This window comes from Rutidosis leptorrhynchoides, chromosome 8, assembly GCF_046630445.1.
Source record: "Rutidosis leptorrhynchoides isolate AG116_Rl617_1_P2 chromosome 8, CSIRO_AGI_Rlap_v1, whole genome shotgun sequence".
NCBI classification, from domain to species: Eukaryota; Viridiplantae; Streptophyta; class Magnoliopsida; order Asterales; family Asteraceae; genus Rutidosis; species Rutidosis leptorrhynchoides.
The window spans coordinates 244155779-244227867 of NC_092340.1; the positions used below are offsets into that span (position 1 = coordinate 244155779).

The 72089-nt window shown below is 33.7% G+C and overlaps 2 protein-coding genes across 2 annotated transcripts; both read right to left on the reverse strand.

The window, feature by feature from the left end:
• Positions 1 to 23568: 23568 nt before the first annotated feature.
• On the reverse strand, positions 23569 to 37381 carry LOC139864064 (uncharacterized). Its single transcript, XM_071852649.1, has 3 exons — positions 36890 to 37381; positions 36761 to 36799; positions 23569 to 24300 (listed from the first exon to the last, which is right to left on the reverse strand). The coding sequence occupies exons 1-3, from the start codon at positions 37379 to 37381 to the stop codon at positions 23569 to 23571; spliced, it is 1263 nt and encodes a 420-aa protein (XP_071708750.1).
• An 8853-nt stretch (positions 37382 to 46234) lies between these two features.
• On the reverse strand, positions 46235 to 47430 carry LOC139864065 (uncharacterized). Its single transcript, XM_071852650.1, has 3 exons — positions 47352 to 47430; positions 47164 to 47253; positions 46235 to 47076 (listed from the first exon to the last, which is right to left on the reverse strand). The coding sequence occupies exons 1-3, from the start codon at positions 47428 to 47430 to the stop codon at positions 46235 to 46237; spliced, it is 1011 nt and encodes a 336-aa protein (XP_071708751.1).
• Between the last annotated feature and the right edge of the window lie 24659 nt (positions 47431 to 72089).

A 72089-nucleotide genomic window follows, 5' to 3' on the forward strand; every position in this document is an offset into this window, starting at 1 on the left:
TTTAAAGCAAACAAGCAAGTAAAAATAAGATAGTTGTAAACAAATAGGAGAACGAATGCTTGTCTAAACCCATTACACCTAGTATTGGATGCATTTAGATTAAGCCCCAGTTATTATCTAACATATGTGAATTATCTAGTCGGTTCACCTGGAATTCCCCAGCGCAAACACTTCAATTAAGATTATATGACACGGAATTCCCCGTAGCCTAAGACCTCCTAATTGTGACCATATATTCGACTGAGATGAAGACTCGAATCACAATCACACCAACTCTCGTTGCATATAATTCACCCCTATTTCTTCTAGCCTTTTGAATTCAATTTACTCTCGTCTCCGAGTAAGCAAACAACCACCTAAGACAAACCAATTGTAAATTTATGTATTAAATTAATGAACTCTCGTCCTATCAAACAAATACACAACTAATTGAATCGAAAAGTCTAGCTTTAATAAGAATCGTTCTTTAATTCAAACATCAAATCATCATAAATTAAATGAACAACTGCTAAGTAGCATCCAACACATAGGTTTATAAGTCTAGACAAACATTAAATAACTTAGCCAATAATCGTGGAAACAATAGAAATCAAAATAACAAATAATAAAGAAAACATTGTTTGATAAAATAGAATCAGCCTAACACGATGAATCTTGATGAGTGCTGAGATTGATCCTTGAAATCGGAATGATTGGAGCGTTAAAGTGACCTTGGAATTCCCCAAAAGTGACTGAAAATCGCCCCTAATGCTCTCAAAATCGGCTGCCAAAAAGATAACCCTCATTAAAGAAAACTGCTCCCTATTTATAGAAGCAAAAATCTGGCCGAATCGACTTGCGCGGTGCGCATGTATATGCGCGGCGCGCGTTTCTTCATAAAAAATGCTGTTCAAAAATCAATAACTTCTGATCTGTTTTGAAGCACAAACGCGCGGTGCGCATCCATCCGCACGGCGCGCATAACCGAACTCGGCAATTCTTGCCCGTTTTTATATATCACAAATCCTGGTCTCGTCCCAAATCAACAAATAACACATAACTGCTGTAAACGCGCCATAAACACCTTAAATCAATCATTTAACACTTCTAGGCTCTCAAATCATAATCTTCCAAATATTCACGAATAATAACCAAAACCGTATCCGAATGGACTAAAAATGACGGATATTGCCATGATAAATGTATGAGAAATGCGCAGTATCAAGGTAGCTGGCTGCTTCCTATGAGTAGCTGGCTTACGCTGAGGACCCTCCCCCTCAGCTGGTGCAGAACCAGAGGTAGTCGATTGGTTAGCTCCACCCCGAGCAGCAAGATACTCGAGCATGCCTGGTGTCAAACCAGTATATGGAGCAGAAGGTGCATCTTTTGGTATACCCCCTTGTTTTAGAGGCAGTTCGTATGATTGATCAGCAATCTGCTGGTAAGCTTCACCCAGCTCACTTTCAAAAACCAGGCTTAAGAACCTTGGAAAGGGGATTAAATGTGTTCGTTTAGGTGCTTGCACCATCTCCCTTAGCCCCAAATAAATTTCCCCGGCATAATCAATGTTCCTGTTGAACAACAAACCATGACCAATTTTAAGCTCAAAATCTAAGCACTGGTCAAAACTTCCAGATTTCTGGCTGATGCACTGGGTCAGCAGCCCAAAGAAGTAGTACCAAAGAGGTGGCATATGCTTCCTCAAAGGTGTATGAGCAATTGGTTGAGTAAACCCAATGATTTCTAGCACCTCCCTTCTGAATACATCGCTGGTTGGTGAATCGACAAACGGTCCAGCTGGTAATTGAAGGGCACGACGGATGGCTTCAGCAGTGACGGAGCAAGTTAGGGTTTTGGATACCATGCCACGAATACATGGAACATTCTGGGGAGTGGTGGCAGTGGTAGCAGTATACCAAAATCTTACCAAGCAGGCAACATAAAGGTGTGAAGGTACATCGGTGATAGCCCTAGCCAGAGGGGATTGCCGGATGTAGTCAATTAGCATTTCATAACCCATATTGACTTTAGATTTGGGAATGGAGAGTGAATGAGCAGCATTGCCTCTTGATAGGCGAATAGTCGTGTGATCAAGTGCATTATTAGCCCTAGCCAGAGCTGGATGAAGATTGAACAGTGGTCCTTGAACAACTTGTTCCTCCAGTGCAAGTTGTGGTTGTTGATCAGGTTGTTGTGCCGGTTGTTGTGCCGGTTGTTGTGCCGGTTATTATTCCTCTGGCTGGTGTTCAACATGTGGTGATTGAGATTGGTCTGCCATTGAAGATATGTAGAGATGAAAATATGAAGTTGCGAAAGTTGGAAGATTTGAATATTTTGAGAGAAAAGAGTATGTGATTTTGAATAATGAATAACCGAAGGTTATTATGGAAGATAAAACACTCTTTTAACCGTTGTGATTGGATGAAAAAGTGCAGGAGAGAGAAAATGGCAACTGTCATCTGCAGGCGCGTGGGCAGATGTGACAGACTGCACACTTTCGAGGAGACACAGACTGTTAACATGACGTATATACGGCTTGAACACTCATACCTCCCATTCAGCATTAAATACAGCAGGTTTTAATTCAAAAATTGATTTAAAGACCACAAAATAAGTTTTGTATTAAATACAAAATACTTTGCTACATTTAATATGTCATGAATTTAATTTAAATCATTGGGAGTAAATGAGTTTCAGATTTAAGGAATCATTTAATTTTGTGAGTTATTTATTATTTCATTTAAAAACATTTTGAGTAACTAAAGTATAAAAGACCTTGTTGTACTGAGTGTTTTACATGTAGGAAGTAAGTTAACAAATGTGACTTACTGGTTTGCCCTACATGTTGTAGAGCCAGCACACCAACAAAGATTGTCTTTTATTTAGAGTTCAAGCATACCCAGCTCAGAGATGAGATAGTTAAACCGTTTCTCATCTAAGGGCTTTGTGAATAGATCTGCTAACTGCTGGTCTGTTGAAATAAAATGTAGCTCCACATCTCCTTTTTGAACATGATCCCTTATGAAATGATATCGAACGTCAATGTGCTTTATTCTTAAATGCATCACAGGATTGTTGGTGATAGCAATTGCACTTGTGTTGTCACAGTAGACTGGAGTCTTTGTAACATGAACACCATAGTCTTTCAGCTGGCTTTGCATCCATAGTACTTGAGCAGTACAACTACCAGCAGAAACGTATTCTGCCTCAGCAGTGGATGTGGACACAGTATTTTGCTTTTTGCTCGTCCAGCTGACTAGCCTACCACCCAGTAACTGGCAACCACCAGTAGTACTTTTCCTGTCTATTTTACACCCTGCAAAGTCATCATCTGAATACCCAATTAGCTCAAAATCCTGGTCTTTGGGATACCAAAGACCATGTTTAGCAGAAGCTTTCAGATACCTAAATATCCTTTTTACTGCTAGCAAGTGTGACTCTTTAGGATCAGCTTGATATCTGGCACAGAGACATGTGGCAAACATAATATCTGGTCTGCTGGCTGTGAGATAAAGTAGGGATCCAATCATACCTCTATATTCAGTGATATTGACTGGTTCACCATTGAGATCAGCATCTATTTTAATAGATGCTGCCATTGGGGTCCCTATATCTTTTAAACAGGTCAGACCAAATTTCTTTAACATATCTTTGATATATTTATCCTGACTTATAAAAATTCCATCATCAAGTTGTTTAATTTGTAATCACAAAAAGTATTGCAAATCTCTTTGTAAGCTCATTTCATATGTCTTTGACATAAGTTTTGAAAAATCTTGACAATGTTTTTCATTTTTAGATCCATAAATAATATCATCCACATATATCTGTACCAGCAAGAGATCACCATCTGTCTCTTTTGAGAACATAGTGGTATCAATTGTTCCAACTTTAAAACCTATACCAGTGAGATACACATGAAGTGTCTCATACCATGCTCTTAGAGCCTGTTTGAGGCCATAAAGAGCATTGTCTAGCTTATAGACATGGTCTGGATATTTACTACTTACAAAACTAGGAGGCTGTTTGACATAAACTTCTTCTTGCAGCTTCCCATTTAGAAATACAGATTTAACATCCATCTGGAATACCCTAAAGTTCATCTTAGCAGCATATACCAAGAACAATCTGATAGCTTTCATCCTAGCCACTGGAGCATATGTCTCTCCATAATCCAATCCTTCTTCCTATTTGAACCCTTGAGCTACCAACCTAGCTTTGTTTCTGATCACAATCCCATCTTCATCCATCTTGTTCTTGAAAACCCACTTGGTACCAATGATCTTCTTAGTTTCATCATCAGGTTTAGGTACCAATGTCCAAACCTTATTCCTATCAAACTGGGAGATCTCTTCTTGCATAGCTCCTGCCCAGCTTGGATCTTTGATTGCTTCATCAGCACATGTAGGTTCAATGGTAGACACAAAATTTACATGCATACAAAAGTTGCTGGTGGCATGCCTTCTTGTTTTAACACCACTAGCCAGATTACCAATAACTTGCTTAATTGGATGCTCTTTTGTCCATCTAGTGTTATGAACAGGTGAGCTTGTCGTGGAACACACAGCATCTTGATCATCAGCTGGTTCAAAGGTATGAGCAGCAGTTGGAGACAGCTATTCATTATTAATGTAACCAGTACCAGCTTGTGATTCTTCAGAACCAGTAGACCTATGCTCAAGTTGTAGGACTTCAGTAGAGTCAGTAGGTCTACTTGGTTTAGACACAGATGGAACAGAGTGTTCCATCTCATCATCAGAGAACCCAGCAACATGGATTGGTGAGGGATTTGCAGCTGGTTCTTCATCATCATCAAGAGCTAGCTGAGTAGGCTCTTCAAACAATAACCCTTCATCTTCTTGACTAAGAGATGAAGCTGGGGCAGTTTCATCAAATGTAACATTAATTAATTCTTCAAAAAACCCCTTTTTTTATTGAAAACCCTATATGCCTTTGACATGTTGGAATATCCCAAGAATATACCTTCATCAGCCTTAGCATCAAACTTGCCTAGCTGATCCTTATTGTTTAGAATGAAACAGGGAGTGCCAAATACATGAAGAATGAAATTGAGGGTCTTCTTCCTTTGAGAACTTCATAAGCAGTTTTCTGATGTCTTTTCACTATTAAAGACCTATTCTGGGTAAAACATGCAGTGTTCTCAGCTTCTGCCCAATATGAATTTTTTAGCCCAGACTCAGCTAACATAGATCTTGCTGCTTCAATGAAAGTTCTGTTTCTTCTTTCTGCAACACCATTTTGTTGAGGTGTTCTCACAGCAGAAAAGTTCTGTGAAATACCTTTGTCAACACAAAATTCTTCTAATGTCGCATTTCTGAATTCTGTACCATGATCACTTCTTAGCTGTTTCACCAGTTGCCCATTTAAAAGCTCCATTCTTTTGATAAAATTGATAATTTCATCAGCAGCTTCACTGTTTTGCTTCAAAAAGAATACCCAGGTGTATCTGGAATATTCATCAACAATAACCAGTGTATACTTCTTCCCACTACAGCTGGCCACATTAACAGGACCAAAAAGATCCATATGAAGTAAATGAAATGGTTTCTCAACAGATGAGATTTGCTTTAATTTGAATGAGGCATGGTGATGTTTTCCCTTTTCACAGCCAGGACACAATCTGTCCTTTACATAAGACATGGTGGGTAGCCCAGACACCAAACTTCTACTGGATAATTTGTGAATATCTTTGAAGTTGAGATGTGAGAGTCTCTTGTGCCTTAACCACTTCAGGTTGTCTGCTGCCTTTGAATAGAAACAAGTATCAGTTATTGTGACTGTTGTGTTCATGTCAATTTGATACATGTTTTCATGACGTTTTGCAGTCAGCAGCGGCTTCCCTGTCTTATCAAAAATAGTGCGAATTTTCCTTCTGAATTGGACTATCTTATTCTTACTTGTCAGTTGGCTTATGCTGAGTAAATTATGTTTGAGCCCAACGACATATGCAACATTTGAGAACGTGACATTCCAATTAGTCAAAGTACCAAAACCCTTTGTGTAACCCAATGAATTATCTCCATACAAAACAACTGGACCATCCTTTTCTTGATAGTCCATCAGCAGAGACTTACATCCGGTCATATGTCTCGAACAACCACTATCGAGATACCAGATTTGCTTGTTTTGAATGCCCTGCACAGTAGCTAAGAGATTAGTTCTTTTGGGGAACCCATCCAAGGATGGGTTCTGGAAGGGTCATCTTTGATGATCTCTTCTTGTCTGCTGGTTTGCTTGAAGAAGCAGCAGCAAATGAGGTTAGGGTAAAAGGACACCGGTTGGCTAAGTGAAACTTGCTGCCACATTTGTAGCATTTTCTCACATTTGGTATCGGTGACTGGTCATACACTGAGTAAATGGGTGCAGTAAGATCGGGTCGACTTTTGGTTACTACCTCAATTAGCTGGTCAAGCTTGACTGTCATAATCTTAGTGATAGACAGCTCATCATTCGATTCCACTTTTCCTTTTCCCTTAAGGGCAGCTTTCTTCTTGGAACCAGTACCATAGTCATGACCTATTGCTTTGCCTTTATCACTTGACGAGCCAGCGTAGGAAGTTACTGGCTTGTCTACTGAAGCTGATGAGCTAAAAGAAGTTTTTCCTACTGTCTTGGACTTGTCAGTATTACGTTTGACTGGCTTGTCTCAAGCTACTGGTTGACTAGTAAGTTTGTCATCAGCTGGCTCAGCATAATTGGAACTCGAACACGAAGGGGAATCATATGGTTTAATTTTTCTTAGATTATTTTCAGTGATTTCCCTTTTAATACGTCTTTCTTTTGGAGTCATGTAGTAGATGCTTGAGGGGTCAGTAGTCTCATCAACTGAGGTGCTGGCTTCTCTTGCTCTAACTTCATCCTCCAAAATCTCTTTCATGGTAGGTGGTGGGGACACAGCAGGTCTAACAAACTTATTTGTCAAGACCTTTTTACCCTTAACTATCTTGGCAAAAGTATTTGGCAAGACAGCTTCAGGATCAGTTTCAAGATTTGGGTCCATGAAAGTAACTTCTGTAATAGCAGCAGCAACAGCATAGTCACCAGCAAAGAAAGCTTCAACTTGGGCAGGCACCTGCTCGTTAACACACTTTGCTGTGCGTTGAGCAGATGTACACCATGAAGCGACAACCTTTTTAAGATTATCCAGCTGGTTCTTGACTTCTGCTGCCTCAACGTGAAGAGATCTTAAAGCAAAGTTTTGTTTTTTAAGTTTGGAGATATCATCTTTCAAGATTTTAATTTCATCATTTTTGCTTTTAAGTTTCTCATTTAAAGATTTGTTGTCAGTTTTCAAAACTTCTTCACGATTGCTGCCTCTACATAAGTCAACTCTTAGGTAGTCAAACATTTCGGCTTTTTCATCATCAGTATAAGTTCAAAAATTATCAACCTTATACATCAATTCAGTTTTCCATTGAGGTGAATCTCTTTTCTGATCAGCTTTCCTCATATCAGCCAAAAACTTACTACCACTATCATCCTCATCAGACTCCTTGACCTCCTTGGCCATTAAACACAGCTTTTTATCTGGAGCATAACCAGCACCATCATCATCAGTATCACAATCAGAGGAAGACGATGAGATGGTTTCATCCCAATCATGATGCTCAGTGACTAGAACCTTTTCTGGCTTTTTACCCTTCTTATCAGTCATAGCACTTTCCTTCATCTGAGCTTTCATAGCTTTGAACTTGTTCTTGTACTTGTCAGCTTTTGAGAAAGAGTTAGCATGTGAAGTTGAAGGTTTCCTGGACATGTATTCAGCAGCAAAATGTCCAACCTTCCCACAATTATAACACTCAGATTTAGGACCCTTGACTTACTTGCTGCTATACCTAGCACTCGGTTTCTTACTCCCTTTGTATGACTTGCTGGTTCTATTATGATTGAACCTTTTGAACTGCCTAACCAGCAAAGCCATACCTTCAGCAAACCCTTCTGCATCACTTTCATCATCACTGCTTTCTTCAGACCCAGTACCACTATCCACATCACTCTCAGCTGTCTCTTCTTCTGCCAACAACTTTTGAACCAGTAAAGCCTTTTGAGCTTTCTTTTTAGCAGCAGCAATAAGAGCAGTATCATCTGTCTTAGAAGATTTTGAAGTGGTGGGGGCAGACCTAAAGTTTTCTTTCAAGTTAAGTTCAAATTTAGCCTCTACCTTCTCATGGTTCCAAAGTGAACTGTAGAGAGAAGACATGTTAAAGTTCTTTAGGGTCTGAGTGGTTCTTAACGGGTCAGTAACAGATTTCCATTTAGTAGGCAGTGAATCTATGAATTTTTTTACTTGTTCAAATTTAGTATAGGTGACATTCAAAGTGATCAGGTCAGCAATCAAGGAGTTAAACCTAATGAAGGTTTTCTTAAGGGTTTCATTCTTGTAGGCAAAGAACATTTCATATTCTCTTTTTAAAGCAATCATTATGTTCTGCCTTACTTCTCCCATACCCTCATAGGTAACATCTAGATAGTCCAACATAAGCTTGGCATTTTATTTTCCCTTAATCAGTTTGAACAGTGGGTTAGGCAAAGTTATAGCTAACAGGGTTCTGATTTTAGGGTCAAGTCCAACACGGCGTTTATCCTCAGCATCCCATCTAGAAGGGGTGAGAATAACCTCTCTGCCAAGAACAGCAGGAGTGTTAGCTGTAGCTGGAGCACTACCAATAGTCTCAGTGGGAACAAATGGATCATCTGTGGCAATACCAGGCATGAGTGGGTTAATAGACTCAAGGTGAAGCATGAATCTTGCCTTCCAAGTTGCATACTCATCTTCATCAAATTTGGGTGGTCTATTGGATGAGCCATTTTTAAGGTAAGCTGTATTTGAATATGCAGCCATGAGAGAATTCAGATTCAAGATATTAATTATCAAGACTGAAGCTCTGATACCAGTTGTTGGTCCCTTGATAACAACAGGAGTATTGTAGAGGGGGGTGAATACAATTTCTTTTAATTAACTTAACAGTTAAACACGATTAGTATTCAAACAAGAAGATTAAATAGAGTCACAGGTAATTTTCAACGATTATTCTTTATTGATTGAATCATAAAGAATCACAACTATCCTTGGCGGAATGATAGTTGGTTGATACAGATTACCTAGATTATAGCTAAGAGGTAAACTAAAAGCTATTACACATTTTTGACTCTAGATAAATAAACCCACGCCACTAGTTGTTACAATAGTGGATACAACAATTTATAGTAGTCCTATTAACCGTGTAATGGTTCTATTGTCCACTGGTACATAGGATGTCTGTACTTGTGGGGACAACTGCATCAGAGAGCATGCTCTCCTATTTCCTCTTTGGTAGCTATTTGCAGGAACACCCCAATTTGGTTTGGCACCACTACTTGATTAAACAAATAGAATGTTGTGTTCCCTAGGTGTTGACAAAGTATAACACATGTCTGCACATGCGTTAAACTTCTGCATTCCCACTTGGTCTTGTAAGGTCACTTGTCAGCCGCCGACGCGTGTCCTTTTCTGTTCAACTTTGTATTTGACTTCTATTGAATAGTACCATTGATGTAGACCACTCGGAAAAACTACTATGCTTATAATGGAGCATAGCTGACTTGTGTAGTAAGCTGTGTTCCAGCTGTGCTGGTTCTTCATTGGTAAGTCACTTGATATTCTAGAATTGCTGAGTACACATCCTATGCTGATTGAAGAACACTGTCTACCTTGTCCTGGTAGACTGAGCAGCAAACTAAACACCCGACATAGCAATATCTGCTGTCTATACATAAACAAACTTGTGCTGACTGCACATAACATTTTAGTGCAAATAAATTACAGTTTTGTCATAATTAAATTCTTAATTATTTTGGGGACTCAACATTATTATTATTATTATTATTATTATTATTATTATTATTATTATTATTATTATTATTATTATTATTATTATTATTATTATTATTATTATTATTTTTATTATTATTTTTATTATTATTAGTATTATTATTATTATTATTATTATTATTATATGAGTTGAGCACTCATCAACGTTTTTTATACTTCTTTTCTTTTTTTCTACAAATTTCTTCAATTATTTTTTAGTTATCTTTTTTAATATGTAGCCATTTTTTTTTAGCATCCACCCATTTGTTTCTACATTTTTATTTTAAAAAACTTTATAGTTTACTTTCATGTTCAAACATATATATTAATGTATAATTGCATTTTGTCAATGCAACATATAAAGTAGTTAAATATGAAAAATAACCATTCAGAACAATCGTGTCGCAATAAAACTGTACCAATATAATTTATCATTTTATTTAAAAAAAATTAATAGCTAGCAATTTTTAAATATTTTTAAATCCTCATATTTGATTATGAGTTGTAAACTTCTAGTATATGTATTAAAACATAAAATGAAATGAATAATAGCTTTTTTATATATATCATCATGGCATCACCCATTATAATTATTATAATAATAATTATTATTATTATTACTATTATTATTATTATTATTATTATTTTTATTTTACTAATTATTATTATTATTATTATTATTATTATTTTTATTATTATTATTATTTGAGTTGAGTTCTCATCCTCCTTTTTTATGTTTTTTTTTCCTTTTCTCTAAGTTTTTCTTTAATAAAAGTAGTTTTTAATTTTCCTTTATAATATGTAGCTATTTTTTAACATCCACTCATTTATTTTCAAACATTTATTTAAAAAAACTTCAGAGTATACTTTCATGTTCAAATATATATATATATATATATATATATATATATATATATATATATATATATATATATATATATATATATATATATATATATATATATATATATATATATATATTAATGTATTATTGTAGTTTCTATAATGCAACATATAAAGTAGTTAAATATGAAAAATTAACAATTTAAAACATGTGTGTCGCAATAAACTTTTTGTATCAATATAATTTATCGTTTTATATAGAAAATACAAATTCTAAGAGGTATCATTCTTAAAATATTTGAAGGCGATGTTTGACAAATAATTTTTTTTGGAGTTTTTAGCTTTTATGAAAAAGCTGTTATATAATAAAAAATTTCGTTTGGTTAAATGGGCTTTTAGTTTTTGAAGGTTTGAAAAGCTCTCCTTGTAAACACTTATTCAACTAACGTTTTAGAATTTGTGAAGAGCTTTATGTTTTTAAATTACTCAAACATCTTTCCTAAAAGTTTAGCATCCTCCCACGTTTTATATCCCTAGTGTCATAATCATATCCCACATTACATTAGCATATTTCATACGGCCATAATCACAACATTTGTCTTCGATCAGTTTTCAAAACCAAAATAAAAATTTAAAGAACATGGGATGATATAAGTGATGAACAAGCATGAACGAGTGCTATGAATTGTGCTTGATATTGTTTATGTTGAAACCAAAATAAAATTTAAAGAACAAAGTAATTCGTGATTGATCTTGTTTATGTTGAAATCGAAATAAAAGTTAAAGAACATGGGATGATATAAGTGATGAACAAACATGAAAAGGTGTTTAATCTTGTTTATCTTAAAATCGAAATAAAATCAAAAATACAGGGATGATATAAGTGATGAACAAGTATGAACAAGTGCTATGAATTGCTTAATGATTTTTTGCCAAATGATTACAATTAGCACAACATTCTTGAAATTTAATAAACATTTTGTTAGTGCACTAAATAGTGTTGTCCATCGCTGCCGAACAGTCTGAGAATGGTTTAGGTCTACGTTGTACACCTAGGATAGTATTGAACTAGAAAACTCATGTCGCAGGAGCATATGAGTTGGATCCCTTGCATCATTTGCCAGGATCTTTAGATCAAGGAACAAGAATCGATGACGAATTTTGAGCTTAAACCATTCTAGTTCAATACTATCCTAGTAAAACAAAAATTGGTAATGGTGGTGCTACGGTGGATGGTGGTGGTTAACGGTGGTGTGTGTTGACGGTGATTAAGAGAAGAGAAGTTGGTGATTTGAATTAAAGGATTTAGTGTCTGTGTTTTTAGTGTTTAGAATATCAGCTCACACACACGAATGAATGGAGTGTTTATATTTTTATATAAAATTTAAATGGAATGAGATGAGATCAAAGAATTGGTGTAAGCATGAGTATAAAACCATGAAAGTATATTTGTGTAAGAGTGTGTCACTTAGTCTCTGATTGCCAGCCACCTTTGTTGTTTTTTGGTAGTAGGAGTAAGGTGTGTAAGATAGTGTGTGAAGGTGTACACGAAAGTTTGTTGGCTAATAGCTAACTTGTAACTAGGATGTAACATTCTAGTTGGCAGCGACGGAGGATTTAAAGAGCAGGAGGGTGCCATGGTCTCCCAACAAGTTTTGTACTTAATAGAAATTTTTATGATTTTAAGGACTAAATATGTTAACTTCAAATCTTGACCCCACCAAATTAAAATTTGAACTTCTAACATACATTTTACAATCCTTGGTTATTTAATGAAAGGTTGTGTTCACTCTTCAATTATACCTATTATTCATGGACTTTATGGATTTTATTTATATATAAGAGACTACATGTTTTAATTGAATTTTTTTGGCCCCCTCATTGTTAGTGTTCAAGCTTCGTCACTGCTAGTTGGGTTCTAAGATAACAACTTATACCACAAATATATATTTGTAACACTGAATTTTCTATGAAATAATACCTATAAGATGTGAATCGTTTATTTGGTTTATATTTTGGTCTTCTACTATTCTTTGGTTTATACAAAGTAAATTGAATTATTCTTTGTAAAAAGATGTTTGAGTATACATCGGAGTATTATTTATGTACGCTTCTATATGCTAAGTTGCATAGTGATGTCAAATATTGATAGATTGAACTAGTCCGGGCCGGCCCGTGCGATGCGGCGGGGGCTTTCGGCCGATGTATTTGTGATGACCCGGAAACTTCCGACCAAATTTAAACTTAATCTTTATATATTTCTGACACGATAAGCAAAGTCTGTAATGTTGAGTCTCGAAAACTTTGGAACAGTTTACATGAATGCATTTACCCTATTACCATTTTCGACGATTCGCGAACCATTGTTGTAAATAAATATATATATATATAAATGTAAGTATATATAATAACTTGAAATTATAAAATATAATTTAAACATTAGAAATAAACATTTAAAATAGGATACAAAAATAATTAAGTGTAATTTAACATAAAATTATATATATATATATATATATATATATATATATATATATATATATATATATATATATATATATATATATATATGACCTCTATTTATGTATATTGTAATATATATAATTTATAAATAATAAATAATCAATAAAAGTTATTATATAATATTATATGACTATTAAATATTACATAATTAATAATATATTATTAACAAGTTAATAATATAGTTGTTATTGAAATATTATTACTACTTTCATTACTATTATTAATACTAATATTAATATTAATAATTAATATCAATATTAGTTATATTATTATAGATAATATATAGATATGAAAATTAATGCATTTAATTTGTTATCTTTACAAATATTATTATTATTACCTTTATTACTATTATTAGAATAAATGTTTAATATTAATATGAGTGTTATCATTTTTATGGTGTAAAATACATAAATATGAAATTGGATACAATTAATAAATTGTAAAAATAATTCAAACTTAGTTATTAATAATGTTATTATTACTTTCATTATGAGTAAAGATAAATGCTAATATTAACATTATTAGTATCATTGTTATTAGAAAAATTGTAAAATTAATTATTATTAAGATTATTAAAAGTATTATTATTAACTTGATTACAAAAAAATATCATTTTATTTAAATTGTTATTTTCATTTTTTTTTCTTACTAACATTATTATGATATTAATATTTTCATTATTATTAATATTACTAATTTTGTTATTAAAATTAAAATTAATGTTAAAATTAATGTTTGTGTAATATTATATTTCCTTAATATGTAAAATACAAAAATAATTAGATATATATAAATATTTAGATAAATAGAAATACAGATATTATATAGGTTTATACAGATTAAGTATATAAAAATATATATAAATATATAAATACCATTATATACGTATATAAATCAAGGATCGAAGCATTCTGTTTTAAATCGTTTTCAAAACTTTATGCAATTTGTTTCCTTTCTTCAAATCATACTAATCAAGATTCGATTTCAGAAATACAACAAATTCAGTCACTCATCGATGTCCTTTTCATATATTTTTTTATTTTCTTTTACGACTTTTAATAAATTCTATCGATCAACTTGGCTATATAATTGATGCCATTCAAAGATAAGTATTACCAATAAACCGCACTATATTATTTACCAATCATCAAAAACCATTTACAGCTTTTAATTACATAAACTGAATCAAAAAAGAGGAAGAACACAGGCTTCATGCCCTGTTCTTGTTCCATTTTTATAACACCTCAATTATGAACCAAATCTCAAAATGTATTAATACAATGTTGTTAGTAATCTTCCAAATGATCTATCTGGAAAGTTTCAAGGTCCACTTTTTCTTATCAAGCTCGAATTTTTGAGTCAAAGCTTCAAATTCAAAAAGTCAAACGAAGTGTTCATAGCAAAATTCGTATTCGTTGTGATGTTTCAAGTTAAATTGATTGTTCATAAAGTTTCTAGGAGGTATTTACAAACTTTTTCATGTTATAATCTTAGTCTAAAACATTCAAAAATCTCGAATTTGATTTTAGGTTCATAAACGCTTTTAAATAACTGTTACAGCTCAAACTTTTTTTCTATTTTATTTAAATTGATTTAATCCAGTTTGAGAGTCAGTTCTGTATAAATTTCTGGTCTTAAAACTAATTAAGAAACTTGTTGATTAACATGGTTTGATCTTTGGTCGATTTTCAAATTGGATAGGATAATGGAAACTGGGAACTTACGGGTTAAATATTTATGGAAATGGGTATTCTTACAGAAAATGGGCAATAGCCCAGCTGGTTTAACATGTTATCGGGAACCAAGAGGTCACGGGTTCGACCCTTGGCAGGCTCACTAATTTTTTTGGGCTGATTTTATAAGGTAGTTTTCTTTAATATTTATTATTATTATTATTATTATTATTATTATTATTATTATTATTATTATTATTATTATTATTATTATTATTATTATTATTATTATTATTATTATTATTATTATTGTTATTATTATTATTGTTATTATTATTATTGTTATTATTATTATTATTATTATTATTATTATTATTATGGTTATTGTTATTATTAAGTATTAGAATTATTATGGTTAATATTATTAGTACTAAGTATTATTATTATGATTATTATTATTATTATCATTATTATTATTATCATTATTGTTATTATTATTAGCATTATGATTAGTAAAATTTCTATAAAAAGTTTCATGTTTATTAAATTTACCATTATTGTTAAAAATATTACGTTTATAAAAACTCTCATTTTATCCTATCGTTTTTATTATTAATAAGATTATCATTATCAGTGCTTTTATTATTAAAAACCTATTATCATTACTAACAATTTATTTAAAGTTATTATTAAAACAAAAAGTATTAGGATCAATATTATTATTATTAAAGGTATTAAGAATATAAAGATAAAAGTTTTAAAAATATTATTATTAGGATTATAAGTATATATTAACTATATTAATAAACTATTTTAGAGATATATATATATAACAGTTTATGTATTTTTAATATAACACGAAACAGATATACATATACATTAATATAACTATAAAAATATTAATCATTTGAATGTATATACAAATTAAAAATATATGTGATTAATATAAAATTAATGTAATTAATAAATTTATATACATATTCATTCGAATACGATTATATGTATTAATGAATATGCAAATGATCTAGGTTCGTGAATCCAAGGCCAAACCCTGCATTGTTCAATATATTCATATGTATTTTTACTACAAAATACATTATCGTGAGTTCATTTGCTCCCTTTTACTCTTTACATTTTTGAGACTGAGAATACATGCGCTGTTTTTACAACTGCTTTATTAAATGCCTTTGAAATCTATATTTTTGGACTGAGATGCTTTTATAAATGTTTGACGAGATAGACACAAGCAAAACATTTCTCGAATGAATTATTATGCAGACAGAAGTTCTGTGGATTATTATTGAATTAGTTGGACGTGATAATTGCCACTAATTGTTGTGAATATTTTCCCCTGATTATTATTGCTTGGTAACCTAAGAATTAGAATCGGGTATGGCCCTAATTCACGCGAATCCTAAAGGTAGCTACCGGGTTTAACACCCCCACCCAGAATATTCACTAGACGGAAGGGCTAGTGGGCGTGGTGTTTAGTACTTCGAGGTTTATTATTATTATACAGACGAGATGTTCTGTTTTGGGGATATTATTATGCGCATTATATGTTAAGGTCGGTTACCAAGCCAAGCAATGAATGAAAAGTGAATGTTATGTATCGAGAGAATGATTTTATACACAGGTTATGTGTATGATATTTTTGTACACGAGATATGTGTACGGTTACTAAGATTTACGAAAATGGTTTCGTACACGAGATAGGTGTACTGTATTTAAATCTTGTGGTCTATCAAAATGATGAATTTTTTTTGTTTACGATAAACTTATGAACTCACCAACCTTTTGGTTGACACTTTAAAGCATGTTTATTCTCAGGTATGAAAGAAATCTTCCACTGTGCATTTGCTCTTTTAGAGACATTACTTGGAGTCATTCATGACATATTTCAAAAGACGTTGCATTCGAGTCATTGAGTTCATCAAGATTATTATTAAGTCAATTATAGTTGGATATATTATGAAATGGTATGCATGCCGTCAACTTTCGATGTAAAGAAAGTTTGTCTTTTAAAAACGAATGCAATGTTTGTAAAACGTATCATTTAGAGGTCAAGTACCTCGCAATGAAATCAACTATTGTGAATCGTTTATAATGTATATGAACGGGGCATTTCAGTTGGTATCAGAACGGTGGTCTTAGCGAACCAGGTCTTGCATTAGTGTGTCTAACTGATAGTTGTTTAGATGCATTAGTGAGTCTGGACTTCGACCGTGTCTGCATGTCAAAAGTTTTGCTTATCATTTAGTGTCAAAAATTATTTACTTATCATCCTTAAAGTCTAGACACGTCTTACTGCCTCTATTGCATAGACTGTGTATAGATAAATTCATATCTTAGCGTATCTGTTCTTGTTACCTTTGCCTGACAGCTTCCGTAGATTCCTCCGTAACTTATGGGATTTTAGTATTATATATGCATATGTAAATTATATATTGCAGGGTACTAATCTACATCCTATAATCTATTTCTTATCGAAAATCCTTCATCTGATCGTACTAGATGAATCCCTCAACCAGTTCGAGTCCCTCGGATTCCGATAGCTATTCTGATAGTTACTCCGACAGCTATTCTGATATGGAGTTTCACCTAAGCTCCGAAAGCAGTGAGACCGGAATGAATCAACCATTTAGCCATCATCAATTCTGGATGAATTGAGGATGGGTTCGTAGTCGACTCAATCAATGGAGACGCGAAGAAGGCGATCCCTTTCACCAACCGAATTCACCTCTTGGCGATGAACCTGAAGCACTTACCGGCGAACCTATCCGAAACACCATTTTCAGCCTCATTTCCAGAGTATCTCGTCACAATTAAATACTATCTCAAATTCTAAACCTTATTCATCCGCTCGTTCTGACCGACAATCATCCTGGAGTAATGGAAGAAGTCAACGAGTTTCGCGCTCGAGTAATCAATTTGGAAAACATGGTGCAAAACTTAACAGTTCCAGCAACAGTACCGGCAACACCAGTACCACCAACAACCCAAGTTTCAACACCACACGTCTCAACATCTCATTTTGTAACGCGAGCATAATCGTCGATCTACGAATCGTTTTATATCAATTACCTTCGTTCTTCACGGCGATCATGTAATCTCTAAAGTTTTAGAAATTATTCATTCTAGTTTCAACCTTAAATCAAATGAGTCTAATATCATATTGACTCATTAAATCCATGATTACATCTGAATAAAATATGTATGTATATATGTTTTCATAAAGGTTGTAATTAAAAATTCTTTTGTACAAACTGTTAATGGTGAAAATATTTTAACGGGTAGGTAATATCCGAGGAATATTTAGATTTCACCTTAATAAGTTACACTGTACATTCGTCGAAGCTGATTCAACAGTCATTTACTATCCTACTTACACCCACAAATATACGTATCCGTTCACCGCAAAATAACCATTTTCATTCAATTTCATATTTGGATTTTGACCTATCAGAATCCAACAAGTGGCATAACGAAGAAAACATTGGACAAAAATAAAATTTGTTAGAAACAAACAATTTAACTATGAGAAGAATTTTGTTAAGAATCCAAGCTAACTGTTCCTAGCTAACTTTTCCTAGCTAACTGATTAATTCCGTATTACATTTTATTTATCGCAATTTATTTATCGCAATTTAAATTCTCGCAATTTTATTTATCGTCATTTAATTTCTGTTATTTATTTTACACACTTTAAATATCGGGACACGTATACAAGGTTTTGACATATCATATCGACGCATCTATATATATTATTTGGAATAACCATAGACACTCTATATGCAGTAATGCAGGAGTTAGCTATACAGGGTTGAGGTTGATTCTACAATAATATATATACTTTGAGTTGTGATCGAGTCTGAGACATGTACACGGGTCACGATACGTATGAATTAATTCAAATATTATATATTAAACTATATATGAATTATTGGACTGTTAACTGTAGACTATCGACTGTGGACTAATAACATTGGACAATTAAAATAAATTAAAATATTGATTATAACCTATAAAACTAAACATTTCTTCAAGTTTGCACTTGATCTCATCTTAACCTCATTTGTATCTTGACGATTACAATCTGCGTTCAAACCTTTCATGATTCTTGAAAACACCTCAATCGAGAGGATGAACCAACCGCACTTCATCTACGGAAGAAAAGCTCAATGCATATAGTTATGCACCTGAAAACTCTCAAAAACTGAGTAAACATTTAACGCGTAGCTGTGCTAATTCCTTTAGCGTTATTATCACCGAAAATAACTTTGCAATCTCTTTCCAAATTAGCCAATTTTGTCACAGCTCCAACAAGTCAACTTCGATTTTTCGTTCGAAACAACCTTATTATAACCTTGATATATATGTGTGCTTTTTTATTGTTACTGGGGAACTTTTTATATTCCATCATATTACCAGCAGACGTACCAGCAACCTAGTTGCTCCTTGACTTAAATCTCCCCGACAAATCACTATATTTATCTATTGAAACCCTATCATATACTTATCAACATCTTGTAACAATAGTTGTCATACCAAATATCGGGAAGCATTAATCATTAATTCTCGAATTTCGCAGCATTCCTACGTCAACAGTTATATATCTATATAACGTATACCTTCTAGACTGACGAATTTCAATTCGGAATCTCTAAATTCCTGAAAAGCACTCTAGCTTATGAATCAGATCTCCGAGTTCTGAAAAAGCTGATGAAGCAGCGAAAACTGAAGACTGTTTAAACAGTCAAAGGTTTGATAATAAAGAGCGACATACTGAAAAAGCTCAAAAGTTTGATACTGAAAAATGAATTGAGCAAACCATGAAGGAGACTCTGAACAAATCACAAGGATTAAACTTGTACATAAATAATCCAGATGATTCTGTTTATAATGAAATCTTTAGCGAATACCTTATTCCGTAATTGTTCTAAATTATTGTGAATGAATTTCTTCATCGCATTTTGATTGTAGAATTATAAGATATTATCGTATCTTTCATTATAAATATCCTCCATATTTATGAAGATATCTTCATAAATATTCTCGTCCGATATTAAATATCTCTCTGCGCTGTCTGTGTTACATCATATAAGAAACTGTTAGTTTCTATATTCTGTAAACAATCGAGTTTGAGTTATGAATTTTTTTTAAGTAGTGTTGAGAACTGAAGCATGAGTTAGTATAATATAATGACCTTGATCAACGTGATTATATTATAGTAAGTCATGTTGAGTTTCTAAATGGAACGTGTTGATTCACAGATCATAACCTCATCATGTACCATGTTACGTAACTCTTTCATTCTGCTTAACTTCTGAACCTATTAAGAAAATATATTCTTGATAGTTATATTCTCAGTGATTCTGGTAATTTGACAAATCAAATCATGCGATTACGTTCTTTCTTGTTTAGAACATTAAATTCATTCAAAACTCCATACTTACGAATTCTGGACTGTTACTCGCTTTACTAGAGGTCGAGAAGAGAATAAAAAGGCAAAGAGCTATCAAAATATAAGAGAAAATATAAATCCCAATAACAACACAGAGGTTACAAACCGTGGATATTAATACGAATAGCAATATAAAGACATGGTAAAATTAAAAATAGTATCACCCTTAGGTTATAGTAGAAGTAAATAGATTTTTCTGGTGGAAGATTGAAAAGAAGGATGACAGAAATGATAATTAGGAAAATATCAAGGATTAGAACTGGATTAAGCATTTTCACAATCTTTTGGATGAATGAACTAAGAAAGAAAGTATAGGAATGATGAGAATAATGGAACGGAAGAGGTCAATTTATAATGAAATTTTCGGACAGAACAATCAAGGCAGATGAACGCATTTAATTAAAGAGGATCATAATTTATTTAAATTCTAAAGAATCAAATCTTATATAGATTTTAAAGATTATCTTTAAATTTCTTAAATTTCGAAAATCCACCATGTCTACGTCAAAAGTTAAATCTCTATCTCAATCATTTGTGACAGCTTCACTCGTACGCTTCACATAATCGAATCGTTTAATCTATGTTAATCAATAATGATAAAACTTTATTTATCAACTCATATTCATCATGAAAACATTTTTATTGTTAGCCATGATGACCTCGATCAAATTTCGGGACGAAATTTCTTTAACGGGTAGGTACTGTGATGACCCGAAAACTTCCGACCAAATTTAAACTTAATATTTATATATTTCTAACATGATAAGCAAAGTCTGTAATGTTGAGTCTCGAAAACTTTGGAACAGTTTACATGAATGCATTTACCCTATTACCATTTCCGACGATTCACGAACCATTGTTGTAAATAAATATGTATATATGTATATAAATGTAAGTATATATAATAACTTGAAATTATAAAATATAATTTAAACATTAGAAATAAACATTTAAAATAGGATACAAAAATAATTAAGTGTAATTTAAAATGAAATTACACATATATATATATATATATATATATATATATATATATATATATATATATATATATATATATATATATGTGTGTGTGTATGTGTGTGTGTGTGTGTGTGTATGTGTGTGTGTGTGTGTGTGTGATCTCTATTTATGTATATTGTAATATATATAATTTATAAATAATAAATAATCAATAAAAGTTATTATATAATATTATATGACTATTAAATATTACATAATTAATTATATATTATTAACAAGTTAATAATATAGTTGTTATTGAAATATTATTACTACTTTCATTACTATTATTAATACTAATATTAATATTAATAATTAATATCAATATTAGTTATATTATTATAGATAATATATAGATATGAAAATTAATGCATTTAATTTGTTATCTTTATAAATATTATTATTATTACCTTTTGTTACTATTATTAGAATAAATGTTTAATATTAATATGAGTGTTATCATTTTTATGGTGTAAAATACATAAATATGAAATTGGATACAATTAATAAATTGTAAAAATAATTAAAACTTTGTTATTAATAATGTTATTATTACTTTCATTATGAGTAAAGATAAATTGCTAATATTAACATTATTAGTATCATCGTTATTAGAAAAATTTTAAAATTAAATATTATTAAGATTATTAAAAGTATTATTATTAACTTGATTACAAAAAAATATCATTTTATTTAAATTGTTATTTTCATTTTTTTTTCTTACTAACATTATTATGATATTAATATTTTCATTATTATTAATATTACTAATTTTGTTATTAAAATTAAAATTAATATTTGTATAATATTATATTTCCTTAATATGTAAAATACAGAAATAATTAGATATATATAAATATTCAGATAAATAGATATACAGATATTATACAGGTTTATACAGATTAAGTATATAAAAATATATATAAATATATAAATACCATTATATACGTATATAAATCAAGGATCGACGCATTCTGTTTTAAATCGTTTTCAAAACTTTATGCAATTTGTTTCCTATCTTCAAATCATACTAATCAAGATTCGATTTCAGGAATACAACAAATTCAGTCACTCATCGATGTCCTTTTCATATATTTTTTTATTATTTTCTTTTACGACTTTTAATAAATTCAATCGATCAACTTGGCTATATAATTGATGCCATTCAGTGATAAGTATTACCAATAAACTGCACTGTATTATTTACCAATCATCAAAAACCATTTACAGCTTTTAATTACACAAACTGAATCAAAAAAGAGGAAGAACACAGGCTTCATGCCCTGTTCTTGTTCCATTTTTATAACACCTCAATTACGAACCAAATCTCAAAATGTATTAATATAATGTTGTTAGTAATCTTCCAAATGATCTATCTGGAAAGTTTCAAGGTCCACTTTTTCTTATCAAGCTCGAATTTTTGAGTCAAAGCTTCAAATTCAAAAAGTCAAACGAAGTGTTCATAGCAAAATTCATATTCTTTGTGATGTTTCAAGTTAAATTGATTGTTCATAAAGTTTCTAGGAGGTATTTACAAACTTTTTCATGTTATAATCTTAGTCTAAAACATTCAAAAATCTCGAATTTGATTTTAGGTTCATAAATGCTTTTAAATAACTGTTACAGCTCAAATTTTTTTCTATTTTATTTAAATTGATTTAATCCAGTTTGAGAGTCGGTTCTGTATAAATTTTTGGTCTTAAAACTAATTAAGAAACTCGTTGATTAACATGGTTTGATCTTTGGTCGATTTTCCAATTGGAGAGGATAATGGAAACTGGGAACTTACGGGTTAAATATTTATGGAAATGGGTATTCTTACAGAAAATGGGCAATAGCCCAGCTGGTTTAACATGTTATCGGGAAGCGAGAGGTCTCGGGTTCGACCCTTGGCAGGGTCACTAATTTTTTTTGGGCCGATTTTATAAGGTAGTTTTCTTTAATATTTATTATTATTATTATTATTATTATTATTATTATTATTATTATTATTATTATTATTATTATTATTATTATTATTATGGTTATTGTTATTATTAAGTATTAGAATTATTATGGTTAATTTTTTTTTCCCGGCAAAAGAGATAATAACATTAATAAAATCAGAGTCAATACAACAAGGCCCAGGATCAAACCTGGCCAAAACACAAAACACCAATACAAACACACCAAAACAAACACTCAAAAGAGCCTATGCAACACTCTAACAATTAGAGCAAACTCTGCCCATTACTAACTTGAAACTTCAAATTCACCCAGCTCAGCTCCCACATTTTTGCAGCTTTTTCAACAGCTTGACTTCCTTTAACTTTTAAAGTCAACAACTTGAATCTAACAAATTGCTCAATAATTCCCTTTAATTCAAGCTCAGATCTTTTCCTACCCTTGAAAATTCTATAATTCCTTTCTTGCCACACATAATACACCACTGCAGCAATAACAATTCTATTAATCACATTCCAAATATTTTTAGAATAAGGGTAACCAGAGAGCATGACCATAATTCGTTGCAGATCATTAGGTAACCCCTTGAATAACAATTTTCTATTTACCATACCCCATATGGCTGAAGAATATGCACAACTATAAAACAAATGCTTATGAGAATCAACTTCAAGATCACAAAGCACACATTTAAGCTGAAGATTAGGATACCATTTCTGCAACTTATCTTGAGTCACCAGCCTATTTTGAATTACCAACCAGAGTACAAAATCATGTTTAGGGGTAGCCTGTTTGAACCAAATAACATGATACCAACTCACTTTAGGTTTATTTTCTCTCAGATTAACCCAAGCTTTACTAGTTTGGTATCTGCTGATACTTCCATCATTACTTAACCTGCATACATCATCCTCATTATCTTGCAACACATGAACATTAATGCTAAATAGACTAGGATACTTAATTTTCCATTCATCAGGCCATATCCAGCTATTGTTCTAAATGATTTGAGCCACTTTCAGATCATCACTTAGTCTAGCTTGATATTTATCTGTAACGACCCTGGTTTTTCCAACGTTATTTATTAATAATTATTATTATTAATACGCTTGATTAAACGAATGTATGTTATTACATTTACATGTTGCTTTAATTTCCCGTACTTGAACTTTAAATGCCCGAAACGTCTTTGTGACACCCGGAACTTGCACGAATAATATTTTAAGATATTATTTACATCCATGATTAATTTTATTAATCATTTTAATTAACTAAGGTGATTAGTTAAGTACTTGGGCTTTAATTGGATTTAATTGTTAAACTACTTGCACTTGGGCTTTATTAGTATAATGGACTCTTGACTTGGGCTTCTAAGCCCACCCTACTTATATTATGGATTAACTAGCCCATGTTAATACTTGTAAGTATTAGTTTAGCATGGAACTAGATAGTTAACTTGTAAATGGAATCTAGTTGCCATAATCCCCATGCATGCACCCATTTTATCCAACTTTAACAAGGCTTTACATGTAATAAACTAGTGGTTAAATCCCTCCTCCCCTAGCTTCCCCAAACCGTCGGCCAAACTCTCCCTTTAGGAGAGTTTTGTTTCAAAAATCTTCATTTCATTTTACTTCATACTCTCTCATTTCAAACACACACAAATTCTCTCAAACTTTCTCTCCTTTTTCTCTCTAATTTGTAAGTTACTTGAAGACTTTTCTTCCTCTTTTTTTTTCTTTCTAAAACCGTGGCCAAAATCATTCATCATCATCATTTGTAGTTCCTTGTTGTTTAAAGGTTACTTGTCTTTGATTACTTGTTAGTTACTAAGTTGCTTACTTACTTACTTTCATGTTTCAAGAAGCAAACTTAATAGTTTGATTTCTTCATCTTTTTCTTGTTACAACAAGAACATTCAAGAACATAATCTATCTAGTTATGTTCTACATATTTTGTTTCAAAGAATTAAAGTTCATAGTTGTATAAACTCTTTACTTGTAAGTTCTTGAAGTAACTTTGAAGTTACTTCACTTAAAGATCAACTTGGGTTGAATCTTTAAAAGTATGAGCAACTATGAATCATTTTATTGTTTAATTAGTTTTCTACTTTATTTGTTTCATAGATTATGAGTTCTTTGTTGTTAAAATCATACTTGCAAGTCATGGAAGTAAACTTGAGGTTTACTTTACTTAAAGATCAACTTTGGTTGAATCTTTAAAGTATGAACAACACTTGAACTAGCTACTTGTTTAATTAACTTGTTTCTTTACTTTTATGCACTTAGATTACTTGGTTGTTGGTTTGTTGGTCAAGTGCTACTAGTTAGTCTTGATCTCATAATACTCTTGAACTTAAAAGTTAACTTATAAGTTTCAAGAACATGGAAGTGTAACTTACTAGTTACAACTTCAAATACCTTTGAAAGATCTAAGTTATCTAGCTTATGGTCTTCAAAATTTGTCATAAACAAAAGCTATAAAGCTTACATACACTTTACTAGTTGTTGATTTAAGTTTATAACTTGTTTTTACTTCTAAAGTTCATGTAAGTGTTGAAACTAAGCCTTGATGTAACCTTGGTTCATCAAAACACTTACAACACTTGCACTTGAGTTATGATGGACAAACCTTGGTCAAAATGATGTTAACACATCAACGAGTTGTACACTTGAAGCTATACGCATCAAGGATGAGAACCATGATGAACATCAAGCACCGAGACAACCGGAACTCTCCAAAACCCACTGTTTCTGTCCAACAGGGTCTGTTCAGCTGTTTCTGGACCAGACCAGTAGCTCTGGGCTGATCCCATCGTTATTTTTGGATAGAACTTTTCGAGTAGATAATTTTTCATTTAGGACTCGTCTTCATCCGAGTTACGGTTTAGGATTTATGGCCCTCCGATCGTCACTATGTCCGTTTAACGTTGTGCAGAAATTTCAGACCTACTCGCACTTATACCGTTGCCACGGTCAAACGAAGACGAGTTAGCTTCTGTAAATTTAACCACACTTAAGCGACTCATATACAGAGCCATAGCCACTGGCCTCACCTCTTTTCGGTTTGTGTAGAAGCCGTGGTGACTGACCGAAGTCAGCCTTTGTTTTAAACGACTTTCATAAACGAGTCTTACTTGTTACCTTTTGTTTAATGATGATTGATGATGACCCTTATGACCTTAATTACGTACTTGTAAACCTTTTGAGATGACTTATTGACTTAGTGCTATTTGACTTAGGTTGAGGACGTTTGGACCGTTACTTGCACACCACTTTCCGACTACTACCTTACCGTTACTACTAATCATTGTGAGTTATAGCATTCCCTTTTTACTTTAACTTATTTTGGGAACTGAGAATACATGCGGATTTTATGTTTTACATACTAGACACGAGTACTTAAACTTTATATATGTGTGGGTTATATAACGGCAGAAACATTCCCTTTAGCTCGGTAACGTTTAATCATTGGTTTTTGAACCGTGAACGCGAATCTTAGATATGGATCCATAGGGTTTGACATCCCCACTCGGGCTAGTCGCGCTAGCATTTAACGAGTGTTTAATACTTCGAGGTTATACGCACTTGCCAAGTGCACTTTAAGGGGGTACATTAAACGTTAAGTTAGTTACCGGGTGCCCACGGTTAAGCATATACTTTTACATACTTTTGAAACGCTCGTTGTAGCACTGAAATCTCGTGGCCTACTTACATTACTGTTATACTTAAACTATAGCTCACCAACCTTTGTGTTGACCTTTTAAGCATGTATTTTCTCAGGTGCTTGAAGTCGCTTCCGCTATCATACTTGTTGTGCTGTAGAACCCGCTGCCTAGAGTTGTATTCGCATGACTACTTATCTTGCATTCAAACTTTTTACTTATGAACTTATGTTATGTAACGACCATTATGGTCAAGTACACTTATTTAATGCTTCTACTTAGTGAAGCATACTTTTGATTGTAAAACAATTGACGTATGTTATGACGTCACTTTTATTAATGAATGCAAACTCTGTTTTGAAAACGCATATAGTACTTAACCTTGTAATGATCCTGTTGATGATGGTCCGTACATGATGATTTAGTACGGGGCGTCACATTTGGTATCAGAGCATTGGTTGTAGGGAATTAGGTTGCATTAGTGAGTCTAAGACCGACCCGAGTAGGATTCACTAATAGGACTAATCTACAACTTGCTAGTTTACTTGTTTCCGCTGTGTTTACTGCATGCTGCTGCTTACTTTTACTGCTATATGCCGTATGCTACTATATGATATCACTACTGCATGATGCTACTTGCTTCCGATTGCATGCTACATTCATACGATTTGCCGATATTGCCATGCTACTTACTGTTATACATGATTTTAAACTGTTGGCCTAGTATTTGCGTGCTTACTGACAGGGAAAATTTACTTTTCCTTGTTCAGATGTCGGACGTTCCACCTGTTGACATTCCGGGCAGCACAGGCTCAGACCCCGTTGTTCCACCTACTGCTGCACCTGCTGCTGCTGCTGCCGATATTCCGGCCCCGACACCCACTGGCGACCCCGGCACCTCTAGTTCTGGAGCTAGCTCTAGTGTGCCTATCCCGGCATCTTCTTCCAGACCCCCGAGGCAACTGGCTCGCACTGGCGCACACCTTGCCGACGCACTGCCGACGGCCGCTTAGCCGTGATTACGCCAGGCCGACACCGACAGATGTTGGCCGCTTTCGGATATGTTGAGCCACCCGCGCCACCACCGCATGATTCAGACGACGGTTCTTCCACCGATGCTTCTTCAGACGACACCTCATCTGACGACTCCAGTGATGAGGAGGATCCCGCTGACCGACCGATTCAGGCACCTTCTACCCCGCCAAAGAAGCGGTATCGCTTCGCTGGCATAATTCCTGGTCGTACTGTCACTGACGCTTATGGTCGGCGTCGTAGGATCACTGCTCGTAAATGGCTGGTGCCGTACCCCGCCGACCCACAGATATTACCGTCTCCACCCAGAGCCGGACCATCCACTTCAGCACCACCGGCTCCACCTGCACTGCCAGCACCACCTGCCCCACCATCTTCCTCTAATGAGGAAATGAGGCGGGAGATTGAGATTCTCCAGACTCGAGTTACTGAGCTCGAGGAGCAGTTGGCTCATGTTTTGGACATCTTGTACCCACCATCGCCGTAGGACTTTGTACTAGATTCTGTATTGTAATCTCTTTTGTAATTTCATATTTCACTTATGTAATGTACGAACTTATTGTAATGTATGAACTTATTATCATTAATGAATGGAATTTGTGTTGCTTACTTCTTGCGCAAGTGTTCTATTTACGTTATCATCTCATGGTTTTGTGGTACTTATATCTGCTTGCGTTATTTAATCAACATGTGTTGTGCTGTTTTCATGTTGGTTGTTATATAATGTACTATTATTATTTGCATAATGGATTTTGACTTGAGTCAAAATGTTTGTATAGAATATCATGGCCAACGGGAGATCTACCCCTACCGCGGCACAAATTGAGGAAATGATTAACGAGCGAGTCGCTGCTGCACTAGCTGAAAGACAACCCCAAGCTCCACCACCACCGCCTGTCAATCCACCTGTCGTCCGAGATGGGTGTACTTACAAGGAATTTCAAAGCTGCAAGCCACACTACTTCAGTGGCACTGAGGGACCCGTCGGTCTCACCAGATGGTTCGAAAAGTTGGAATCGGTATTCAGGGTTAGCAATTGTTCTGAGGCTAACAAAACGAAATTTGCATCTTGCACACTTTCTGATGGCGCGCTTACATGGTGGAATACCATGGCCCAAGCGCAAGGAATTGATGAGGCGTATGCTACGCCTTGGGAAGAATTTAAATGTGCTATGATCGAGGAATACTGTCCGAGAACCGAGATTCAAAAGATGGAAATCGAATTTATGCAATTGAAAACTGTAGGGAACGACCTTAACAGCTACAACCGTAGGTTTTTGGAATTGGCTCTTATGTGTCCAACCATGGTCACCCCCGAATTTAAGCGTTTGGAGAAATACTTCTCGGGACTTCCTAAGTCCATCAAGGGTAATGTTACCTCATCCAAGCCACCAAGCGTTCCCGAAGCAATGCGCATGGCGCATACTCTCTTGAATCAAATCATCCTGGACGAGCCGGAGAAGGCTAAGTTTGAAACTGGTAGTGGTGAAAAGAGGAAATGGGACAACAACCACAACAACAGGGGTAGGAACTATGATCAAAACCCGGCAAAACGACATGAAGGGTTCAGGCAAAACAACAACATGCACAACAACAACACCAACCCCAACAACAACAACCGCACCAATCCGAACTACAAAGGAACCTTACCACAATGCAATAGGTGCTACAAGCACCACACTGGGTATTGCAATGTTATCTGTGAGAAGTGCCAACGATCTGGACATGTTGGCAAGGATTGCAAGGTTACCACTTTGAATGTGAAGCCAAACCACAACAACAATGGGCCTAAGAAGTGTTATGAATGTGGAAAGACGGGCCATTTCAGAAACGAGTGTCCTAACAAGCGTAAGGATGGCGGACCACCACGTGCTAGAGCCTTCAATGTTAATGCAAGAGATGCACGCGACAACCCCGACTTGGTAACAGGTATATTCAAAATCAACAATCTTTTAGCTTCTGTCCTATTCGATACTGGTGCCGATAGGAGCTATGTGTGTAGACATTTTTGTGATAAGTTAGATTGGTCGTTAGTTCCCTTAAAGGAAAGTATGCTTGTCGAGGTAGCCAACGGAAAACTTGAAAAAGTGGACCAAATTGGCCGAGGGGCTATTATCAACATAGCCGGTGTAGACTTTGAGATAGACTTGATTCCTATTAAGTTGGGAAGTTTTGATGTTATTATTGGTATGGATTGGTTGACTAAGATTAGATCCGAGATTATTTGTGGAGACAAAGCTCTTCGTATACCCCAAGGAGACGGTGAGCCACTAACCATTTATGGCGAGAGATGTACCTCACAACTGAACCTCATTAGTTGCGTGAAAGCGCAAAAGATAATGAAGAAGGGACGCCTTGCTGTCCTAGCTCATGTGAAAACCGTAGGAACCGAGGAGAAGAAAGTGGAAGATGTGCGTATTGTGAACGAGTTTTCCGATGTCTTTCCCGAAGAACTGCCTGGATTACCGCCACCGAGGGCAGTAGAGTTTCAGATTGACTTAGTGCCAGGAGCTGCACCTGTAGCTCGCGCACCCTATAGACTTGCACCTTCCGAGATGCAAGAATTGCAAAGCCAACTACAAGAGTTACTTGATCGAGGGTTTATTCAACCAAGTTCTTCGCTGTGGGGCGCACCTGTATTGTTTGTGAAGAAGAAGGATGGATCCTTCCGAATGTGTATCGACTACCGTGAGCTTAACAAATTAACAATCAAGAATCGGTATCCTCTTCCACGGATTGACGATCTTTTTGACCAACTGCAAGGATCGTGTGTTTACTCAAAGATCGATTTGCGATCGGGCTATCACCAGTTGAGGGTGAAAGAAAGCGACGTGATGAAAACTGTATTTAGAACCCGCTATGGTCATTATGAGTTTCTTGTAATGCCATTCGGTCTAACCAATGCACCTGCTGTATTTATGGACCTTATGAACCGTGTTTGCAAGCCGTACTTGGACAAGTTTGTTATAGTCTTCATTGATGATATCCTCATCTACTCTAAGAGCGAAGAAGAACACGAGCATCATCTCCGATTAGTACTTGAGCTCTTGAGACGAGAGCAACTCTACGCGAAGTTTTCTAAGTGTGAATTCTGGTTGAAGGAAGTTCAGTTTTTGGGTCATGTTGTGAGTGACCAGGGCATCAAAGTTGATCCCGCCAAGATAGAAGCGATCAGCAGGTGGGAGACCCCCACTACTCCGACTCACATCCGCCAATTTTTGGGTCTTGCCGGTTACTACCGAAGGTTTATCGAAGGTTTCTCTCTGATTTCACGTCCGTTAATCGCACTCACTCACAAAGGAAAGAAATTTGTTTGGGGAGACGAACAAGAGAAGGCATTTCAATTCTTGAAACAGAAGTTAACCACCGCACCTATCTTATCACTTCCTGAGGGTAATGACGATTTTGTTGTTTACTGCGACGCCTCGAAAACTGGTTATGGTTGTGTACTGATGCAATGCATGAAGGTCATCACCTATGCTTCTCGTCAACTTAAGATCCACGAACGAAACTATACCACACACGATCTTGAACTTGGAGCCGTTGTCTTCGCACTCAAATTGTGGAGGCACTATCTGTATGAGACTAAATGCACTATCTTCACCGATCACAAGAGTCTCCAGCATATATTCGATCAGAAACATTTGAATATGAGACAACGAAGATGGATTGAGACACTAAATGATTACAAGTGTGAACTTCGCTATCATCCGGGTAAAGCCAACGTTGTTGCTGACGCATTAAGCCTAAAGGAGAGATCGGCACCTCTTCGTGTTCGAGCATTGAACATCACGATTCATTCCAATCTCCAGAACCAAATCCGAGCAGCCCAAGAACAGGCTCTCATAGAGAAGCACTTGCGGTATGAGTATTTGAACATCCTCGTCTCCAAATTCGAAGTTAGGGAATCCGGACTCCGATGTTATGCCGGAAGAATTTGGGTACCACGTTATGGAGATCTACGGAGTCTCATACTTGATGAAGCTCATAAGTCTAGATATTCGATTCATCCCGGAGCGGGCAAGATGTATCATGATATTAAAGAACAGTATTGGTGGCCCAATCTCAAGAAAGATGTTGCATCTTATGTTAGTAAGTGTTTGACTTGCTCAAAAGTTAAAGCCGAGCATCAAAAACCTTCTGGGTTACTTCAACAACCAGAAATCCCACAATGGAAGTGGGAGATGATAACTATGGACTTTATCACCAAGCTACCAAAGACGGTGGGCTGATATGATACCATTTGGGTTATTGTTGATCGTCTTACAAAATCTGCACACTTCTTAGCAATGAAAGAGACCGATACAATGGAGAGGCTTGCTCAACTTTATATCAAAGAGGTCGTATCACGACACGGTATACCTATATCAATCATCTCCGATCGCGACCCTCGTTTTGTTTCTAGATTTTGGCATTCTCTACAAGAAGCCATGGGAACTCGTCTCGACATGAGCACTGCATATCACCCTCAGACTGACGGGCAAAGTGAACGAACAATTCAAACCTTGGAGGACATGCTACGTGCATGTGTTATTGATTTTGGAAAGGCCTGGGAAAGGCATTTGCCACTCGCCGAATTCTCGTACAACAACAGTTATCACTCGAGCATTAAAGCTGCACCTTTTGAAGCGTTGTATGGCCGCAAGTGCCGTTCTCTTCTTTGTTGGGCCGAGCTAGGTGAAGTGCAACTCACCGGGCCCGAGATAGTCCATGAAACCTCGGAAAAGATTGCTCAGATTCAAAACAGACTCAAGGTAGCCCGTGATCGCCAAAAGAGTTATGCTGATCTTAAACGTAAAGACTTTGAATTCAACGTTGGTGATCGTGTTATGTTGAAGGTTGCACCTTGGAAGGGTGTGATTCGTTTTGGGAAACGCGGAAAGTTAAACCCGCGGTACATTGGTCCATTTGAAATTTTGGAACGTGTTGGACCCGTTGCTTATCGTCTTGATCTTCCAGCACAATTGAGCTCAGTTCATCCTACCTTCCATGTATCAAACTTGAAGAAGTGTCTTGCTCCACCTGAACTTATCATACCATTGGAGGAACTTACTATCGATGACAAACTCCACTTTGTGGAAGAGCCTGTTGAAATCATGGAAAAAGAAGTCAAGGAGTTGAAACACAATAGGATTCCGATCGTCCGAGTTCGATGGAATTCCAAACGAGGACCTGAGTTTACTTGGGAACGAGAGGACCGCATGAGACAGAAGTATCCTCACCTTTTCCCACCTCCTCCATCACCTTCAGATTCAGCTTAAAATTTCGGGACGAAATTTTCTTTAACAGGTGGGTAATGTAACGACCCTGGTTTTTCCAACGTTATTTATTAATAATTATTATTATTAATACGCTTGATTAAACGAATGTATGTTATTACATTTACATGTTGCTTTAATTGCCCGTACTTGAACTTTAAATGCCCGAAACGTCTTTGTGACACCCGGAACTTGCACGAATAATGTTTTAAGATATTATTTACATCCATGATTAATTTTATTAATCATTTTAATTAACTAAGGTGATTAGTTAAGTACTTGGGCTTTAATTGGATTTAATTGTTAAACTACTTGCACTTGGGCTTTATTAGTATAATGGACTCTTGACTTGGGCTTCTAAGCCCACCCTACTTATATTATGGATTAACTAGCCCATGTTAATACTTGTAAGTATTAGTTTAGCATGGAACTAGATAGTTAACTTGTAAATGGAATCTAGTTGCCATAATCCCCATGCATGCACCCATTTTATCCAACTTTAACAAGGCTTTACATGTAATAAACTAGTGGTTAAATCCCTCCTCCCCTAGCTTCCCCAAACCGTCGGCCAAGCTCTCCCTTTAGGAGAGTTTTGTTTCAAAAATCTTCATTTCATTTTACTTCATACTCTCTCATTTCAAACACACACAAATTCTCTCAAACTTTCTCTCCTTTTTCTCTCTAATTTGTAAGTTACTTGAAGACTTTTCTTCCTCTTTTTTTTTCTTTCTAAAACCGTGGCCAAAATCATTCATCATCATCATTTGTAGTTCCTTGTTGTTTAAAGGTTACTTGTCTTTGATTACTTGTTAGTTACTAAGTTGCTTACTTACTTACTTTCATGTTTCAAGAAGCAAACTTAATAGTTTGATTTCTTCATCTTTTTCTTGTTACAACAAGAACATTCAAGAACATAATCTATCTAGTTATGTTCTACATATTTTGTTTCAAATAATTAAAGTTCATAGTTGTATAAACTCTTTACTTGTAAGTTCTTGAAGTAACTTTGAAGTTACTTCACTTAAAGATCAACTTGGGTTGAATCTTTAAAAGTATGAGCAACTATGAATCATTTTATTGTTTAATTAGTTTTCTACTTTATTTGTTTCATAGATTATGAGTTCTTTATTGTTAAAATCATACTTGCAAGTCATGGAAGTAAACTTGAGGTTTACTTTACTTAAAGATCAACTTTGGTTGAATCTTTAAAGTATGAACAACACTTGAACTAGCTACTTGTTTAATTAACTTGTTTCTTTACTTTTATGCACTTAGATTACTTGGTTGTTGGTTTGTTGGTCAAGTGCTACTAGTTAGTCTTGATCTCATAATACTCTTGAACTTAAAAGTTAACTTATAAGTTTCAAGAACATGGAAGTGTAACTTACTAGTTACAACTTCAAATACCTTTGAAAGATCTAAGTTATCTAGCTTATGGTCTTCAAAATTTGTCATAAACAAAAGCTATAAAGCTTACATACACTTTACTAGTTGTTGATTTAAGTTTATAACTTGTTTTTACTTCTAAAGTTCATGTAAGTGTTGAAACTAAGCCTTGATGTAACCTTGGTTCATCAAAACACTTACAACACTTGCACTTGAGTTATGATGGACAAACCTTGGTCAAAATGATGTTAACACATCAACGAGTTGTACACTTGAAGCTATACGCATCAAGGATGAGAACCATGATGAACATCAAGCACCGAGACAACCGGAACTCTCCAAAACCCACTGTTTCTGTCCAACAGGGTCTGTTCAGCTGTTTCTGGACCAGACCAGTAGGTCTGGGCTGATCCCATCGTGATTTTTGGATAGAACTTTTCGAGTAGATAATTTTTCATTTAGGACTCATCTTCATCCGAGTTACGGTTTAGGATTTATGGCCCTCTGATCGTCACTATGTCCGTTTAACGTTGTGCAGAAATTTCAGACCTACTCGCACTTATACCGTTGCCACGGTCAAACGAAGACGAGTTAGCTTCTGTAAATTTAACCACACTTAAGCGACTCATATACAGAGAAATAGCCACTGGCCTCACCTCTGTTCGGTTTGTGTAGAGGCCGTGGTGACTGACCGAAGTCAGCCTTTGTTTTAAACGACTTTCATAAACGAGTCTTACTTGTTACCTTTTGTTTAATGATGATTGATGATGACCCTTATGACCTTAATTACGTACTTGTAAACCTTTTGAGACGACTTATTGACTTAGTGCTATTTGACTTAGGTTGAGGACGTTTGGACCGTTACTTGCACACCACTTTCCGACTACTACCTTACCGTTACTACTAATCATTGTGAGTTATAGCATTCCCTTTTTACTTTAACTTATTTTGGGAACTGAGAATACATGCGGATTTTATGTTTTACATACTAGGCACGAGTACTTAAACTTTATATATGTGTGGGTTATATAACGGCAGAAACATTCCCTTTAGCTCGGTAACGTTTAATCATTGGTTTTTGAACCGTGAACGCGAATCTTAGATATGGATCCATAGGGTTTGATATCCCCACTCGGGCTAGTCGCGCTAGCATTTAACGAGTGTTTAATACTTCGAGGTTATACGCACTTGCCAAGTGCACTTTAAGGGGGTACATTAAACGTTAAGTTAGTTACCGGGTGCCCACGGTTAAGCATATACTTTTACATACTTTTGAAACGCTCGTTGTAGCACTGAAATCTCGTGGCCTACTTACATTACTGTTATACTTAAACTATAGCTCACCAACCTTTGTGTTGACCTTTTAAGCATGTATTTTCTCAGGTGCTTGAAGTCGCTTCCGCTATCATACTTGTTGTGCTGTAGAACCCGCTGCCTAGAGTTGTATTCGCATGACTACTTATCTTGCATTCAAATACTTATGAACTTATGTTATGTAACGACCATTATGGTCACGTACACTTATTTAATGCTTCTACTTAGTGAAACATACTTTTGATTGTAAAACAATTGACGTATGTTATGACGTCACTTTTATTAATGAATGCAAACTCTGTTTTGAAAACGCATATAGTACTTAACCTTGTAATGATCCTGTTGATGATGGTCCGTACATGATGATTTAGTATGGGGCGTCACATTATCCCTTCTATTTACAACACGATCCAAGCTACCAATTGAACTCCATTTATCAAACCATGCTAAGATTTTCATACCATTGCCAATAACATAAGAAATATGGGGCTTAATTCTGTTTCTCAGCTCAATCAACTGTCTCCACCCTCAACTGTCAGAATTTTCCATCTGAACTTGCCATATACTTTTACCTTTAAGTTTCACCACATTAACCCATTTTGCCCACAATGAATCCTCTTGTGCTATAATTTTCCACAACTATCTAATTAAAAGAACCTCATTCCATTGCTTTAAAGGTTTAATACCCAAACCACCCTGCTCCTTAGGCAAACACACTGACTTCCATGCAATTTTAGCTTTGCCTTTTTAACATAAACTTTGACTCCACAAGAACCCTTTAAGCACTTTTTCAATATCATTTACCACAGAATTAGGTAACATATACACTGAAGCCCAATAAATCTGCATAGATGCAAGTACAGATGAGATCAACTAGAGCCTTCCTGCATATGACAGCTTTTTGTTCCTCCAACTCAGCACTTTAGCTTTAACCTTATCAATTAAGCACCTGCAATCACTAACTCCTAATCTTTTGGCCAATAAAGGCACCCCTAAATATTTCATAGGAAGTTTACCAATAGTGAATGGCAATAACTGTAGAATATTACCTTTAACCTCTTCATCAACATTCCCAAAAAATACAGTACTTTTACCAAGATTAGGGTGCAACCCTGAAACTCTACTAAAATCATCTAAAGCTTCTTTATTAACTTTAACATAAGCTAAATCACCATGACATAGCACCATTAAGTCATCTACAAAGTACAAATGAGATATTTTAAGCTTTTTGCACCCAAAATGATATTTAAACTCCTTATTTCTCAGAATCTTTTGAGATAAAATCAATGACAACACCTCCATAACCAAAGTGAATAGGTAAGGAGACATAGGGTCTCCTTGCCTTAAACCCCTACCACCCTTAAAATATCCATGTGCTTCACCATTAACACAGATAGAGAATCTTGCAGAGGAAACACAAGTCATTATCCATTTTTATCATCATGGGGTGAAAACCAAAACAACATAAAGCTTTCTCAAGGAATGCCCAACTGACAGTATATTATGGTTAATATTATTAGTACTAAGTATTATTATTATTATGATTATTATTATTATTATCATTATTATTATTATCATTATTGTTATTATTATTAGTATTATGATTAGTAAAATTTCTATAAAAAGTTTCATGTTTATTAAATTTACCATTATTGTTAAAAATATTATGTTTATAAAAACTATCATTTTATCCTATCATTATTATTATTAATAAGACTATCATTATCAGTGCTTTTATTATTAAAAACCTATTATCATTACTAACAATTTATTTAAAGTTATCATTAAAACAAAAAGTATTAGGATCAATATTATTATTATTAAAAGTATTAAGAATATAAAGATAAAAGTTTTAAAAATATTATTATTAGGATTATAAGTATATATTAACTATATTAATAAACTATTTTAGATATATATATATATATATATATATATATATATATATATATATATATATATATAACATGAAACAGATATACATATACATTAATATAACTATAAAAATATTAATCATTTGAATGTATATACAAATTAAAAATATATGTTATTAATATAAAAATAATGTAATTAATAAATTTATATATATATTCATTCGAATACGATTATATGTATTAATGAATATGCAAATGATCTAGGTTCGTGAATCCATGGCCAAACCCTGCATTGTTCAATATCGTCATATGTATTTTTACTACAAAATACATTATCGTGAGTTCATTTGCTCCCTTTTACTCTTTACATTTTTGGGACTGAGAATACATGCGCTGTTTTTACAACTGCTTTATTAAATGCCTTTGAAATCTATATTTTTGGACTGAGATGCTTTTATAAATGTTTGACGAGATAGACACAAGCAAAACATTCCTCGAATGAATTATTATGCAGACAGAAGTTCTGTGGATTATTATTGAATTAGTTGGACGTGATAATTGCCACTAATTGTTGTGAATATTTGATGTTTAAAGCTAAGGGGTATAAAATACTATTAAATTTTACAAGGAAATACTATTAAATACGATACAATTTTACACAAGATATTTATTTATTTAGAGAATGGATATACTTAAACCTTGCTACAACACTTATAGGCAGTGTACCTAATCGTACAGTAGTATAGTTTTTAGTAAGTCCGGTTCGTTCCACAGGGAAAATCTTTAAACAAAGCTTAACGCTATATTAGTTTACTTTTATAAAAATACAAATATATATATATAAGTAATATTATTATTATAAAGGGGGTTTTTACCGTTTAATGACAGGTTTGTCGATTTTAAAACTTTAGTCGCAGTTAAAACCAAATGTAAAATAATAAATAAATACAAGACTTAATTTAAAGCGTAAAGTAAATAACGATAATGAAATTGCGAATAATAAAAGTGCGATAAAATAAACTTGCGATAATTAAAAAGTACGATAATTAAAAGTGCAATTAAATACAATAACAATAAAAATGCGATAATTAGAAGTGCAATTAAATACAAAATAAAGGAAATTAAATATGAAATAAAAGAATTATGCTTATTTAAACTTCCGCAATCATGATGTTTGACGTGTTGATTTTAGTTTTATGCCCATGGGTTAATTGTCCTTTGTCCTGGATTATTTAATATGTCCGTCTGGTTTTTGTCCATAACAGTCCATCAGTCATAAATATAAAGTGCGAGTGTCCTCGTCAAATTTTCCTTATACCCGAAGTTAAATATTCCAACTAATTGGGGATTCGAATTGTAACAAGGTTTTAATACTTTGTTTAATGAATACACCAGGTTATCGACTGCGTGTAAACCAAGGTTTTACTACTTTGTTAACAATTACACCAATTACCCTTGAATGTAATTCACCCCTGTTTCAACAATTCTAGTGGCTATTAATCCATTCCCGTGTCCGGTTAAATGAACGATTATTCGTACATATAAATACCCCGCCCATCGTGTCCGATCGAGTGTATATGGTAATTTATAGGGACGCCCAATTGTAAATCTTTATATTAACATTAACAAACTATCATTTAGTTAAACAAATATAAAGCCCATTAATAGCCCATAGTCTAATTTCCACAAGTGTCGTTCTTTTGTCCAAACCCCAATTGTGGTACAAAGCTCAATTACCCAATTTTAGTAATTAGCCCAACATCATGATTACTTCAGATTAAATAAGCATAATAATAACTTAGCTACGAGACATTAAATTAAAAAGGTTAAACATAACTTACAATGATTAAAAATAGCGTAGCGTTACACGGACAGAATTTCGACTTACACCTTTACAATATTCGCTAACATACCCTTAGTATTAGGATTAAAATTAAAATTAAAATTAAAATTAAAATATAAATATAAATATTTACGTATAGATATAGAGAGGATGGATATATATATTTTTTTTGCGATCAGAATTCGTTTGCTTTTATAGGGAGCTTCAGAATTTAGATCTCCGCGACTCGCGGCAACTTTTGCCTTCAAACTCCGCGAGTCGCGGAGTTTGAAATTCCAGCTCACCAACTTTGGAGTCTTTCTTGCCGACGGATTTTTTTATTTATATAATATATAAATAATTATAAGAATTATTTAAATATTATATTATATTTATGTGCATAGTTGACTTGTAATTTTTAGTCCGTTGCGTCGAGCGTTGAGAGTTGACTCTGGTCCCGGTTCCGGATTTTCAAACGTCCTTGCGTACAATTTAATATCTTGTACTTTGCGTTTTGAATCTTGTACTCTTGTAATTTCGAGACGTTTCTTATCAATAATTGGAACCTCTTTGATTGTATTTTGTACTTTTGAGCTTTTTGGTCGTTTGCGTCTTCAATTCGTCGAATCTGTCTTTTGTCTTCACCTTTTATTATTTAAACGAATATCACTTTTAAATAGAACAATTGCAACTAAAAGCTTGTCTTTCTTGAGGAATAATGCTATGAAATATATGTTCGTTTTTAGCATTATCAAATAATATTTTCCCCTGATTATTATTGCTTGGTAACCTAAGAATTAGAATCAGTTATGGCCCTAATTCACGCGAATCCTAAAGGTAGCTACCGGATTTAACACCCCCACCCAGAATGTTCACTAGACGGAAGGGCTAGTGGGCCTGGTGTTTAGTACTTCGAGGTTTATTATTATTATACAGACGAGATGTTCTATTTTGGGGATATTATTATGCGCATTATATGTTAAGGTCGGTTACCAAGCCAAGCAATGAATGAAAAGTGAATGTTATGTATCGAGAGAATGATTTTATACACAGGTTATGTGTATGATATTTTTGTACACGAGATATGTGTACGGTTACTAAGATTAATAAAAATGGTTTCATACACGAGATAGGTGTACTGTATTTAAATCTTGTGGTCTATCAAAATGATGAATTTTTTTATTTACGATAAACTTATGAACTCACCAACCTTTTGGTTGACACTTTAAAGCATGTTTATTCTCAGGTATGAAAGAAATCTTCCGCTGTGCATTTGCTCTTTTAGAGACATTACTTGGAGTCATTCATGACATATTTCAAAAGACGTTGCATTCGAGTCATTGAGTTCATCAAGATTATTATTAAGTCAATTATAGTTGGATATATTATGAAATGGTATGCATGCCGTCAACTTTCGATATAAAGAAAGTTTGTCTTTTAAAAACGAATGCAATGTTTGTAAAATGTATCATTTAGAGGTTAAGTACATCGCAATGAAATCAACTATTGTGAATCGTTTATAATGTATATGAACAGGGCATTTCAGTATTCATATTTAACGCAGTTTTATTTACAGAAGGGAAATGGGTCATGTGTTATGCGTCGTTGTTGGTGTCGTCGTCTTTACTATTTTTTTAAAATCTGTCCGATTCGAACGTATTAGTTTCCTTTTGTTGATAAAATTATTTCGAGCCTAACGGTGCTGGCGAAAAATTTAACTCGTGGCGAGCAGGAATATACGGACTGTCGTTATGTTTAGCATTTTTTAAAAAGTGTTCGTTTCGAACGTAGTTGGTATCGTTTTGTTCATAGAACTATTTCGAGTCTGATGGTGATGTCGGGAAAATTTAACTCGCAACGAGCGGGAAGATACGGGCTGTCGTTGTGTTTAACGTTTTTTAAAAGTGTCCGTTTTGAACATAGCTAGTTTCGTTTTGTTCGTAAAAATATTTCGAGTTTAACGGAGTGCTTGGTGAAATTTAACTCGGAGCGAGGAGGAAGATACGGGCTTTCGAAGGGTTCGGGTGGAGTTTTTATTTTCGTTTAGGGAATTTACATTTAACCCCCTGAGTACAGGATATTTTTTGTAAGTTGGTTATAGTTAAAGGGGGGGTTTGTAGTTTTTGGGGTCAAGTTTGATAATGTCGTTTTGGGCAAATTTTTTGTTGGGTTAGGGGTTAAACGATGTCTTTATCCACGCCATATAGTATATTAAGGGTTACTAAATGTTTTGTTGATTTAATCCTGTACTATGAAATTTATAGTGATGTCAAATTATCAGTAACCTTTATACTTGATTTATTTATATGTACTAACCTCTGTTTAAACTCGAAATATCATTAAAGTGATGTCAAGTGTTTGATTTAAAGTGATGTCTAAGTGTTGTTTTTTATCGTGTTATTTTTTATCATTTTTACAATTTTTTTAACAGCTCTAACTACTTTGTCAAATGCATAAATATATCTAAAAAAACTCTAGCTCTCAACTACCAACTACCACTAACCAGCTAGTTTGACCAAACATAATCTAAATCATCCTCTTGTATTTTTAAGCATTCATTATATTATTGTTTCTTTTGACAATTAATTTGCATAAATCTATAGCAATTAATTTAATTTTATATATTAAAAAGGTATTATCTCACTACAATGTGACTTCGTACCTCTTTAATCTTTAACAAGATCTGAATCAGCCCGAGTTGTAATAACCCACATTTTTTCCGTTTACTTTCCGTTTAACTATTTTAAGTCCGTTATTTAATTATAACATCTTCCGTTACTATGTGTATTTAAAATAATTCGTTTAGTTAATTCACGCACCTGCTTTTAAACTCGAGGGACTATTTGTGCCAAATGACCAAACTTGATCACTAGGTCAACTAGTCAACCATCTTCTCCTCCACTCATTCATCACCTCCTCACTTTTGATACTTCCACTTTTTCTCTTAACCCACACATCAAATATTCATCATCCATTTCAAATCTAGAAAGCTAACATCAAAACAAATTACATATTTGGAATCCTTGCATCTTCCTCTTCAATTCCATACCAACTTCATCTCTTTTGGGTAACTTTTCAAAAACTCTAGATTTTTGTTCTTGGTGTTCTTGACTAATGAAAGTGTTAATTAGTGTCTATGGCTCAAGTCTAACATGAATACTTGAATTGTTTGCTTGTTCTTGTCACTTTGGTGTAACTAGCTTAAACATGAAAATGACTTGTCTAATCTTGTGATTTGGTTGATTAAATGTTGCTAAATGTTAAAGTGCATGTATTAAATGTGTTACTAGCATCATTAGCTTCAATTTGATATGTAGGTTGACTTAGAAAGACTCCATTAACATGATTGTTGGATTTATGATTTTGGTTAGGGTTTGATAGCCTTAAATGTGAATTTTGATGCATTAAATGCTTTGCAATGTTGGTTATAAGTGTTTAATAGTATTTTATGCATAATTACCTACGAAAAGGTGTATTATATGTGTGCATTTATTTCCCGAATCACCAAATTGTATTTATGAACTTGGATGTAATTAATGAGGAACATTTAATGCGAAATATGTTGTTATAAATGTTTAGTTTAGTTAATGTTATGAGTTTAATTGAACTACTAGTAATGGGTGTTTTCAAATGATATACAATAAGCGTTTTCAATGTTTGTTGACCATGATTTGTGTTTTGGTGAAATTTGGTTCGAGACTTGACCACTTGAAACTGCCCAGAAATCTGTCCAGGTGTATTGCCGCGGCGCGGCCAACCTTGGCGCGGCGCGACTCAAAGAGTGTTTTGAAATTTTCCTTAAACCAAGGTGTGAGGCATCAGGTAAGCTGAAGTGCCGCGGCGCGGCCAATCCTTGGCGCGACAAGGCATATGCCGGGATTGGGGGTTGTTCACCTTTGCGTTTTCACGTTTAATTCTAACTATGCTACGCACCTCCGATTAACATGTAACTTGTCCTAACATGCTCATATATGAATATATAACTCGGAAAAATTGTATGTGTTGACTTTTTTGTTGACTTTGACTTGACCAAAGTTGACTTTTATTCAAACTTAACCAATACTTTATTTAATCGTTATAACCTTTCTCTTATACTTGATTCTTGCATGAAACTTGACAATTTGATTCACATGTTATATGATCGAGTCGTAACGAGCCATAGGACTAATTGAACAACTTTGACCGACCGTATTTTACCGTTATTGACACGACCTACTTGTTTAGGTCAATACTAGCATTCGTTCTTGCACACGTTTACTTTGTGAAGTACCTTTATATACTCGTGCACTCAAGGTGAGATCATAGTCCCACTTTTACTCTTTTATACTTATACTTGGGATGAGAAAACATAAACGTTTTGTTTTACAAGTGAACACAAGTACGACAACAAATATTCTACGTGCGAGTTGGAACAAAAATCCTCAAGTTCAATTATCATTAGTTACACTTGTAGGGTGTAAGCGAGAACTTATGTTGTGTGACCATACGGGTTTGACGAACCCTCATTCGGACGGTTCGCTACCATTAGTGGATGAAATATATTTTCGGGTATATTGTAGGTTCTAACACTATGATTCAGAGGTACCATTCAGTTAAGCCTTGATAATTGGGTGCTCGTGATACAAACAACAACTTTTGGAATGTAAACAATTTGGATAATCACCTTACACTAAATCTTGTGGTTCAATACAATATACTTACTAAACCTATGATTTCACCAACGTTTTCGTTGACAGATTTTCTATGTTTTTCTCAGGTCCTTGAATGCTAAGTGATACATGCTTCTGCACACTATTTTTGATACTTGCTTGGATGTCGAGTATACATGCATACATGGAGCGTCTTTTGGCGTTACTTTAAATTGTGTCGCATAGGTTTCATTTGTACTTTAAAACGTTGTAATGTAACTTGTTGTCGAACTACTTTTGTAAACTTTGAAACATCTTTAAATTTGAAATGAATGCGACATATTTTGGGTCAAACTTGGTTTTAAAGACTTATGACCACGTTACATGACCTAAGTTGACGGCTCCGTCAATGACGATTTTGTCGGGTCATCACATGTGGTATCAGAGCGTTGGTTGTAGGGATTTAGAGTTCATTGGTGTCAACCCCGAGTCATAGGGTGCATTAGTGAGTCTAGACTACAACCGGCATATAGACTTGAAGTAGGACTTGCTTGACTACTTGTACATTTATACTTGAACTCTTCTATTCGTATCAAACTCCTATTTCATCTTAATCTCACGTTGATTAATTTAATTGACACGCCATCTTGACCTTATGAGGTGATGTTGAATGCACATATGAATTAGGGTAATATAATTTCCGGGATTATATTACGGTGACTCATGTGGACATTCCGACATTATAACATAAAGAATTTAGGGCGGGTTAAGAAAAATTTTCTTTCTATCTTTATTTCATATCACGATTAGTATTCTTGAGAATACTAATCAATGATATTCTTGTGTCTTGAAGGAACAGTGTGTAATGACCCGGAAATTTCTGACTAAATTTAAACTTAATCTTTGTATGATTAACATTTTCGACACGATAAACAAAGTCTGTAAAACTGAATCTCAAAATTTTTGAACTATTTTCATATATTCAAATACCTTTCGGTTGTTCTCGGCGATTCGCGAACAATTATATGTATATAGATACATATATATATACTATAACTTGAAAACGTAACAATGTATTAATTTTTTTGATACCGTACATTAAACTTATTGGTTTAAATATTTATTTGAATATATATGAGAGTTGGAATATTAATTGTATGAATAACTTACGACGTATATTTAAAACGTGTTTATGAATGTTGAAAATATATATTAACTTGGTCATAAAACGATTTGTTATTATATATATATCAACAAATAGCGAGACAATGATTTATAGAAGTAAATGACCAAAACACTCGAAAGTTTAAGATATACTTTGAGTGGTATAGTTTAGGTTCATAAATGCTTTTAAATAACTGTTACAGCTCAAATTTTTTTCTATTTTATTTAAATTGATTTAATCCAGTTTGAGAGTCGGTTCTGTATAAATTTTTGGTCTTAAAACTAATTAAGAAACTCGTTGATTAACATGGTTTGATCTTTGGTCGATTTTCAAATTGGAGAGGATAATGGAAACTGGGAACTTACGGGTTAAATATTTATGGAAATGGGTATTCTTACAGAAAATGGGCAATAGCCCAGCTGGTTTAACATGTTATCGGGAAGCGAGAGGTCTCGGGTTCGACCCTTGGCAGGGTCACTAATTTTTTTTGGGCCGATTTTATAAGGTAGTTTTCTTTAATATTTATTATTATTATTATTATTATTATTATTATTATTATTATTATTATTATTATTATTATTATTATTATTATTATTATTATGGTTATTGTTATTATTAAGTATTAGAATTATTATGGTTAATTTTTTTTTTCCGGCAAAAGAGATAATAACATTAATAAAATCAGAGTCAATACAACAAGGCCCAAGATCAAACCTGGCCAAAACACAAAACACCAATACAAACACACCAAAACAAACACTCAAAAGAGCCTATGCAACACTCTAACAATTAGAGCAAACTCTGCCCATTACTAACTTGAAACTTCAAATTCACCCAGCTCAGCTCCCACATTTTTGCAGCTTTTTCAACAGCTTGACTTCCTTTAACTTTTAAAGTCAACAACTTGAATCTAACAAATTGCTCAATAATCCCCTTTAATTCAAGCTCAGATCTTTTCCTACCCTTGAAAATTCTATAATTCCTTTCTTGCCACACATAATACACCATTGCAGCAATAACGATTCTATTAATCACATTCCAAATATTTTTAGAATAAGGGTAACCAGAGAGCATGACCATAATTCGTTGCAGATCATTAGGTAACCCCTTGAATAACAATTTTCTATTTACCATACCCCATATGGCTGAAGAATATGCACAACTATAAAACAAATGCTTATGAGAATCAACTTCAAGATCACAAAGCACACATTTAAGCTGAAGATTAGGATACCATTTCTGCAACTTATCTTGAGTCACCAGCCTATTTTGAATTACCAACCAGAGTACAAAAGCATGTTTAGGGGTAGCCTGTTTGAACCAAATAACATGATACCAACTCACTTTAGGTTTATTTTCTCTCAGATTAACCCAAGCTTTACTAGTTTGGTATCTGCTGATACTTCCATCATTACTTAACCAGCATACATCATCCTCATTATCTTGCAACACATGAACATTAATGCTAAATAGACTAGGATACTTAATTTTCCATTCATCATGCCATATCCAGCTATTGTTCTGAATGATTTGAGCCACTTTCAGATCATCACTTAGTCTAGCTTGATATTTATCCCTTCTATTTACAACACGATCCAAGCTACCAATTGAACTCCATTTATCAAACCATGCTAAGATTTTCATACCATTGCCAATAACATAAGAAATATGGGGCTTAATTCTGTTTCTCAGCTCAATCAACTGTCTCCACCCTCAACTGTCAGAATTTTCCATCTGAACTTGCCATATACTTTTACCTTTAAGTTTCACCACATTAACCCATTTTGCCCACAATGAATCCTCTTGTGCTATAATTTTCCACAACTGTCTAATTAAAAGAACCTCATTCCATTGTTTTAAAGGTTTAATACCCAAACCACCCTGCTCCTTAGGCAAACACACTGACTTCCATGCAATTTTAGCTTTGCCTTTTTAACATAAACTTTGGCTCCACAAGAACCCTTTAAGCACTTTTTCAATATCATTTACCACAGAATTAGGTAACATATACACTGAAGCCCAATAAATCTGCATAGATGCAAGTACAGATGAGATCAACTAGAGCCTTCCTGCATATGACAGCTTTTTGTTCCTCCAACTCAGCACTTTAGCTTTAACCTTATCAATTAAGCACTTGCAATCACTAACTCCTAATCTTTTGGCCAATAAAGGCACCCCTAAATATTTCATAGGAAGTTTACCAATAGTGAATGGCAATAACTGTAGAATATTACCTTTAACCTCTTCATCAACATTCCCAAAAAATACAGTACTTTTACCAAGATTAGGGTGCAACCCTGAAACTCTACTAAAATCATCTAAAGCTTCTTTATTAACTTTAACATAAGCTAAATCACCATGACATAGCACCATTAAGTCATCTACAAAGCACAAATGAGATATTTTAAGCTTTTTGCACCCAAAATGATATTTAAACTCCTTATTTCTCAGAATCTTTTGAGATAAAATCAATGACAACACCTCCATAACCAAAGTGAATAGGTAAGGAGACATAGGGTCTCCTTGCCTTAAACCCCTACCACCCTTAAAATATCCATGTGCTTCACCATTAACATAGATAGAGAATCTTGCAGAGGAAACACAAGTCATTATCCATTTTTATCATCATGGGGTGAAAACCAAAACAACATAAAGCTTTCTCAAGAAATGCCCAACTGACAGTATATTATGGTTAATATTATTAGTACTAAGTATTATTATTATTATGATTATTATTATTATTATTATTATTATCATTATTATTATTATCATTATTGTTATTATTATTAGTATTATGATTAGTAAAATTTCTATAAAAAGTTTCATGTTTATTAAATTTACCATTATTGTTAAAAATATTATGTTTATAAAAACTATCATTTTATCCTATCGTTATTATTATTAATAAGACTATCATTATCAGTGCTTTTATTATTAAAAACCTATTATCATTACTAACAATTTATTTAAAGTTATCATTAAAACAAAAAGTATTAGGATCAATATTATTATTATTAAAAGTATTAAGAATATAAAGATAAAAGTTTTAAAAATATTATTATTAGGATTATAAGTATATATTAACTATATTAATAAACTATTTTATATATATATATATATATATATATATATATATATATATATATATATATATATATATATATATATATATATATATATATATATATATATATATATATATATATATATATATATATATATATATAACAATTTATGTATTTTTAATATAACACGAAACAGATATACATATACATTAATATAACTATAAAATATTAATCATTTGAATGTATATACAAATTAAAAATATATGTTATTAATATAAAAATAATGTAATTAATAAATTTATATATATATTCATTCGAATACGATTATATGTATTAATGAATATGCAAATGATCTAGGTTCGTGAATCCAAGGCCAAACCCTGCATTGTTCAATATCGTCATATGTATTTTTACTACAAAATACATTATCGTGAGTTCATTTGCTCCCTTTTACTCTTTACATTTTTGGGACTGAGAATACATGCGCTGTTTTTACAACTTCTTTATTAAATGCCTTTGAAATCTATATTTTTGGACTGAGATGCTTTTATAAATGTTTGACGAGATAGACACAAGCAAAACATTCCTCGAATGAATTATTATGCAGACAGAAGTTCTGTGGATTATTATTGAATTAGTTGGACGTGATAATTGCCACTAATTGTTGTGAATATTTTCCCCTGATTATTATTGCTTGGTAACCTAAGAATTGGAATCAGGTATGGCCCTAATTTACGCGAATCCTAAAGGTAGCTACCGGATTTAACACCCCCACCCAGAATGTTCACTAGACGGAAGGGCTAGTGGGCGTGGTGTTTAGTACTTCGAGGTTTATTATTATTATACAGACGAGATGTTCTATTTTGGGGATATTATTATGCGCATTATATGTTAAGGTCGGTTACCAAGCCAAGCAATGAATGAAAAGTGAATGTTATGTATCGAGAGAATGATTTTATACACATGTTATGTGTATGATATTTTTGTACACGAGATATGTGTACGGTTACTAAGATTTATGAAAATGGTTTCGTACACGAGATAGGTGTACTGTATTTAAATCTTGTGGTCTATCAAAATGATGAATTTTTTTATTTACGATAAACTTATGAACTCACCAACCTTTTGGTTGACACTTTAAAGCATGTTTATTCTCAGGTATGAAAGAAATCTTCCACTGTGCATTTGCTCTTTTAGAGACATTACTTGGAGTCATTCATGACATATTTTAAAAGACGTTACATTCGAGTCATTGAGTTCATCAAGATTATTATTAAGTCAATTATAGTTGGATATATTATGAAATGGTATGCATGCCGTCAACTTTCGATATAAAGAAAGTTTGTCTTTTAAAAACGAATGCAATGTTTGTAAAATGTATCATTTAGAGGTCAAGTACATCGCAATGAAATCAACTATTGTGAATCGTTTATAATGTATATGAACAGGGCATTTCAGTATTCATATTTAACGCAGTTTTATTTACAGAAGGGAAATAGGTCATGTGTTATGCGTCGTTGTTGGTGTCGTTGTCTTTACTGTTTTTTTAAAATCTGTCCGATTCGAACGTATTAGTTTCCTTTTGTTGATAAAATTATTTCGAGCCTAACGGTGCTGGCGAAAAATTTAACTCGTGGCGAGCAGGAATATACGGACTGTCGTTATGTTTAGCATTTTTTAAAAAGTGTTCGTTTCGAACGTAGTTGGTATCGTTTTGTTCATAGAACTATTTCGAGTCTGATGGTGATGTCGGGAAAATTTAACTCGCAACGAGCGGGAAGATACGGGCTGTCGTTGTGTTTAGCATTTTTTAAAAGTGTCCGTTTTGAACGTAGCTAGTTTCGTTTTGTTCGTAAAAATATTTCGAGTTTAACGGAGTGCTTGGTGAAATTTAACTCGGAGCAAGGAGGAAGATACGGGCTTTCGAAGGGTTCGGGTGGAGTTTTTATTTTCGTTTAGGGAATTTACATTTAACCCCCTGAGTACAGGATATTTTTTGTAAGTTGGTTATAGTTAAAGGGGGGGTTTGTAGTTTTTAGGGTAAAGTTTGATAATGTCGTTTTGGGCAGATTTTTTGTTGGGTTAGGGGTTAAACGATGTCTTTATCCACGCCATATAGTATATTAAGTGTTACTAAATGTTTTGTTGATTTAATCCTGTACTATGAAATTTATGGTGATGTCAAATTATCAGTAACCTTTATACTTGATTTATTTATATGTACTAACCTCTGTTTAAACTCGAAATATCATTAAAGTGACTTCAAGTGTTTGATTTAAAGTGATGTCTAAGTGTTGTTTTTTATCGTGTTATTTTTTGTCATTTTTACAATTTGTTTAACAGCTTTTTTAACAGCTCTAACTACTTTGTCAAATGCATAAATATATCTAAAAAAACTCTAGCTCTCAACTACCAACTACCACTAACCAGCTAGTTTGACCAAACATAATCTAAATCATCCTCTTGTATTTTTAAGCATTCATTATATTATTGTTTCTTTTGACAATTAATTTGCATAAATCAATAGCAATTAATTTAAATTTATATATTAAAAAGGTATTATCTCACTACAATGTGACTTCGTACCTCTTTAATCTTTAACAAGATCTGAATCAGCCCGAGTTGTAATAACCCACATTTTTTCCTTTTACTTTCCGTTTAACTATTTTAAGTCCGTTATTTAATTATAACATCTTCCGTTACTATGCGTATTTAAAATAATTCGTTTAGTTAATTCACGCACCTGCTTTTAAACTCGAGGGACTATTTGTGCCAAATGACCCAACTTGATCACTAGGTCAACTAGTCAACCATCTTCTCCTCCACGCATTCATCACCTCCTCACTTTTGATACTTCCACTTTTTCTCTTAACCCACACATCAAATATTCATCATCCATTTCAAATCTAGAAAGCTAACATCAAAACAAATTACATATTTGGAATCCTTGCATCTTCCTCTTCAATTCCATACCAACTTCATCTCTTTTGGGTAACTTTTCAAAAACTCTAGATTTTTGTTCTTGGTGTTCTTGACTAATGAAAGTGTTAATTAGTGTCTATGGCTCAAGTCTAACATGAATACTTGAATTGTTTGCTTGTTCTTGTCACTTTGGTGTAACTAGCTTAAACTTGAAAATGACTTGTCTAATCTTGTGATTTGGTTGATTAAATGTTGTTAAATGTTAAAGTGCATGTATTAAATGTGTTACTAGCATCATTAGCTTCAATTTGATATGTAGGTTGACTTAGAAAGACTCCATTAACATGATTGTTGGATTTATGATTTTGGTTAGGGTTTGATAGCCTTAAATGTGAATTTTGATGCATTAAATGCTTTGCAATGTTGGTTATAAGTGTTTAATAGTATTGTATGCATAATTACCTACGAAAAGGTGTATTATATGTGTGCATTTATTTCCCGAATCACCAAATTGTATTTATGAACTTGGATGTAATTAATGAGGAACATTTAATGCGAAATATGTTGTTATAAATGTTTAGTTTAGTTAATGTTATGAGTTTAATTGAACTACTAGTAATGGGTGTTTTCAAATGATATACAATAAGCGTTTTCAATGTTTGTTGACCATGATTTGTGTTTTGGTGAAATTTGGTTCGAGACTTGACCACTTGAAACTGCCCAGAAATCTGTCCAGGTGTATTGCCGCGGCGCGGCCAACCTTGGCGCGGCGCGACTCAAAGAGTGCTTTGAAATTTTCCTTAAACCAAGGTGTGAGGCATCAGGTAAGCTGAAGTGCCGCGGCGCGGCCAATCCTTGGCGCGACAAGGCATATGCCGGGATTGGGAGTTGTTCAACTTTGCGTTTTCACGTTTAATTCTAACTATGCTACGCACCTCCGATTAACATGTAACTTGTCCTAACATGCTCATATATGAATATATAACTCGGAAAAATTGTCCGAGACCCGACCCGAATGTGTTGACTTTTTAGTTGACTTTGACTTGACCAAAGTTGACTTTTATTCAAACTTAACCAATACTTTATTTAATCGTTATAACCTTTCTCTTATACTTGATTCTTGCATGAAACTTGACAATTTGATTCACATGTTATATGATCGAGTCGTAACGAGCCATAGGACTAATTGAACAACTTTGACCGACCGTATTTTACCGTTATTGACATGACCTACTTGTTTAGGTCAATACTAGCATTCGTTCTTGCACACGTTTACTTTGTGAAGTACCTTTATACTCGTGCACTCAAGGTGAGATCATAGTCCCACTTTTACTCTTTTATACTTATACTTGGGATGAGAAAACATAAACGTTTTGTTTTACAAGTGAACACAAGTACGAAAACAAATATTCTACGTGCGAGTTGGAACAAAAATCCTTAAGTTCAATTATCATTAGTTACACTTGTAGGGTGTAAGCGAGAACTTATGTTGTGTGACCATACGGGTTTGACGAACCCTCATTCGGACGGTTCGCTACCGTTAGTGGATGAAATATATTTTCGGGTATATTGTAGGTTCTAACACTATGATTTAGAGGTACCATTCAGTTAAGCCTTGATAATTGGGTGCTCGTGATACAAACAACAACTTTTGGAATGTAAACAATTTGGATAATTGAAATGTCCAGTTCTTATTGATTAAAAACGTTCCATATTAATTGATTTCGTTGCGAGATTTTGACCTCTATATGAGACGCTTTTCAAAGACTGCATTCATTTTAAAATAAATCATAACCTTTATTTCATCAATAAAGGTTTAAAAAGCTTTACGTAGATTATCAAATAATGATAATCTAAAATATCCTGTTTACACACGACCATTACATAATGGTTTACAATACAAATATGTTACAACAAAATAAGTTTCTTGAATGCAGTTTTTACACAATATCATACAAGCATGGACTCCAAATCTCGTCCTTATTTAAGTATGCGACAGCGGAAGCTCTTAATAATCACCTGAGAATAAACATGCTTAAAACGTCAACAAAAATGTTAGTGAGTTATAGGTTTAACCTATATATATCAAATCATAATAATAGACCACAAGATTTCATATTTCAATACACATCCCATACATAGAGATAAAAATCATTCATATGGTGAACACCTGGTAACCGACATTAACAAGATGCATATATAAGAATATCCTCATCATTCCGGGACACCCTTCGGATATGATATAAATTTCGAAGTACTAAAGCATCCGGTACTTTGGATGGAGTTTGTTAGGCCCAATAGATCTATCTTTAGGATTCGCGTCAATTAGGGTGTCTGTTCCCTAATTCTTAGATTACCAGACTTAATAAAAAGGGGCATATTCGATTTCGATAATTCAACCATAGAATGTAGTTTCACGTACTTGTGTCTATTTTGTAAATCATTTACAAAACCTGCATGTATTCTCATCCCAAAAATATTAGATTTTAAAAGTGGGACTATAACTCACTTTCACATATTTTTACTTCGTCGGGAAGTAAGACTTGGCCACTGGTTGATTCACGAACCTATAATAATATATACATATATATCAAAGTATGTTCAAAATATATTTACAACACTTTTAATATATTTTGATGTTTTAAGTTTATTAAGTCAGCTGTCCTCGTTAGTAACCTACAACTAGTTGTCCACAGTTAGATGTACAGAAATAAATCGATAAATATTATCTTGAATCAATCCACGACCCAGTGTACACATATCTCAGTATTGATCACAACTCAAACTATATATATTTTGGAATCAACCTCAACCCTGTATAGCTAACTCCAACATTCACATATAGAGTGTCTATGGTTGTTCCGAAATATATATAGATGTGTCGACATGATAGGTCAAAACATTGTATACGTGTCTATGGTATCTCAAGATTACATAATATACAATACAAGTTGATTAAGTTATGGTTGGAATAGATTTGTTACCAATTTTCACGTAGCTAAAATGAGAAAAATTATCCAATCTTGTTTTACCCATAACTTCTTCATTTTAAATCCGTTTTGAGTGAATCAAATTGCTATGGTTTCATATTGAACTCTATTTTATGAATCTAAACAGAAAAAGTATAGGTTTATAGTCGGAAAAATAAGTTACAAGTCATTTTTGTAAAGGTAGTCATTTCAGTCGAAAGAACGACGTCTAGATGACCATTTTAGAAAACATACTTCCACTTTGAGTTTAACCATAATTTTTGGATATAGTTTCATGTTCATAATAAAAATCATTTTCCCAGAATAATAACTTTTAAATCAAATTTTATCATAGTTTTTAATTAACTAACCCAAAACAGCCCGCGGTGTTACTACGACGGCGTAAATCCGATTTTACGGTATTTTTCGTGTTTCCAGGTTTTAAATCATTAAGTTAGCATATCATATAGATATAGAACATGTTTTATTTGATTTTAAAAGTCAAGTTAGAAGGATTAACTTTTATTTGCGAACAAGTTTAGAATTAACTAAACTATGTTCTAGTGATTACAAGTTTAAACCTTCGAATAAGATAGCTTTATATGTATGAATCAAATGATGTTATGAACATCATTACTACCTCAAGTTCCTTGGATAAACCTACTGGAAATGAGAAAAATAGATCTATCTTCAAAGGATCCTTGGATGGCTTGAAAGTTCTTGAAGCAGAATCATGACACGAAAACAATTTCAAGTAAGATTTCCACTCGAAATAAGATTGTTATAGTTACAGAAATTGAATTAAAGTTTGAATATGATTATTACCTTGTATTAGAAAGATAACCTACTGTAAGTAACAAAGGTTTCTTGATCTTGGATGATTACTTGGAATGGATTTAGAAAACTTGGAAGTAAACTTGCAATCTTGGAAGTATTCTTGATTTTATGAAACTAGAACTTTTGGAATTTTTGAAGAACACTTAGAACTTGAAGATAGAACTTAAGAGAGATCAATTAGATGAAGAAAATTGAAGAATGAAAGTGTTTGTAGGTGTTTTTGGTCGTTGGTGTATGGATTAGATATAAAGGATATGTAATTTTGTTTTCATGTAAATAAGTCATGAATGATTACTCATATTTTTGTAATTTTTTGAGATATTTCATGCTAGTTGCCAAATGATGGTTCCCACATGTGTTAGGTGACTCACATGGGCTGCTAAGAGCTGATCATTGGAGTGTATATACCAATAGTACATACATCTAAAAGCTGTGTATTGTACGAGTACGAATACGGGTGCATACGAGTAGAATTGTTGATGAAACTGAACGAGGATGTAATTGTAAGCATTTTTGTTAAGTAGAAGTATTTTGATAAGTGTCTTGAAGTCTTTCAAAAGTGTATGAATACATATTAAAACACTACATGTATATACATTTTAACTGAGTCGTTAAGTCATCGTTAGTCGTTACATGTAAATGTTGTTTTGAAACCTTTAGGTTAACGATCTTGTTGAATGTTGTTAACCCATTGTTTATTATAACAAATGAGATGTTAAATTGTTATATTATCATGATATTATGATATATAATATATCTTAGTATGATATATATACAGTTAAATGTCGTTACAACGATAATCGTTACATATATGTCTCGTTTCGAAATCATTAAGTTAGTAGTCTTATTTTTACATATGTATTTCATTGTTAATACACTTAATAATATATTTACTTATCATTTAACATAATTAACCAAGTGTATCAATATCTTAATATGATTCATATGTACCTAGTAAGACGTTGTTATAACGATAATCGTTATATATATCGTTTTCGAGTTTCTTAAATTAATAGTCTCATTTTTATGTATATAACTCATTGTTAAAATACCTAATGAGATACATACTTATAATAAAATCATGTTAACTATATATATATATATAACCATATATATGTCATCGTATAGTTTTTACAAGTTTTAACGTTCGTGAATCACCGGTCAACTTGGGTGGTCAATTGTCTATATGAAACCTATTTCAATTAATCAAGTCTTAACAAGTTTGATTGCTTATAATGTTGGAAACATTTAATCATGTAAATATCAATCTCAATTAATATATATAAACATGGAAAAGTTCGGGTCACTACAGTACCTACCCGTTAAATAAATTTCGTCCCGAAATTTTAAGCTGTTGAAGGTGTTGACGAATCTTCTGGAAATAGATGCGGGTATTTCTTCTTCATCTGATCTTCACGCTCCCAGGTGAACTCGGGTCCTCTACGAGCATTCCATCGAACCTTAAAAATTGGTATCTTGTTTTGTTTAAGTCTTTTAACCTCACTATCCATTATTTCGACGGGTTCTTCGATGAATTGAAGTTTTTCGTTGATTTGGATTTCATCTAACGGAATAGTGAGATCTTCTTTAGCAAAACATTTCTTCAAATTCGAGACGTGGAAAGTGTTATGTACAGCCGCGAGTTGTTGAGGTAACTCAAGTCGGTAAGCTACTGGTCCGACACGATCAATAATCTTGAATGGTCCAATATACCTTGGATTTAATTTCCCTCGTTTACCAAATCGAACAACGCCTTTCCAAGGTGCAACTTTAAGCATGACCATCTCTCCAATTTCAAATTCTATATCTTTTTTTTTAATGTCAGCGTAGCTCTTTTGTCGACTTTGGGCGGTTTTCAACCGTTGTTGAATTTGGATGATCTTCTCGGTAGTTTCTTGTATAATCTCCGGACCCGTAATCTGTCTATCCCCCACTTCACTCCAACAAATCGGAGACCTGCACTTTCTACCATAAAGTGCTTCAAACGGCGCCATCTCAATGCTTGAATGGTAGCTGTTGTTGTAGGAAAATTCTGCTAACGGTAGATGTCGATCCCAACTGTTTCCGAAATCAATAACACATGCGCGTAGCATGTCTTCAAGCGTTTGTATCGTCCTTTCGCTCTGCCCATCAGTTTGTGGATGATAGGCAGTACTCATGTCTAGACGAGTTCCTAATGCTTGCTGTAATGTCTGCCAGAATCTTGAAATAAATCTGCCATCCCTATCAGAGATAATAGAGATTGGTATTCCATGTCTGGAGAAGACTTCCTTCAAATACAGTCGTGCTAACTTCTTCATCTTGTCATCTTCTCTTATTGGCATGAAGTGTGCTGATTTGGTGAGACGATCAACTATTACCCAAATAGTATCAAAACCACTTGCAGTCCTTGGCAATTTAGTGATGAAATCCATGGTAATGTTTTCCCATTTCCATTCTGGGATTTCGGGTTGTTGAAGTAGACCTGATGGTTTCTGATGCTCAACTTTGACCTTAGAACACGTCAAACATTCTCCTACGTATTTAGCAACATCGGCTTTCATACCCGGCCACCAAAAATGTTTCTTGAGATCCTTGTACATCTTCCCCGTTCCAGGATGTATTGAGTATCTGGTTTTATGAGCTTCTCTAAGTACCATTTCTCTCATATCTCCAAATTTTGGTACCCAAATCCTTTCAGCCCTATACCGGGTTCCGTCTTCCCGAATATTAAGATGCTTCTCCGATCCTTTGGGTATTTCATCCTTTAAATTTCCCTTTTTTAAAACTCCTTGTTGCGCCTCCTTTATTTGAGTAGTAAGGTTATTATGAATCATTATATTCATAGATTTTACTCGAATGGGTTCTCTGTCCTTCCTGCTCAAGGCATCGGCTACCACATTTGCCTTCCCCGAGTGGTAACGAATCTCAAAGTAGTAATCATTCAATAATTCAATCCACCTACGCTGCCTCATATTCAGTTGTTTCTGATTAAATATGTGTTGAAGACTTTTGTGGTTGGTATATATAATACTTTTGACCCCATATAAGTAGTGCCTCCAAGTCTTTAATGCAAAAACAACCGCGCCTAATTCCAAATCATGCGTTGTATAATTTTGCTCGTGAATCTTCAATTGTCTAGACGCATAAGCAATCACCTTCGTTCGTTGCATTAATACACAACCGAGACCTTGCTTTGATGCGTCATAATAAATCACAAAATCATCATTCCCTTCAGGTAATGACAATATAGGTGCCGTAGTTAGCTTTTTCTTCAATAACTGAAACGCTTTCTCTTGTTCATCCTTCCATTCAAATTTCTTCCCTTTATGCGTTAATGCAGTCAAGGTTTTTGCTATTCTGGAAAAGTCTTGGATGAACCTTCTGTAGTAACCAGCTAGTCCTAAAAACTGGCGTATGTGTTTTGGAGTTTTCGGGGTTTCCCACTTTTCAACAGTTTCTATCTTTGCCGGATCCACCTTAATACCTTCTTTGTTCACTATGTGACCGATGAATTGAACTTCTTCCAACCAAAATGCACACTTTGAAAACTTAGCGTACAATTCTTCCTTCCTCAATACTTCTAACACCTTTCTCAAATGTTCACCGTGTTCTTGGTCATTCTTTGAGTAAATAAGTATGTCATCAATGAAAACAATGACAAACTTGTCAAGGTATGGTCCACACACTCGGTTCATAAGGTCCATGAACACAGCTGGTGCATTAGTTAAACCAAACGGCATGACCATAAACTCGTAATGACCGTAACGTGTTCTGAAAGCAGTCTTTAGAATATTATCTTCATTCACCCTCATTTGATGATACCCGGAACGTAAGTCAATCTTTGAATAAACAGACGAGCCTTGTAGTTGATCAAATAAGTCGTCGATTCTCGGTAGTGGGTAGCGGTTCTTGATGGTAAGTTTTTCCAACTCTCGGTAGTCGATACACAACCTAAATGTACCATCTTTCTTCTTGACAAACAAAACAGGAGCTCCCCACGGTGATGTGCTTGGTCGAATGAAACCACGCTCTAAAAGTTCTTGTAATTAGCTTTGCAGTTCTTTCATCTCGCTGGGTGCGAGTCTGTAAGGAGCCCGAGCTATTGGCGCAGCTCCTGGTACAAGATCTATTTGAAATTCAACGGATCGATGTGGGGGTAATCCCGGTAATTCTTTCAGAAATACATCGGGAAATTCTTTTGCGACGGGAACATCATTGATGTTCTTTTCTTCAGTTTGTACTTTCTCGACGTGTGCTAGAACAGCATAGCAACCTTTTCTTATTAGTTTTTGTGCCTTCAAATTACTAATAAGATGTAGCTTCGTGTTGCCCTTTTCTCCGTACACCATTAAGGGTTTTCCTTTTTCTCGTATAATGTGAATTGCATTTTTGTAACAAACGATCTCTGCTTTCACTTCTTTCAACCAGTCCATACCGATTATCACATCAAAACTCCCTAACTCTACTGGTATCAAATCAATCTTAAATGTTTCGCTAACCAGTTTAATTTCTCGATTCCGACATATATTATCTGCTGAAATTAATTTACCATTTGCTAATTCGAGTAAAAATTTACCATCCAAAGGCGTCAATGGACAACTTAATTTAGCACAAAAATCTCTACTCATATAGCTTCTATCCGCACCCGAATCAAATAAAACGTAAGCAGATTTATTGTCAATAATAAACGTACCCGTAACAAGCTCCGGGTCTTCCTGTGCCTCTGCTGCATTAATATTGAAAACTCTTCCGCGGCCTTGTCCATTCGTGTTCTCCTAGTTCGGGCAATTTCTAATAATGTGGCCCGGTTTTCCACATTTATAACAAACTACATTGGCATAACTTGCTCCGACACTACTTGCTCCGCCATTACTCGTTCTGACACCATTTGTTCCTTTCGTTCTATTAACCCCTGGTCCGTAGACCTCACACTTCACGGCGCTATGACCATTTCTTTTACACTTGTTGCAAAATTTGGTGCAGAACCCCGAGTGATACTTTTCACACCTTTGGCATAGCTGCTTCTGATTGTTGTTGTTGTTGCAGTTATTATTGTTGTTGGGATGATTGTTGTAGTTGTTGTTGTTGTTGTTGTTGTTGGGCCGTTTGTTGTAGTTGCGATTGATATTGCGATTGTTGGGATAATTGTTGCGATTATTGTTGTAATTGCTGTTGTTGTTGTATTGGTGATTCTTATCACCGTTTTCCTTCAACTTTCTTTTGACTTGCTTCACATTGGCCTCTTCAGCAGTCTGTTCTTTAATTCTTTCTTCAATCTGGTTCACTAGTTTGTGAGCCATTCTGCATGCCTGTTGTATGGAGGCGGGCTCGTGTGAACTTATATCTTCTTGGATTCTTTCCGGTAATCCTTTCACAAACGCGTCGGTCTTCTCTTCCTCATCTTCGAATGCTCCCGGACACAATAGGCACAATTCTGTGAATCGTCTTTCGTACGTGGTAATATCAAATCCTTGGGTTCGTAACCCTCTAAGTTCTGTCTTGAGCTTATTGACCTCGGTTCTGGGACGGTACTTCTCGTTCATCAAGTGCTTGAATGCTGACCACGGTAGTGCGTATGCATCGTCTTGTCCCACTTGCTCTAGATAGGTATTCCACCATGTTAACGCAGAACCTGTGAAGGTATGCGTAGCGTACTTCACTTTGTCCTATTCAGTACACTTACTTATGGCAAACACCGATTCGACCTTCTCGGTCCACCGTTTCAATCCGATCGGTCCTTCGGTTCCATCAAATTCCAAAGGTTTGCAGGCAGTGAATTCTTTGTAGGTGCATCCTACACGATTTCCTGTACTGCTAGATCTAAGGTTATTGTTGGTATGTAGCGCAGCCTGTACTGCGGCTATGTTTGAAGCTAGAAAAGTACGAAATTTCTCTTTATTCATATTCACGGTGTGTCGAGTAGTCGGTGCCATTTCCTTCAAAATAGTCAAATGGAACAAGTTAATCATACAGAATATTAAGAGTAGTTAATACTATTTCGTAGCATAATATGAACTCATTTATAAAAGCTTTTTCTTCATATTAGCGTTTTATAAGTTTAAATTCGGGTAGTACCTACCCGTTAAGTTCATACTTAGTAGCTAATATACAATTCAACTACTACAATTCTATATGAAAAACTGATTATAATAATATTTCGCGTTCAAACTTTTACACAATATTTTACAAACTTACAATACCGCTTATTTTACATATAGCATGAAATATAGCACACAATAAATTTGATACAAGATGGTTGTGAAGATAATTCTAGCTAGTACACAAGTCGTTCAGCAAAGGCAATAAAGACACGTAATTCATACGTCCAGAAACAAGTCATGCATTCTGGTTTTACTAGGATTACTTCCCATCCTTGGTCTTGTGGAACATAACCGTTATGGCCATTGATAAGATAGCGTGTTGTAACGTCGTCAAAGGGACGAGAGTTACGTAATGTCCAACAGTCCCGTAACAATCTAAAAACCTCATTTCTTACCCCAATTACCGACTCCGTCACTTGTGGGAACGTTTTGTTTAATAGTTGTAGCCCGATGTTCTTGTTCTCACTTTGGTGAGAAGCGAACATTACTAATCCGTAAGCATAACATGCTTCTTTATGTTGCATGTTAGCCGCTTTTTCTAAATCACGAAGTCCAATATTCGGATATATTGAGTCAAAATAATTTCTAAACCCATTGCGTAAAATAGCATTTGGGTTCCCCGCAATATATGCGTCAAAGTAAACACATCATAACTTATGGATTTCCCAATGTGATATCCCCCATCTTTCGAACGAAAGCCTTTTATAAACTAAGGCATTCTTGGAACGTTCTTCGAATGTCTTACAAACTGATCTCGCCTTAAATAGTTGTGCCGAAGAATTCTGACCGACTCTAGACAAGATTTCATCAATCATGTCTCCGGGTAGGTCTCTTAAAATATTGGGTTGTCTATCCATTTTGTGTTTTTATACTGTAAAATAGACAAGAGTTAGATTCATAAAAAAAATACTTATTAATACAAGCAATTTTTACATATATCATAAAGCATAAGCACACTATATTACATATATTACACCACACGAATACAACTATCTTATTCCGACTCGCTTGTTTCTTCTTCTTCGGTTTTGGTTCGTTTTGCCAAGTTTCTAGGGATATACGATGTTCCCCTAATACGAGCCGTCGTTTTCCACATTGGTTTAGAAAAACCTGGTGGTTTAGAGGTTCCCGGGTAATTGTTACAACTTAAGGACTTCGGGGGTTGACGATACATATAAAGTTCATCGGGGTTGGAATTAGATTTCTCTATTTTTATGCCCTTTCCCTTATTATTTTCTTTTGACTTTTTAAATTCAGTTGGGGTAATTTCTATAACATCATCGGAATTCTCGTCGGAATCCGATTCATCGGAGAATTGGTAATCCTCCCAATATTTTGCTTCCTTGGCGGAAACACCATTGACCATAATTAACCTTGGTCGGTTGGTTGAGGATTTTCTTTTACTTAACCGTTTTATTATTTTCCCCCACCGGTTCTATTTCTTCATCCGGTTCCGATTCTTCTTCCGGTTCCGACTCTTCTTCCGGTTCCTCTTCGGGAACTTGTGAATCAGTCCACGAATCATTCCAATTTACATTTGACTCTTCATTATTATTAGGTGAGTCAATGGGACTTGTTCTAGAGGTAGACATCTATCACATAATATCAAACGCGTTAAGAGATTAATATATCACATAATATTCACATGTTAAAAATATATAGTTTCCAACAAAATTTGTTAAGCAATCATTTTTCAAGTAAGCACGGTCGAAGTCCAGACTCACTAATGCATCCTAACAAACTCGATAAGACACACTAATGCAAAATTCTGGTTCTCTAAGACCAACGCTCGGATACCAACTGAAATGTCCCGTTCTTATTGATTAAAAACGTTCCATATTAATTGATTTCGTTGCGAGGTTTTGACCTCTATATGAGACGTTTTTCAAAGACTGCATTCATTTTAAAACAAACCATAACCTTTATTTCATCAATAAAGGTTTAAAAAACTTTACGTAGATTATCAAATAATGATAATCTAAAATATCCTGTTTACACACGACCATTACATAATGGTTTACAATACAAATATGTTACAACAAAATAAGTTTCTTGAATGCAGTTTTTACACAATATCATACAAGCATGGACTCCAAATCTCGTCCTTATTTAAGTATGCGACAGCGGAAGCTCTTAATAATCACCTGAGAATAAACATGCTTAAAACGTCAACAAAAATGTTAGAGAGTTATAGGTTTAACCTATATATATCAAATCATAATAATAGACCACAAGATTTCATATTTCAATACACATCCCATACATAGAGATAAAAATCATTCATATGGTGAACACCTGGTAACCGACATTAACAAGATGCATATATAAGAATATCCTCATCATTCCGGGACACCCTTCGGATATGATATAAATTTCGAAGTACTAAAGCATCCGGTACTTTGGATGGGGTTTGTTAGGCCCAATAGATCTATCTTTAGGATTCGCGTCAATTAGGGTGTCTGTTCCCTAATTCTTAGATTACCAGACTTAATAAAAAGGGGCATATTCGATTTCGATAATTCAACCATAGAATGTAGTTTCACGTACTTGTGTCTATTTTGTAAATCATTTACAAAACCTGCATGTATTCTCATCCCAAAAATATTAGATTTTAAAAGTGGGACTATAACTCACTTTCACAGATTTTTACTTCATCGGGAAGTAAGACTTGGCCACTGGTTGATTCACGAACCTATAACAATATATACATATATATCAAAGTATGTTCAAAATACATTTACAACACTTTTAATATATTTTGATGTTTTAAGTTTATTAAGTCAGCTGTCCTCGTTAGTAACCTACAACTAGTTGTCCACAGTTAGATGTACATAAATAAATCGATAAATATTATCTTGAATCAATCCACGACCCAGTGTATACGTATCTCAGTATTGATCACAACTCAAACTATATATATTTTGGAATCAACCTCAACCCTGTATAGCTAACTCCAACATTCACATATAGAGTGTCTATGGTTGTTCCGAAATATATATAGATGTGTCGACATGATAGGTCGAAACATTGTATACTTGTCTATGGTATCTCAAGATTACATAATATACAATACAAGTTGATTAAGTTATGGTTGGAATAGATTTGTTACCAATTTTCACGTAGCTAAAATGAGAAAAATTATCCAATCTTGTTTTACCCATAACTTCTTCATTTTAAATCCGTTTTGAGTTAATCAAATTGCTATGGTTTCATATTGAACTATATTTTATGAATCTAAACAGAAAAAGTATAGGTTTATTGTCGGAAAAATAAGTTACAAGTCATTTTTGTAAAGGTAGTCATTTCAGTCGAAAGAACGACGTCTAGATGACCATTTTAGAAAACATACTTCCACTTTGAGTTTAACCATAATTTTTGGATATAGTTTCATGTTCATAATAAAAATAATTTTCCCAGAATAATAACTTTTAAATCAAATTTTATCATAGTTTTTAATTAACTAATCCAAAACAGCCCGCGGTGTTACTACGACGGCGTAAATCCGATTTTACGGTGTTTTTCGTGTTTCCAGGTTTTAAATCATTAAGTTAGCATATCATATAGATATAGAACATGTGTCTAGTTGATTTTAAAAGTCAAGTTATAAGGATTAACTTTTATTTGCGAACAAGTTTAGAATTAACTAAACTATGTTCTAGTGATTACAAGTTTAAACCTTCGAATAAGATAGCTTTATATGTATGAATCGAATGATGTTATGAACATCATTACTACCTCAAGTTCCTTGGATAAACCTACTGGAAATGAGAAAAATAGATCTAGCTTCAAAGGATCCTTGGATGGCTTGAAAGTTCTTGAAGCAGAATCATGACACGAAAACAATTTCAAGTAAGATTTCCACTCGAAATAAGATTGTTATAGTTATAGAAATTGAATTAAAGTTTGAATATGATTATTACCTTGTATTAGAAAGATAACATACTGTAAGTAACAAAGGTTTCTTGATCTTGGATGATTACTTGGAATGGATTTAGAAAACTTGGAAGTAAACTTGCAATCTTGGAAGTATTCTTGATTTTATGAAACTAGAACTTTTGGAATTTTTGAAGAACACTTAGAACCTGAAGATAGAACTTAAGAGAGATCAATTAGATGAAGAAAATTGAAGAATGAAAGTGTTTGTAGGTGTTTTTGGTCGTTGGTGTATGGATTAGATATAAAGGATATGTAATTTTGTTTTCATGTAAATAAGTCATGAATGATTACTCATATTTTTGTAATTTTATGAGATATTTCATGCTAGTTGCCAAATGATGGTTCCCACATGTGTTAGGTGACTCTCATGGGCTGCTAAGAGCTGATCATTGGAGTGTATATACAAATAGTACATACATCTAAAAGCTGTGTATTGTACGAGTACGAATACGGGTGCATACGAGTAGAATTGTTGATGAAACTGAACGAGGATGTAATTGTAAGCATTTTTGTTAAGTAGAAGTATTTTGATAAGTGTCTTGAAGTCTTTCAAAAGTGTATGAATACATATTAAAACACTACATGTATATACATTTTAACTGAGTCGTTAAGTCATCGTTAGTCGTTACATGTAAATGTTGTTTTGAAACCTTTAGGTTAACGATCTTGTTGAATGTTGTTAACCCATTGTTTATTATAACAAATGAGATGTTAAATTGTTATATTATCATGATATTATGATATATAATATATCTTAGTATGATATATATACAGTTAAATGTCGTTACAACGATAATCGTTACATATATGTCTCGTTTCGAAATCATTAAGTTAGTAGTCTTATTTTTACATATGTATTTCATTGTTAATACACTTAATAATATATTTACTTATCATTTAACATAATTAACCAAGTGTATCAATATCTTAATATGATTCATATGTACCTAGTAAGACGTTGTTATAACGATAATCGTTATATATATCGTTTTCGAGTTTCTTAAATTAATAGTCTCATTTTTATGTATATAACTCATTGTTAAAATACCTAATGAGATACATACTTATAATAAAATCATGTTAACTATATATATATATATAACCATATATATGTCATCGTATAGTTTTTACAAGTTTTAACGTTCGTGAATCACCGGTCAACTTGGGTGGTCAATTGTCTATATGAAACCTATTTCAATTAATCAAGTCTTAACAAGTTTGATTGCTTAACATGTTGGAAACATTTAATCATGTAAATATCAATCTCAATTAATATATATAAACATGGAAAAGTTCGGATCACTACAATAATCACCTTACACTAAATCTTGTGGTTCAATACAATATACTTACTAAACCTATGATTTCACCAACGTTTTCGTTGACAGATTTTCTATGTTTTTCTCAGGTCCTTGAATGCTAAGTGATACATGCTTCTGCACACTATTTTTGATACTTGCTTGGATGTCGAGTATACATGCATACATGGAGCGTCTTTTGGCGTTACTTTAAATTGTGTCGCATAGGTTTCATTTGTACTTTAAAACGTTGTAATGTAACTTGTTGTCGAACTACTTTTGTAAACTTTGAAACATCTTTAAATTTGAAATGAATGTGACATATTTTGGGTCAAACTTGGTTTTAAAGACTTATGACCACGTTACATGACCTAAGTTGACGGCTCCGTCAATGACGATTTTGTCGGGTCATCACATGTGGTATCAGAGCGTTGGTTGTAGGGATTTAGAGTTCATTGGTGTCAACCCCGAGTCATAGGGTGCATTAGTGAGTCTAGACTACAACCGGCATATAGACTTGAAGTAGGACTTGCTTGACTACTTGTACATTTATACTTGAACTCTTCTATTCGTATCAAACTCCTATTTCATCTTAATCTCACGTTGATTAATTTAATTGACACGCCATTTTGACCTTATGAGGTGGTGTTGAATGCACATATGAATTAGGGTAATATAATTTCCGGGATTATATTACGGTGACTCATGTGGACATTCCGACATTATAACATAAAGAATTTAGGGCGGGTTAAGAAAAATTTTCTTTCTATCTTTATTTCATATCACGATTAGTATTATTGAGAATACTAATCAATGATATTCTTGTGTCTTGAAGGAACAGTGTGTGATGACCCGGAAATTTCTGACTAAATTTAAACTTAATCTTTGTATGATTAACATTTTTCGACACGATAAACAAAGTCTGTAAAACTGAATCTCAAAATTTTTGAACTATTTTCATATATTCAAATACCTTTCGGTTGTTCTCGACGATTCGCGAACAATTAATGTATATAGATACATATATATTTACTATAACTTGAAAACGTAACAATGTATTAATTTTTTTGATACCGTACATTAATCTTATTGGTTTAAATATTTATTTGAATATATATGAGAGTTGGAATATTAATTGTATGAATAACTTACGACGTATATTTAAAACGTGTTTATGAATGTTGAAAATATATATTAACTTGGTCATAAAACGATTTGTTATTATATATATATATATATATATATATATATATATATATATATACAAATAGCGAGACAATGATTTATAGAAGTAAATGACCAAAACACTCGAAAGTTTAAGATACACTTTGAATGATATAGTTTATTGATAATTTAAGACTATATTTTGACAAAAGTACGAGTCACAAAACGTAAATTGCGAGTTTTCTAAGCGTACGAAAATGCGTTCGAGAAACCGGAACCGGGACATAAGTCGAGTGACAACGTACGAGTCATCAGAACGACAATTACAAGTCAACTATGCACATGAATTTAATATAATATATAATTAATTATTTAAATTATATATATTATATATATTATATTTAATTATGTCGACAAACAAGAAAACAAAAAATATGTGAGCTGGATCTGACGGCCATGCGATCGCATGAGAAATAGGCATAAAACCCATGCGATCGCATGGGCATCAGGATCAGGAATTATGGCTATAAATACCAGGTTTCTTGCGCATGTTTTTTTACACATATTACTCTGTAAGTATTTATTTATTTATTTATTTATTTATTTATTTATTATTATTATTATTATTATTATTATTATTATTATTATTATTATTATTATTATATTATTAAGATTATTATTATTATTAATCTTAATATTTTTAGTAATATTATACATAAAATATTACGACGAGGTCATGAGCGTGTCACTTTCAAAACAAGCTTCAAACGAGATAGAACTAAGAAAATTATGGGTTATAGCTATGGAGGTTATGGGTAATGTTCATGGGTATTGTTCGCAAGTCAAACCTAGTATTTATCATCTCTGTTGTGTCTACGTACTTTCCTGCAATATTGAATCTCAATATTGATACATGAGCATTCATATCTTATCTTTTATATATTAATAGTGTATACATGTCTAGTGCTCGAGTATATATTTATACATGCTTGTATGCTAAATTTCGTCGTTAAACAGTTTATAATGAATCATGAATTAAATACATATATTACTGGTAAAAGGTATATGATATACATGTTTTAGGAAAGCTGGCGAAAAATTAATAACTTTTCATTTAGAAATCGCGTAATTTCGATGAACGAATCAAAAGATATGGTCAACTGAATTATAATTGACGTTAATTGGAATTGCTTTTGAATATGCAATTAATATTTAAACAACCTGTTTATGAGATTGATAAAATACTACTAGCCAAGTAAATGAATCCTTATATAAGGCACGTCTCGTTTTGTTGAACAATTGTCAAAATTGACTCTTTGAAATGACTTTTGATAACTTTTGTATGTCGATCTCGAGCATTAGGATTGTGATACACTATAACCCAACCTCTTTTATTAGACATGTATTGACCAACATATGTTTTCTAGGTTGAGATCTACGGTTAATCTTGCATTCCGAGTTACGGTCAATTTTTGATGAATGACCTTATGTGCTGCTAAGGTGAGTTTCATTTGCTCCCTTTTTAATTGCTTTTGCAATCTATATTTTTGGGCTGAGAATACATGCAATATATTTAAACGCAGTGGATACAAGTACATACTAAATTCTACACTGAGTTTAAACCGAAAATCCCTTAACTTTGGTAACTAGTAACTGCCAGTTATAAAAACTGGTGGGCGCGAGTAGTAGTATATGGATCCATAGGGCTTGATATCTCCGTCCGAGCTAGAGCGCTAGCCTTTTAACGGACGTATGCTATTTGAGAAGCGTACACGTTGGTTTGCGTGTATTATTAAGATGATTATACAAAGGGTATAAATTATATATACGTTAAGTTTAGTTACCAGGGTGCTCAATTTCGTTGAATTTTTTGTTAAACGTTTCGGATGAAACAACTGAAATCTTGTGATCCACCTTTATATACAGATTATGCGAAACACTAAAACTATGAACTCACCAACCTTTGTGTTGACACTTGTTAGCATATTTATTCTCAGGTTCCCTAGAAGTCTTCCGCTGTTTGCTTATATGTTAGACAAGCTATGTGCATGGATTCTTACATGGCATATTTATCAAGGAAATGTTGCATTCACCAAATCATCACCATGTATCTTATTTTGACTGCATTGTCAACGGAATTACTATTGTAAACTATTATTTACGGTGATTGTCTATATGTAGAAATCATCAGATGTCGAAAACCTTTGATTTAAATATTCATTTATGGTGTGCCTTTTCAAAAGAATGCAATGTTTACAAAACGTATCATATAGAGGTCAAATACCTCGCAATGAAATCGATGAATGACGTGTTCATCCATATGGATTTGGAGCGATCGTCACAGTTGGTATCAGAGCGTTGGTCCTAGTGAACCAGGTCTTGCATAAGTGTGTCTAACTGATAGTTGTTAGGATGCATTAGTAAGTCTGGACTTCGACTGTGTCTGCATGTTAAAAGTTTTGCTTATCATTTCTTGTCAGAAATTACCTGTCTATCATCTTAAGTCTAAACGTGTCTTATTGCATTGATTGCATAGATAGTGTATAGACAAAATTCATATCTTGGCATATCTATTACAGTAAACTTTGACTGCCATCTTTCGAAAATTTCTCCGTAATTTACGGGATTTTGGTATTATATATACATATGTAAATTATGTATTGAAGAGTACCAATCAAATTCTATAATCTATTTCATATCAAAAATCATCTCTCTAATTATACAAGATGGATCACGTATCTAGTTCAAATTCCTTAAATTCCGACAGCTATTCCGATATGGATCAACCAATCAGCCATCACCTATTCTGGATGAATTGGGGATGGGTTCGTAGCCTACTTAATCATTGGAGACAAGAAGAAGGTGATCTCTTCCATCCACCACATTCACCTCTTGGCGAAGAACCTGAAGCACTTACCGGTGAACCTATTCGTAATACTATTTTCTCTCTCATTTCCAGAGTATCTCATCATGATTATATACTATCCCATATTATAAATCTTATTTATCCGATCGTCCAAACCACCGATCATCCCGGTATAATAGAAGAAGTCAACGAGCTTCATGCTCGGGTAGTGGCTTTGGAGAATATGGTGCAAGGGTTACGAACACCAGCAGCAGCACCCGCAGCATAACCGGTACCACCATCATCCACACCAACAGGATCATTACCACCACCAACAACCACATCCACATCACACGCCTCAACATCACAATTTGTACCTCTGATATCAACATCATACGCACCATAGGTACCAAGAAGTACCAGCAACGACAAACGATGAAGTATGGATTCATAACTTCATCGGAGAAACATTCTACGGCGATTATGTAATTTCTAAAGTTTAGAGATTATCTATTCTAGCCTTAACCCTAAATCAGATAGAGTAGAAACCCTTATCCGAATGGTGTAAGATACAAGCTAGACTTGTTTTACCAACAGCATCAACAGTACCCTTAGCCTCACCAGCATAGTCAGTGCTGTCAACATCGTCAGAATCAGCAGCACCTCTAACATCACAAGCTCCGTCAGTTCAAGAAAGCACCATGGACATCATTACGAGTCAACAACGAGTATATTGTATCAATGAGTTATGAAGTAATAACTCAATTCATCTAAAGAATTTATATGTATATCTTATATATATAAATTTTAAAACCATCATGAATCTTTTCGTACTAAGCTATTACGTGTGAATTTTAAGGGGTAGATACTACTCGGTTAATTCATATTACTAATATGTTATGATGTACATCCTTCGTTAACAACTTAACCATCGTTAACTACAAATATCTGTTTCAACTCAATGAATTCCATTTCATAATGAACTTAGTGTATTAATCAATTACATGTTTGATTTTACACTTTTATCTTCGATGTACTCGAAACTTTCTAGAAAACATTATTTATATCTTATGAAGTTCATAAGAATTCCACGAGCATCAACATCCTTCACCAAGGAATAAGAATAAATAATGAAGTATTGATTTTATTAGTGAAATACTCCGCGAAGATTATGTAATCCTTAATGTTTTAGAGATTATTCATTCAATTCAAAAATCAAATGAGCTTAATATGATATTAACTCATCAAATCTGTATTACATCTGAAGAAAATATACATACATATATTTTCATAAAGACGGTAATAAAAAAATTCTTTTGTACAAAGTATTAATTGTGAAATCTTTAACGGGTAGGTAATACTCGGGAAATATATAAGTTCATAATTAATATGTTATACTGTACATTCTTCAACTTTGATTCAAAAATTATTAACTATGCTCACAGCGATATACAATCGTTTCCATACAAATTCAATTACATATTCTGATTTTGAAAAATCAGAATCCAGGCCAAGATTTAACAGA

Coding starts and splice junctions, on each gene's coding strand:
- LOC139864064 (XM_071852649.1), bottom strand. CDS start 37,381: ATGACTTGTGTTTCCTCTGCAAGATTCTCTATCTGTGTTAATGGTGAA. Junction 36,800..36,889: donor GCAGGTGCTTAATTGATAAG/GTTAAAGCTAAA, acceptor GCATCTATGCAG/ATTTATTGGGCTTCAGTGTA. Junction 24,301..36,760: donor ATATGTTACCTAATTCTGTG/GTAAATGATATT, acceptor CAAATCATTTAG/AACAATAGCTGGATATGGCC.
- LOC139864065 (XM_071852650.1), bottom strand. CDS start 47,430: ATGATATTGAAAAAGTGCTTAAAGGGTTCTTGTGGAGCCAAAGTTTAT. Junction 47,254..47,351: donor AAAGCTAAAATTGCATGGAA/GTCAGTGTGTTT, acceptor GGAAAATTATAG/CACAAGAGGATTCATTGTGG. Junction 47,077..47,163: donor TCAGATGGAAAATTCTGACA/GTTGAGGGTGGA, acceptor TGAAAATCTTAG/CATGGTTTGATAAATGGAGT.